Source organism: Gouania willdenowi, chromosome 22 (genome assembly GCF_900634775.1).
Source record: "Gouania willdenowi chromosome 22, fGouWil2.1, whole genome shotgun sequence".
Lineage (NCBI taxonomy): Eukaryota > Metazoa > Chordata > Actinopteri > Blenniiformes > Gobiesocidae > Gouania > Gouania willdenowi.
Genome location: NC_041065.1, coordinates 17,053,804 through 17,125,892, shown reverse-complemented (window position 1 = coordinate 17,125,892; position 72,089 = coordinate 17,053,804). Strand labels below are relative to the sequence as shown.

General features: G+C 38.2%; 3 protein-coding genes and 1 long non-coding RNA gene across 4 annotated transcripts; 1 reads left to right on the top strand and 3 right to left on the bottom strand.

Moving 5' to 3' along the window:
* Positions 1-7,478: 7,478 nt before the first annotated feature.
* Positions 7,479-12,041, bottom strand: foxi2 (forkhead box I2). Its single transcript, XM_028438137.1, has 2 exons — positions 11,441-12,041; positions 7,479-8,205 (listed from the first exon to the last, which is right to left on the bottom strand). The coding sequence occupies exons 1-2, from the start codon at positions 12,039-12,041 to the stop codon at positions 7,622-7,624; spliced, it is 1,185 nt and encodes a 394-aa protein (XP_028293938.1). The 3' UTR covers positions 7,479-7,621.
* Positions 12,042-19,024: 6,983 nt separating this feature from the next.
* LOC114456599 (uncharacterized) lies at positions 19,025-27,168 on the bottom strand. Its single transcript, XM_028438478.1, has 5 exons — positions 26,909-27,168; positions 23,426-23,632; positions 23,061-23,266; positions 20,075-20,349; positions 19,025-20,002 (listed from the first exon to the last, which is right to left on the bottom strand). Exons 1-5 carry the CDS (start codon positions 27,052-27,054, stop codon positions 19,817-19,819), a joined length of 1,020 nt encoding a protein of 339 aa, XP_028294279.1. The 5' UTR covers positions 27,055-27,168; the 3' UTR covers positions 19,025-19,816.
* Positions 27,169-33,223: 6,055 nt separating this feature from the next.
* Positions 33,224-36,743, top strand: LOC114456601 (uncharacterized). Its single transcript, XR_003672853.1, has 3 exons — positions 33,224-33,316; positions 34,779-34,831; positions 36,731-36,743. It is a non-coding gene; the product is annotated as an uncharacterized LOC114456601 (long non-coding RNA).
* Positions 35,807-41,382, bottom strand: LOC114456598 (uncharacterized). Its single transcript, XM_028438477.1, has 5 exons — positions 41,164-41,382; positions 39,926-40,135; positions 39,577-39,776; positions 36,636-36,910; positions 35,807-36,563 (listed from the first exon to the last, which is right to left on the bottom strand). The coding sequence occupies exons 1-5, from the start codon at positions 41,322-41,324 to the stop codon at positions 36,378-36,380; spliced, it is 1,032 nt and encodes a 343-aa protein (XP_028294278.1). The 5' UTR covers positions 41,325-41,382; the 3' UTR covers positions 35,807-36,377.
* Positions 41,383-72,089: the final 30,707 nt, after the last annotated feature.

Below are 72,089 nucleotides of genomic sequence, written 5' to 3'. Positions count from 1 at the left end.
GCATATCTTCAGCTTTACGTGTGTGATTCGTTCATGAGTGAAGATGTTGTAGTGTACCAGTTGTTTGTCTGTTTGATGGATGTTTGTTACCAGAGATGACCTGGTTCAGGGACTGCTCTGCTGTAAATAGGCTTATACTCACCCAACAGGTGGAAAACAGGTACTACAGGTTGCCCGGGGTGGCAATATTTATTAATGTACAGTATATATAACTATGAAGTCTAAAAAAAATTACATATGGCATGACAGCTAAGGACATATTTCTTAATGCTCACATTTTTATTTTAGGTATTTAAGACATATTTAAAAGTTGAAAATTCTACATATTGCACCTTTAAACATTTCAAATGTATCACTGACTCTTTATCTTACATTTGGATTCCTGTAAATGTGAATTTGTGATGCTTTAACCATATTTTTCTCTCCACAGGCCTTTTCTCTGTCGCTTTTCTTTTTGCTGTTGTTCTGTTGGTGTCCTTTCTTTAGAGCTGATGGGTCAGTGTGTGATGATACACAGAACGTGTATGTTTGGGTCAGTGGATTTTCCATTCTGAAAGAAATATGAAAAACAAACTAAGAAATTAGTGGTTACTTGATTTTCAGGTTAAAATTCAAAAATTAAGGTTGAAATTCAAGGAGTTTGAAGGGTCATGAAGGGATAAACAAAAATTTAAAAAAACTTTAGATTTAAATCTTTTGTTTCTAAAAGCTAAAAATGAATAGTTTTTTTCATATGGTGCGACCGAATGTTGCCTTTTGCAAAGTATTGAAATTTAAAAACGAAGATAAATAACCACCAATTTTTTAATTTTTTTTTAATCCTTTTCTGAACTGAAAATGTAATGACCGAAACATTGACCCTGATGGTTCCTGATCTGTGGTTTCTGGTGCAGCTACCTTGTGATACTCCTGTTCTTTCTCTCTATCCTGCTGAGGTCTCTTCATTCCAGCTGGTCATGGGGAACGTGTTCTACATCTCTCAGTCTGGTTCTACTGGAGGTTTAAGAGACAATTTTCCTTCTTCTACATCACTTATTACTACAAATGTTTTGTCTAATTTGAATACTATTGTATTTGTTGGATATAGAAATATTAGAGGTATTAAGTGCTGACTCAGGTGAAGTTCAAAGACACACAGCATCATATTTTTCCCCCTTATTTCATGTAAACATTTGAGCATTATAATATAAAACCTTAGATTTCATAACAAAATTTCTTTTCCAAGTATATCAAAAGGATTCTGTTCTTCTCTTGTGGATCATTCCAGGGAAGCAGCATTCTTGTGTTGGGGAAGGCGCCAGCCACCGGCACATCCTCTGCTGTCCTTACATAACATCACAGTGAGGGATCCTAGATGAAGCTGCTACATGTGAACTCTCTGACCAACAGTGGCTAAGATGTTCCTCATTAGCGAGGCATCACGTCTTCGGCGTCCATCATTAAATGGACAACTCCGAATAGAAGGGGTTCTCGCCAGGTCGTACTGGGGCAGAAGCGGAGGAAATATCACTGGTGGTCGGATGCAACCTGCTTCCCAGCCCGCCCCACAATGCTGCTTTTCAAAAGGCGAACTGCGCCGGTGCCAAATTAGGACGTGGCGGCCGACGTTCCAGGCGTGGGGGAATGGTGATCAAACAGGCCGGACTGGTGGAGTCCCTCCAACTGGGAGGTTCACACTGATGGAGAAGTTGTGCAATAAAACCCACTGAGTTTGACGTCTGCGGTGGATCTTTGGTCGTCTGATGTGTCCCGTTTTGGACCACAAGCTACTAATTCATATTCTGGATCACCATGTTAGGAATCTTTGGCTGCCACCCCGAGCTTATAAAGAACTAAATCCATTGGCCTTAATTAGTGGGTCAATGCATGATTAATTAAACAAGGGTCACATTAGTGCATGACATGAGGGGAGATACTTTTAAATAGGACGTTTTGTGTCCTTTTCCTCCGTTTAAAGGTTGGGGAAAGCATCATTCTGTGCGAGGAGGCTACATCTCAATAGGGAAAAGAAACACACCAACAAGAGCCAGTATTCAAGTTCAAATTAGATCTAATTGGGTATTTGTTAAAGCTGATATCCGGAGTTACTGAGAAATCTGTGTTTATGTATCATTCTTTTGAAATGTGAAAAGAGTCAGAAATTCGGAGAACTTTATTTGAGAGATTTGGAAGCTTGTGGTGAAGGCAGGAGGCAGAGTCACTCTTCTCATTAAACCCTTTTATTTTCTATGGACCACAAAGTGCTGGTGAAATAGTGCCAAAAACAGTGCTGGTAAATCAGTAAAAAAAAAAATCAGAGATATACAAAAAATACAAATATACGCCAAAAGTAATGTAGAATTGGACAAACTATCAAAAAATAACCCAAAGTTAGGTAATCTTGCATAGCAAAAATGAGGCATTTAACAGGGCTCTGCTAAGATGTTCTGGAGCATACTGCTCACTCCAGGCCCAACTGCAAGGCCAGAGGAGCTTCAGCCCCTCCTTATATACTGGAAGCTCCTCCTACAAGACAAACCAAATGTTAGTTAGTCACCAAAATAATTAACAGGGACATCGAGATGTTTCTCAGAAACTCCTTATATCAGCTTTAAACTTTATGTGCATTTTATTAGTATATATCTGATTTATATGAAAATATCCATAATTTATTTCCATGGGTACTACATATAAACTCTGTACTATTCTGCCATGTTGGCCGTGATGTGTCGGTTATTAGCCAGCATTTTACACTTTGGTGACAGTTTTGTGTGTGTAGATATACCTTTGTTATGATTTACTTAGAGGATATGCCACCTCAGGATGCAATGCGTGCGGCTCTGCTGACTTTTTAGCAGTGTTGACTCAATCGCAGCAGTGAGACTGAGAAGGCCCGTCCCCTCCACCATCCTCGTCACGCAGTGATGCAGGCACGGTTGCAGGATTCGGCCCCCCATGTCTACCTCCCAATCATTCCTCGAACCCTCCACTTTGCCTGATGACCTTACGGAGCCTCTGCACGATGCTTATTCATAAAAACATCGAAGCCTTTGAGCTTTCTTCAATGTTTTAGCAGCTTAATCTCCAGTTTTCTTTTTGACAAACCTGACTAACCAATTCACTCATGCAAAGATTAATCAACATGAGAACAAACCCATCATATCACAAGCACGGCTCGGTGATTCAGTGTCTGCACAGGGACACATGGCCTCCTTTAAATGTAGGGCAGACACACACACACACACACACACACACAGACAAAGAAGATGCTGGCGTCCTATTGGTGCAGGCAGAGATCTTCACTTCTAATGGATGCACATGGAGGAAGACAATGGATCCATTGTCTTAACGCTCCGTGCCATCAAGACGTCAGTCGACTGCGCATTAGCCTCGCTCCAAACTTCAACTTTGGTCATCTGTGTCTCACACAAGCCAGTGGAGCGTCTTGATGTAATTATGAGTGATATATATTAATTTATCTTACATTAAAAGTAATAAAGACAACTTAAAAAAAAAAAACTCTTCCTGCCGTTTGAATTACTGTGAGGAAGTTCTTAATCAGATCTGATAATATGACTTTAATGTGACTGAGCTTTAACAAAGGACGGACGGAGACCAGCACTTTTGTGTTGATGTTTGAATTCGTATTCATTTTAATCCACCGTTACTGATGCATGTGGGACATTTTACACTTTATTTTTGATAATGAATACTAGAGGTTGTTTATAGGAGGGGAAAAATGCGCATAAATTAATTAAATATATCTTAATATTAATGTTTTTTCAAGAAAGTGTTGCACCGGTGTAGCTTAGAAATTTACCCTTTAGACAACTGAGTAAAAAACAAACAAACAATAAAGCAATAAGCAATCACAAATACTTCCTATATCACAATTTTTTCCTTAATTGTTTTATTTACATTTATTTGGAATTTAGAGATTAAAACTACACTTTTTTTTTCATGAATATAATTCAATTCAACTTTATTTATATAGCGCAAATTACAACAAGTCATCACATTTAGGAAAGTTAGTGCTGACTGTTCTTGTACTGTGACTATTCCTTATTTTCAGTTGCCCTGCTATGATATTATATATTATCTCAGCTATTTGCTGATCCATATTTTCATTTATTGATATTCAAGCGACAAAAAAATCCCTCAGTTTGGTGTGTGTGTGTGTCTTGTTATTTGAAGGTATACATACAGTATATATATTTAATCCACTCAGCCAGCCAGCAGTTGCTGATATGCTGTTTGAACACCTACATTCCTGTAACATGTAGAAAACAGAATGTACGGCAGCCCAGACTTAACAAAGGAATGCACTGTATAGATGAGCTTTGATTTATCTGGAGTTAAACAATGACACACAACATCACAATGCAACAGGTCCCAAAAATATGGACTTTATATAGAAAAGCACTCAAAGGGCGCAAACCTGACACCATATATCTTCTTTTCCAGATATTGGCAGTTATGGATAAGTGATGCTGATCATTGTAACATGATCATTCCCACTTTAAATGCTTTAAAGAAATGTATATCCCCATTAATAACAATACAGCAGGTCCAAATGTATGGGCACCCCCATTTGTCTGAAAAATCATGACGAAATGCACAGTCAAGATCTGATCAGGATGAAACTTGGTGATGTAATCGAGTCCCCAGACCATTATTACTATGTCACATTTTATAAAGATCGGTCATCTATTAACCAATGGATGAATTTCTGAAGTTTCACCAATGAAGAGATTGGGATTTATCAATTTTTCTTTGACGTGTGCTGGTTTTTGGTCCCAAAGGAGTGAAATCCACCACACGGGTGTTTAAAGACACTCGGAGAGTTTCCAGACGCAGAGTGGGAGTTTATTCATAACCACAAATCAAACAGCTCGACAGCTGCCAAACTACAGCCAATCAATGATTGTCAAAGCCCATCCTGAGAAACAGCAGAAAATAGCCTTTAATAATTGCATATACCAATATATATATACATATCTACAAATATATACTGTATATATATAAATTCGTAGAAGACGGGGGTGCTTCATTTGGGTGCTGGAGAGCTCCTGTCCTGCACATCCCTCTGAATGTAATGATCATGTCATCATGCATCAGCTCTATGGAAAGCCTGATAACGAGCTTTACAATCAGGTGTGCTGGACCAGGGTAGCATCTAAAACTGACATAGGCAACTGGCGGCTCGGGGGCCACGTGCGGCCCTCGGTCTAATTTTGTGCGGCCTCCAACACAAAATTGTAATTCGTGAAGTTGGAAGTTATATGAAGCCCATTATAACACACAAAACTCTAGAAACACAGAAAACGACAGCAAAATGCACAAAATGTCAGCAAAAGTTCACAAAAATGTCAAGAAACACACACTAAACACACAATAACGACAATAACAACAACATGTACAAAAGAGAAGGACGTCAAAGACACACAAAATGCCAACAAAATTGCACGAAATGACAGAAAAATACACAAAATGACAACAACAACACAAAAACACAGTTGGTAAAATTTGCCTTATTGACAAGAAAATAGGCAGAATGAATTAAAAAACCCACAAAATGTCTAAAAACTAAAAAAAAAAAAACACCAAGAAAACCCACATAGAAGAACTACAAAGACAAAACTCTTTGTTCCTTCCTGTGTTAATGACCAGAGATTGGTCTTTATTCTAAAATGCTAACATGAATGTTGATAATGTGGCCCTCGGATCAGACAATCACATTTTTGTGGCCCCGCTCTGATAGAAGTTGCCTATCTCTGATCTAAAACATGCAGGACAAGGGCTCTCCAGGACCGGACTCGGGCACCCCTGATATAAAACATTTCCACTGATAACTATCAGACAACAGGAGAAAGATGCCATAAATAGCATAAATAGTGTACAAAACATCATTTACAAAAATACACATATATCAGGTCCAAGTGCTGCTGTTCACTGTGGAGGGGAAATTCAGAGAAAACGCTTTGGTGCATTCGTAACGAACCAGAAGACACGTCTGCCTCACAGCGAGAAAGGCCTGGGTTCAAGTCCCAATTTGTGCTGCCTTTCTGTGTGGAGTTTACATGTTCTCCTCATGTTGGTGTGTGCTCTTTCTGGAAGACAGTCGAAGAACACGTATGCTAAACTGGGACTCGGCTTCAAAAGATGGATGGAAGATGTTGTTTTCACAGCAAAGAATTATTAACACAGAAATGCGAAAAAATAATGGTTAAAAAGGGACAAAATGTTTGTGTTTCAGATGCGTTTGAATTTAGTGGAATATTTGAAAATGCGTACGACGAATCTTTGGATTATAAAGGAAATAATCATCATAATTAATCCTTCGGAAACTATCAGCCTCAAATTAGCCGGATGAGAGAAGCTGCAGATTGTATAATTGAGAAACATTATCGTTCCCACTTTAGAGCTAAAAACCTGCTGCAAAACTCACGAATTAGCATCTTATAACATTACTCTTAAATGAAATGTTAAAGCATGACCGTGAGTGGACAACATGCTCCACCGATGTTTTCCTCCTGATGCCGTTGCTTACGTTTCGGGCCACATGAGCGTCATGTGTGGCTTCTCTGGCACACTCTGGTGGCTGCCACCACATTCTTTCCAGGCCTGAGCTTTCTTGTCTCCTCTGGTCTGGCTCAGTTGGTAGATGATGGATTAGATAGCAGGCTATTTAAAGAGAAGCCTAATGACACGGAAATCCATTTGTGGGCTGCTTTTGGTGGTTGACTCTTCATTTGTTTGTGTAACCGATCCACCAGCTTTATGTAAATTTGCTCTTTTTAATAATTGTTTTGTTCAACTTCTTGCACCTTCTTTGCACTTTTGATCATGTTCTGATCTTATGTAAACAAGCCGATACCCAAGTGTCAAAGTAATTTTACTATGGGGCCCAAACAAGCTTTTTTGATCTGAAATTGAGGAGTAAAAAAATTAAAAATTAAGGGGGTAAAAAGAGGAATTTCAACATTTTTGTATACGAGCAGAATATCCTGTAGGTGTAAAACATTAAGTCAGATATATGTTACTCCATGATGTCGTACTTCAGAAATCCTAAACATTTTGACCACATTTTTATTTTCAAAGATTTTCATGTTATTTGAGGAAATGGTTTGGAGAAATTGTAGGATTTCAGAATAAAAAACACTAGTCCTGGCAACCAATCAATGACCCTTCCAACTTTTCCCATTTACCCAGATCTTCTAAGTCCTCTGAGAGGCTGCTGCTAAGTACACAATGGATGGAAAGTCAGCAAACTCAGCATAAACCAGGCGGGCTTAAAGGATTCAGATGAATGAAATCAGTGACAGAATCCCAGAAACCCCATCGCATACACTGAGGACTCATACCATTTGGTTCACAGACCTGAGTTAGTGCACTTGCAGGACTCAAATGAAGCGAATCAGATTGGTGAGTCACTCAGTTTGACCCAGATTCATAAAATGACTCAAATGTACCAGTTACCAGTTGCAGTAGAAACGTTGTAGAAACTGCCATGGAGCAAATATAGTTCTGGGGAAAAACTACCCTGAACTAAAAAGTTCCATTTGGGTGGAAAAGTGGCATATGAGGAGTCGTTGCTCTGGAGATGAGCGGATGAGGTGTTGATGAATCAGTTCTGCCACTCTTATAGCTCACTGCCTTCCCGAGGGTAAATCAGGCTGTTGACGCTGAAACTGTTGTAGAAGTGACCGTTCAACTGTCCGCCCTGCCCGGCGCCGCCGCCACCACCAAACGTGTTGTAGTAAACTCCACGGTTGAAATGCAAGCCCTCGCCGTGCTCCAGCGAGTCCTGGTGGTTTCCCTGGTAAGAGCCCAGTGCCGTTATGTTCCTGTTGGCTAGCTCGTTGACCAGGCCCAGGGGCCCCTGGCGGCCGGGGCCCCCCGAACTCAGTGAGGACATGTTGCTATAGAAGTTGTTGAAACACGGCGTGGCCGCCGACAGTCCGAGAGGGGACGAGGAGCTCTTGTGGTGTTCACTGATGGCCTCTATGTCTGGAGACGCGGGTCCCAGTAACTGAGGGCTGTCGGAGGGCTTCAGGGCAGGGGCCCCCGGGGGTCGGCCCTCCTCCACCTTTGTGGGCCCTGACACTGCCGCCGCTGCTCCTCCTGCACTGCTGTGGTCAGAGCGCCGCTTCCTCTTCCTCCGGAAATTCCCGTTATCAAACATCTTTTCACAGTTTGGGTCCAAAGTCCAGTAGTTCCCTTTGCCTGCAAATGGAAAACAAATCACAGAATCGGCATCATCAACCATTCTCCCACTCTTTTATTGCATCAAGGTTTCATTTACTTACAAACTCTCAACCTTTCCTTTCCACCATAGTAAAGACATTGGAAATACTTTTAAAATAAATTTGGCCATATTTCACATTTTCCCAGCACATAATATTAAAATTGGGGGATTTTCTGATTTTACTTGTCGCTAAACATCTTCATATTTTAACTGAACTTTAAAAAAGAACAGAAAAACACACTTTAATTAATTATTCACATGAGCAACGGTAAATAAATGTTCTTTTTTTTTTTTTTTTTTTTTAAATTAAGAGAGTGAATGGATATAATTTTTAATAAGATTAAACTTACATTAAAGCTAGAATTATTTTTTTTTTTGTGTATCTCAAATTATTTATTAAAAATTAACCACTAATTGTTATTGTAAAATATGATCTATAAATATTTTTTTTGTATCACCGAGTAACACAAAACCTTGTATGTTGGTCCAAAAAAAGCAAAAATAGTATTACTTAATGTATATAAAAACACAAACATAATTATTTTCATATCCAACATGTTGTGATTGCAAAACAAAGTCATTTTTTTAAAGCAATGTTGAAAATATTGCTCAGTAAAGCTTTTTTTTTTAAAGCAATGTCACAAAAAAAAAGCCAAACTGGATTGGTATAAACTAAGGATTGAAATCATATTTAAGTTCTTGCACAAAAAAGTGCTTAAAAAAAAAAAAAAAAGCATTTAACTTGGTTGATTTAAGTGGTGAATACAACTTTACAAACCAAGTGATTAAATAAATGTAGAATCTTTATTTTAAATAAACAAAATTGGTGATTTTCAATTTAACTACAAAGCAGTTTGTGAATGAGTAGTTTTGAATAATTCCTACAGTTAAAATAATGATTTTTTGAATTTAGCAAAGGAATTTAAAAATTACTAATTTTTCATAGAGAATTTACCATGACAGACTTTAAGCTTCATGAAAGCTCTACAATATTGAAAATATTTGTATTTAATAATAATCTTTTTTTTTTTTTTTTTGTAAATGATACATTTTAAATGAAATGTTTTTTTTTAAAAAAAAAAAAAAAATCAATTATTAATGTTGAATAATTACAATTATAACTCTTTAAACAAACAAAGCATCCTATAATGTATACTCAATACATGTGATTTTAAGTTTGCAACACCGTTTGTGTAAAGTTTATGATCATATTAGCTTTTTATTTTCTTTATTTGCACTTTAAAATGTTTAAGTTTAAATATCTTGATTATTGAGACACACACTGTCAGGTTGTGTTTGGCCTGCAGGCCCGAAGTGGGAAACAGATGATTATTAATTAATTTGAACCTGAGAAATTCAACAATACGTAAAGATTAATGCTAATTATTGGATGAGCGATAAAACAAATACAGAGCAAAAAAGAAAAGGAAAGAGTTAATTAAAGTTTATTAAACACTTGCTCAATTTCTAGTTTCAAGATATTTAAGTTAATATACAAACAATAAATTCACTTTAATGCACGTGGTGTCACTTTCACATCATTTCAGGCACTACATATAGTCCAGTATATGCTCTTATGTGGGCCTAAACAAACAAATCCTCACGTTTTAATAAAAAATGATTTCAAATTAAAAAAAAGTGCATTTTTAGAAGAAAGTTTGCATTTGTAACATGTTTTTGCCTTATTGCCACAAACAAGATTATTCACACATTAATCCCACAGTTTAAATGTAGTTTATTAAGTCTGACACATTTCACTGTGTCAGGTTTATCTTCCTTATTATTTGAAATGCATTTATTAGGAAATGAAAACCTTAAATATATTAAAATGAATTTCTGCAACAAAAGCAGCCGTAAATCTGCAGTTGATTAAAAAAAAAACAAAAAAAAAAAAACATTAATGTATTTGTGAAAAAAGTGTTTTATTTATTTATTTATTTATTTATAACTAGTAACAAAATTTGTAGTTGTCATTTAACAGCAACTATTTGACTTTGATGTTGTGATATAATAAGATCAAATGAATTCTTCCTTTTATTTCGTTTTTTCTCATGCTTTTGTTGTTTTCCCTTCTAATTACTAAACATTTAAAACGAGAGAAATGCGCATTTTCCAGAGAATGTACGTTTTCAGACCTAATCGGTTTCAATTTGGAGAAAAACTGTTGGGGAAAAGCATTAAAAATTAATATAACAACATCCCTAATATATAAAAAAGTTTTAAACTTTTAAAAAACACTAAAATGGGACATTAGGGTGGAAATAACGTTATACTTTTAACTAATTTCTTCTTATAAAAATAAGCTTTAAAAAAATGTTCATACTGTGATGGTGGTTTAAGGTCCTTTAAAATTTGCAATTAGGTTTATAATAACGCTTCTTTTTTTAAGTTAACAAACAATTTGAATTCGACACAAACAGCGCATATCACTTTAAATAAGTGCAATGCTATTTATTTAATTTTTTTAAACAAGGTTTAAAATCTCCAGCTGTGAACACGAACATCTGTCAGGTTTAGTTTAAACTATCTTGATGTATCGGGCCTTTTCAAATAATACATCTCTTGAACGTTTTGATGCCATCATATGGTCGGACCAAAAACTCATAAAAAACATGCCAATAATAAAAAATAAAAACTTAAGAAAAGCGTAAGAAGAAGTTAAATAAAACTTGAAAAAACTCAAGATATAGCATGAACAGGCTGATTTTTTTTATTTATTTTATTTTTTTATTTAATTAATATTTTTATTTATTTTTTAAATTGCGCAACTAAAAACAAAAACTGTCGGACAGATGAACACGCACTGGAAGACGGAATCATTATATTAGAACTAAAGACTATTTTTCCAGAAATATCAGGGTGTATTAGTATTTTCACATTTATAAACAATATAAACATGAACAATTATTATTTAAATTTTTAGGGTCATGTCAGAATTTGAAGACATTTTACGTCCCAGCCATTTAAAATGCATCAAATCCATCTACAAACGTTGAAAGTAATTATAGTTGTTGAGTCATAACTTGTATAGTTGTCCTGACGCCAAATCTAAATAAACATGGAGAAAATATAGATTGAAAATATTTCTTTATAAATATTATAATGAAATGTGTGTAAAAGTTTTATTTCCACTGTTTAGCTTCTTATAATCTAATGATGTGACACATTTATTAAATGAGGCTGGTCTGGAGGTAAGTCCTCAGGGGTCGGTACCTGGGTCGTCCTCGTCCCTGGGGACCTTCTTGAAGCAGTCGTTGAGGGACAGGTTGTGTCTGATGGAGTTCTGCCAGCCCGCTTTGCTCTTCTTATAAAAGGGGAAGTTATCAGCCACGTACTGGTAGATCTGACTCAGGGTCAGCTTCTTGTCCTGGGCGTTCTGGATGGCCATGGCGATCAGCGCCGAGTACGAGTACGGAGGTCGGACCAGCTTCAGCAGCTCCTCCTGGCTGGCGATGGACAGCCAGCCCAGGTCGGGACCCCCGAAGCCCGGCCGCGGGGACCCGTAGGCCGGCGGCACGAAGGAGGAGGCCGCGTTGTTCCCGTGCAGGTACGGGGCGGAGGAGCCCACCTGCCCGTTGATCCACAGGTACGGGTTCGGGGAGGACGGGTACTCCCCCAGCCCGTAGGATGGAGCTCTCTGCTGGTGGTACATGCTGCTCAGGTTGTCGCAGTAGACCATGTCCTCCTGGGCACCTTTGGGTGCAGGTGGAGGCAGGGGGCCGAGGCTGGAGGAGGAGGAGGCGGAGGAGGAGGAGGCGTGGTGGTGGTGGTGGTGATGGTGGTGGTGGAGAAGCTGGGGGTCGATGGAGTTCATCACTCCCCGCGGGAAATCCCTAAAAGGAGGAGCAGGAAGGCTGAGGAGGAGCAGCAACAAGTGTGAGGGAGGATGGAGGAGCTGCTTTAAAGCCTGGAGGCCTCACACACACACACATCCAGGAGTCCGGGTCCAGCCTATGGGAAGGCAGCAGGGGCCACAAGGGAGGGGCCACAGCACAGCCACCAGCTATAATACTGACAGACACATTTATTACTGCTTATTATTATTATTATTATTATTATTATTATTATTATTATTATTATTATTATGGGGTTTTGTGGGGTATCCCTTTGTCTTGAATTAAACTTAAAAGTTGTATCATATAAAGAAATTAGATTTTTTTTTTTTTAATAATCAAATGTTAGATCAGTACAAACATAGAATCTTATGGGTAGGTGGATATGTGAACGTTATAGGCAAATGAGTGATGTATGTCATTTATTGCTTGGATATTGTTAATATTTACATATCATTTATACGTGGAAGTGCAAACTATGGCACATCAAGGTTGAAATGACTCATTTTCCTGTCTAAATTAAATTCTGTGGCACACTTGATATGAAACTGCTCTGTGTTTGACACATTTTAAAATCCATCATAAGGAACCTCCAACTAATTATAGCTGATTTATCATATTTATGTTCAAACTTAGTTTTTAATTTTGTCCAAATAACAGCAGTTACTGTCTTTTCTAATGGTAGCTTTTCATCTGCATTCATGTTTCAACTGTTCACGTCTCATTTTGTCACATTTATTCTCGTCTTATCTCACCTTAAGTCACGTGTGTCAAACTCAAGGCCCGGGGGCCAAATCCAACCCTTCAGAGCATCCAATTTGGCCTGCAGTATACTTAGGATGTGAAAATGAACAAAACAACATAAATTGTTAAGCTAAGCTAATTCAAAGAATCTTCACAATATTTGCATAAAGTTAAAATCTCAAATTGTTGAAAGATCTCCTGCAATTTTCATCAAAGTTTTCCACAAAAGTTTCCACAAGAGACTGATGTCTGTAACGTATTGATTAGATCAGCGATTCTCAACTGGTGGGTCGGGACCCAAAAGTGTGTCGCGGACTTGTACTGGGTGGGTCGTGGACAGCGAGTCAAAAATGAAAAAAAAAAAAAAAGCTTAATATCTCTCATGTTGGACTATGTCTTTTATTTTGAAATAAACTTTTCTTTTAACAGGCATGCTGTGAAAAGCATGTTGCATAGGAAAATATATATATATTTATGGATCAAAATCTATTATATATGCGTGTTTTCAACAGCTTTTTTTGAAAAATTCAATTTGGTTGGTTGAATTCTAAAAAAAAGTGGGTCCCAGGGTGAGACCAGTTGAGAGCCCCTGGATTAGATAATGTCGTGCCTTACATATTACATCATTTATACTTGGAAGTGAAAAACTAGGGCACATTACTGTTAAAATTGCTCGTTGTCCCGCCTTAAATCTGTGGCCCACTCAAGATCAAATTGGTCTATTTGGCCCCTGAACTAAAATGAGTCTGACACTCCTGCCTTAAGTTATATTGTCTTGTCCCTCATAGATATATACAATATAAAAATACTCATAATACTATATGACAAACATGATGAAAGAGTCATTTTTAAAATAAAAGTCTCTGGTGTTGCCAGAAATTTCTGATATCAAAATGGGGTCAGGACCTAAAAAAAGGTTGGGAACCACTGATTTGACCAAAGTGCTGCACGTGAGTTGCATACAAACAAGAAAATAATTCACAATTAAAAATCTAAACAGGGCTAACAACAACAACAACAAAAAATCAGAAAAAAAATGTGAAATACTAATAATTATAATAACTATGGTGGATTAGTAAAAAGTTTAAAATTGAGATTTGTAAATCTTCAGTGGGGCCTGTTAGATGTCAGGACCTCCCACTGGAAAGTCAACGATCACCCCTAGTTTTTTTTTATAATTATGATTATTTCTACATTTATTGTAAATTAAAATATATTTCTATGATTCTGATTTTCATTTTTGTTATTTGAAGCTCATTTTAACCCAGTGGGCGTGAGCTTCAGAGCTGCATCACAAAGCAGTGACATCGCTCCTGTGAGAAGGTTTTAACAATGGCCACGGTTACATGATGTTTTTTAATTCGGAATTAGTTATTCCGAATTAAATCATTCGGAATTAAAGGGTTTAGTTAATTCGGCTTTAGGTCTGAGTTTGATATTGTTGTTGATTCATTTTCTGTTCATCTGTAATGATTGATTGATTGTGAAATGTTAAGCTTCCTTCTGTCCATTTTAAATGAGCAATGATTGCTTTATATTGTTTTGTTTTTTTTTTACTGTTTGATAAATAAATCTAAATCCAAATTCAAATTATTATTACTACAGTTTTTTTTTTTTGGACGTGTGTTGATGTGTTTTTATGCATTTTCTTGTTTTATTACTGCTTTCATTTTCTGTTGTTTAGCAGTTGTTTGAAAAGGTGTTTGATTATGTTTATGTGTAATTGTTGTTTTTTGTTGATCATAACTCATTGCAGTTTAACCCAAATTCTCCCATAATTCAGCTATAGAATTGATTATGGACACATGGATAATTGTATTCCTTCGAGGTTCCTCTGGGATAAAAATGTAAAAATACAGAAATATTATATGACAGAACATTCTTTGTGTGTTGTGTATTGAGATTTTAACGTTGTTGATACTCATTAACACTTTGAAATTAAGTTTATTACTCCACATTTTTATTTTTAGGAAATTCAAGTTGACACACACACTAAGGATATCTGCATTTTAATATTTTATTCTTTTTTTTTAACAATATTTGTCCATCTCCCTTTGATTTGGAGTCTCATCTCTGAAGGCTTTCTATCAGGTGTTTGAGTGTTTCTGTTCCCATTTATTTAGTAGAGCATTAGTGAGGTCAGGCACTGATGTTGGATAAGAAGGTTTCTTTGGGGGCATTCACGTTGGAATAACAAATGGCCTTCCCAAAAACCTTTCCCACAAAGCTGGAAGTATAAAATTATCCAGAATTTCTTGGTATGCTGGAGCACAGACATAAGCCAACTGACACATATACCCTTTTAGACTGATTTTGAGTGGCCCCCAAAACAAATACTCCAAATATTGTCATTTGACAATTTTTTTTGGCATCAGAAAATACAAAATGAGTGAAACACGAAGATGACAACCAAAGTATAGAAAACGACTGCAAAAACACACAATATGAAAACAATAACAGAATAAATGACCCCAAAAACACACACAAAATGACAGAAAAATACACAAAATGAAAACAATAGCACACAAAACAATGCGAGGTCATCTTGTTTAATATGTTTTAGTTTTTAATGGTTGCATTTACATATTTATAGTGTACCTCAGCAAATAGGAAAGAGACTGGACATCGTGGCAGAGAGGATGTTGTAGTGATTCCAGGGAGGAAAATTCCAACCGAGACATGCACGATGGGAATGGCAGATCCAAAATAATAAACGTGAGTCACAACCAACATAGAATAAATAAAAACATTTGTATTCAGTTAATCCATTAACAAATTTCATTTATTTCTTAAAATCTTCCTATGCAGAGATCACATATAGGACTTGTTTGATGGTTGTTGAGGCTAAGATTGTTAAACATTTTTTTTATTTTTTTTTTTATTAGAGCTTTTATCTGAACAGTTACAATTAAATTACCTTTATTCAGATTTTCAGGGCCAAAGATATCATTGACAAAATGTACTCATCTCTTTAGTTTAAATTTGTTATATAAAACATTTAGTCTCAAACAATTTGCTCTGATTAGACTTTCTTCTTCTTTTTTTTTAAACTCAGATATATCATGTCATTAGTTTATTCTTTGGGGTCAAAATGACCCAAATATATACTATATTTAGACACTTCTTCAGTCTGACCTTAGTGAAATCTGTTTCCTTCTACTTGTTAATTAGTTTCCGGGTTATTAGTGGATCGATGTATTTTGTCTTCCTCACCACCAGGAGGCAGCAGCTCACTGCTGAAGTACAACCGCAGCACGTTTCACCGTCGTTTACTGGAGAAAATGCAGGAAAGGAGCCAAAATGTGGACTAATTGTTGCTCAAAAAGCTAAAAGCTGTTCTAGCCTCGCTTTCGGACATCCAAGCAGGACGTGTGTTTTCACCCTGAAAGCTTTCACACTCAAGAAGAAGGTTTTGAAGAGGAAAAATAAGCATTAAAGTAAAGTAAGTGCTGAGTCATGGACAAATTAACAGCATTAAGAGGCTGAAACAGCTAAATGTTTCATTTACTTATAGGCCTATTGTGTATTAAATCATTATAAATTATTATGTAATAGATCTGTGTTTAATTCTCTGTGAGGAGTGATATGAAGTGTATTTAGAAAAACGACACAATATTACTAATCATGAAGAGTTGCATAATTGACATCCCGAACCATCTGTGGTATCTTTAGACGTTTTGAATGTTTTTAAATTTTCTCCCTCAGAATTAAGTAAATTAGAGCTCAAAAACTGTCATTTCTCAATATTACCCACATTTAGTTACCTGTTATGTCTCAATGAATATGTCTCACAGACTGAGGAAAAAAAAGTGCAGTTAAACTTGACTTTTGAAAGTCAGACACACCAGCAGGTGTTTTTGTTTAATGTAATTAAATAAATGTCCTGCACGGAAGTGGATTAGACAAAATAACAAAACAGAGACAGTAGTGAGAGAAGAAGAAGAAGAAGAAGAAGAAGAAGAAGAAGAAGAAGAAGAAGAAGAAGAAGAAGAAGAAGAAGAAGAAGAAGAAGAAGCAAAACAAAACTGAGTAGTGGAAGTAATCTTTTTTTTTTTTTGTCTTATTTTTTTTCTTCCCTTTTTTATAAAAAAACAAAAACAAAAGTCTAATAATATATATGTCAATTTATTTGTATTTATTTTTTTAGTCTTCAGTCCTGTTTTTTTTTTTTTTTTTTTCTTGGGATGCCTCCAAGCTCCACCCACTGTGGAGTGGCTGGAGGAAGAAAACGAGTCAAAATGACTAAATTTTCGGATTTTCTTGGTGAGCTCACAAAGAAAATCCAAAAATTCGGTCAAAAAAAAAAAAAAAAAAAACAAGACTAAAAAACTAATAATAATTAAAAAAACAAACAAAATTAAGACAGAAAAAATTGCTTCCACTACTGGCTCTGTTTTTTTTTTTTTTTTTTTTTTTTTTTTAGTGGCCCTTATTCTCTTCCATAGTTCTGTCCTCCCTAACCCTTAACCCTTTATTTTCCCACCTTACTGTATTATATTATTTTGCACAATCCTTTCTTTGCTCCGTTTTGAATCCGAAACCGAAATTCAACATCCCTTACCTGTGTCTTAGCTCTTAGCAATTTTTTTGTCATTATAGACTAGTGACAAGTGTATGGACTTTGTCTTGTGTTATTGGAGCTTTTTCTGGTGTTTTATTTATTTATTTATTTTTTCTGGTATTTTAGAGACTCTAACATGAATGCACATATCACTCTGTAGTTACTGTCCTGAACAGTGGCTGCTGCAGTTGGCTCTTACCCGCCACAAGCATACGCAGAGGGGGCTGTGATCTCAGCTACGGATGTCCTAATCAGGTTTTTTTGCCTCCAAGTCAGAGTCCTTTGATTCTGAGCATTGGGCGATACCTGATCCGATACTTCTATAATAGATTAAAAAGATAAAGAAGAGCAAAAAAAACAGACCCAGAATGTCCCTTTTTTATTTTATTCACCTTATTTTAACATTCAACCCTACACACATCAATTCTGTGACATAGCTTGACCAATCAAGCAATAGAATAAACACATTTTTCACTTTGGACTTTAGTGCAAGATTAAATAATAATAAATAAAAATGTCTACTATAAAAATGAATAGTGCCTCATCTTAGAATACCCAACAGGCATGTTAACAACTATGCTTTTATGAACTGCACTTTTAATGCTTACTCTCCTCATTAAGTTTTACAGATTGAAATGTATGTTTTTCTTGATGAAAAGTATGACAACTCAATTTTGTTGGCAGTGCAGGTGCAGAGCACGTAAAGTATTAGCTGCCTACTAAATAAAGTGTGTGAGGTCTGCAGATAGAGGTTGATTTAGAGCACACCTGCTCGTCCTGCTGTAGGTGCTTGATATCCATATTTAGGTCCTTTTAGATGTCTTAAAGACGAGAATAGGCCAGCGGAGAGTGTTTCCAGTTGTCTACAATCTTCCTCGCGTTGGCCAGGGTGTCAGTCAAGCTGCACTGGGAAAGAAGGGAAACCACGTGATCGGGCCCGATTTCCGATCAAGTGATTGGATTGGGACATCCTTAATCTCAGCTACCTGCCACTCTGAGCGGACTGATAACCATCACTCTGCATCCAGTACTAGTGTGTGTACGGTGTGGACCTCTGCCGTCACGGAGGTCCACGAGGATACAAGTCAAAGCGATCCGTTCCTCCTCAGTGTTTGTGGCTTTAAACTGTTGCTGCTCCACCTCGGTCTGCCTTTTTCCGCTTGATTTGCTGTGTAACTGTTGTGTCTAATGCTGTTATGGAGACTTCTGCTGGGACGTCCGTTATTTCACTTTTACTACCGAGGGTACCTGAACGCGTCTGACTTCAGATGAGCAGCCAATAGTAATGCCAACAACAGCTCATGGAGCACACGTGTTTGTAGAAAGATCTCTGATTGGCTGACATCCAGATTCTAGGAGCGTCACACTCCTGGATTTTTAAACGTTATTTTACAGGGCCAGGAGAAGGAGACTATATTCACTGTCCACTCAGAACACTTTGATTACAATATGTTCAAAGATGATTGTGGATTTTTGACTAAATGATGTAAAAAAAAAAAGTTTCATATTGCAGCTTTAAGTAGAGATTAAATGACATATTTATAATAAAGGTAAGATTCAGAGGAACAAGCACACACGCAAAAAAAAAAAAAAGCAGTTAGAAATCAATTTGAATAGCTGGGTTTCAGTCACATGATTTTGACACGCGAAAGGGGCGTGATTTCAGGTGGAGGGCAGGAAGTAAATGGAGTATACGCCTATGAATTAAAAGGTTGGAGAGAGTGAGAGAGTCCATATTGTACAGATTTAGATCCAGTTTCAAGACAAAGTTACCAAAAATTAATTTACAAATATGTTGGGCTTGACCCAAATCTCATGATATGGCCCGCCACAGATAGATTTTGTATGGGAAACAATGATTGTTATACTAAGCTAGCATGCCTTTTAAACTGCTGTCACAGTCAATGTGCAAAGGTCTCAATTGCTGTCAGAAAATGTAAACATCCAAATATTGTTGTAACAGAACATGTTCATATCTTAAATCTGGGCTTTGTATAATGTTCTAATTTGATTTAGTTCATGCACAGATAGGTATGTGTTTTGTTTTGTTTTAGAAGAATATCATTATGATGACATGATTTGGTTTGTATTTTAGACTGACATGAATTATCAGTCTCAGGTTTTGCATTCTATTTGCAGAGTGGAATTTTTTGCATTCATGTAATTGTTTATATTTTATTTTATCTTCACTTGAGTTGAGATGTTTATACCCAGAGTATATGTATCTAGTATCATATAAGCAACATTAAATATATACTGAGAGATCTCACTAAAATATGCTTAAATATGTCCTCAACAAAAAAGTCTACCATCGATAAGGAAAAGACTTATATCTTTGTAGAAAAAAAGTTGTCCTTCAAACATAAAACACAAACTAATGTGAAACAACACAGCAGGGACAGACTTTATGAACATCAGTGATTAGAGATTTGTTGATGAAAACCTGCAGAGTCACAGCTTGTAACAGAGGAAGTTCTTCTTCTCTCCACAATCGGCCATCTCCAAGTGAGCTGACGTCTTGGATATGACTCCACAGTTCTTCCCAGGCGGAGGACACTGTGGGAGGTCGGGATAGCTCATAGATATTCTGTTTATCCAAAACCAGGTTCTCCCTAGGAACCTCAGGCCCACCCACACCTACAAGAAGCAAAGCATCCTGATGAGAACATCTTGCATTGTTTAGGCTGTTCCCAGCAGAAGAGATCTTACCTGCTCGGTGTCGGCCTGTGAAGCCCTGGCCCTCAGGAAGGCGTCATCTATTCCGGCTTCAACACTGACCAGTTCATACCTGCTTTGGTCTTCAGGTGACAGGACCAGCTCTCTGCAGTGCGTCATGGCTTCCTCCCAAGTCTTTTTCTCCATGATAAGAATCACATTGTCCGTCATGCAGACGGAGGGAAAATGGTCACTGCAGGTACGGGCAGCCACGGTTTTGGCTTTTGTTGTCATGGTAGTACATTTATCACTTTGGTTTGGCTCAGAGCCTGTGAGAAGGGTAGAGTAAAAAAGAAAACATGAAACAAAGTCGCTATGTTATCGTCATATGTTATTACTAGGGATGCACTGAAATGAAAATTTGTGGTCGAAGCCGAATAAAATATAAACGCTTGCCCGAATATCAAATGCTGTTGTTTGGTTTTTCACTAATTGTTTTTTAAAGAAATTAAATGTTTATTGGAATATTCTAATTTTTTTTAAATATTCCAGTAGCCTTTGCTTTTCAAAAAAAAAATCACTTTTTAAAGGTTTTGATACAGTGATATACATCCCTTTAGCCTCATTCAGAGGGGCAAAGTTGAAAAGTTGTTTTTCCACATTTTGTAAAAAGTCAGGTCCGAACAGGCGAGTTGGATTTTGCCCACGTTGGCAGGTGACACCTAACATTCCTCCTAGAATGTGAGCTCCTCCCTCTCCAACAATCTAACAGCTAAAACAAACACTGCAATTGAATATAGAATATATATTATACTTTATTGCCATATATGTATATGCAAACTGCACTACTGGATACCCAAACTGCACTACTTTTTCTGCTGCCGATCATGTTGGGAGTCTTTAGCTGTTAGCACTCCGTGCTAATGCTACACCAGCCTATGCAGCGAGACCCGACATCATTTGTGAACTGAGGAGGAAACGATGGGGATGTTTACGGATTTGTGTCTCACTACGGTAATAAATAAATAAAGTGTAAGTTTTATTTATGAGCTTACATGGGATGGCTCCACCACCTCTTAATAATTACATTAAATACAGAAAGACTGCCTCAAGGACCACTAGGGCCATAAGCAGGTCTGACTGTCAGGTGCCTGTGAATAAAACTACCTTTGGTCAAAACGTCCTGTCCTACAAAGGCAGCGTTCAGTGGAACAGTTTACCAACCACAGTGAGGGAAGCCCCCAGCTTAACACTTTTAAAAGTCATTTAAAGGAGTGGCTCAGATCAACTCAGGCTACGTGCAATGCACTGTTGCAATTTAAATAAAAAAATCTTAGAGAAAGAAGCACCTTAGGGCTATGTGCAAAACACTATAGCACTTTAAATAAAAAAATAAAAAAATAGAGAAAGAAGCACCTTAGGGCTGTGTGCAATACACTGTAGCACTTTAAATAAACAAAAATTTAGAGACAAAGCACATTAGGGCTATGTGCAATGCACTATAGCACTTTTATTATTATTATTTTTATTTTTATTAAAAGGCAATTCAGGGCTATTTGCAATGCACAGTGGCACTTTAAATAAATTATTATGATAATGTAAATTTATTATTGCACTCCTGTGATTGACCAACCCTGAGTATGTGGAAGTGAACTGCTTTTTTTTCCCCTGTCCATTTCTTCGCCCTCCAGCATCCTGTCTATTCTCTTGTGTGTAGTTGTACTGGTCCCAGTGTTCCATTTACATGAAAAGTTACTGTATTTTATGATCCCTATGTCCTTTGTCCTGTATGTAATCCTTTTGTATATTGTTTTGTGTCTCGTCATGTCTCATTGTTAAGTGTAACATTTTATTACATCAGCCTGTCTAGGGACAACAGATGGAAATTAGTCGTTGGCTACAATCTGGCATATTTACATTTTTTTTAATGTTCATTCATATGTACTGTCCCTACTTAAATAAAGAAAGAAATAAATAAAACAACAGTCTCGGTTGTGGAATTGGACGGCTTCCAACCTTTACTCGGTAACGGACGACGGGGAGCGGTACGGGGAAAGGAAGAGCTGCTGCTGCTCCTACTGCTCACTTTACTGACTTGGGAGCAAGTGGCCTTATACATGTGACTCTACTGGAGAACTACTTTTCTAGCATGTTCATCTTTTATGCTGGGGTGCTATGTTAGGAGCAGACGTTGAACCCTAGTAGTGGCGGGCTGTATACAGTGTCTTAGAGACCCACAGTACACTTATACTGTATACTACGCTACAATTGGCTTGGCCTACAATATTAAATAACTCCTGGCAACAATGCCATTACAGAAGGCGACCTAGTCTGGCATGACAGTGGCATAACCGGCCACATATAGGTTCATAGGCGGTGCTTGAACAGAACATCATCATGCAAGTGGTCTTTTTATTCAAGTCCGTGTTGCAGGAGAAAATCCTAAGCAGGGAAGTCCTGACGGAGTCAAACAGTCCACGTGGAGAACGCATGAATGAGTAAATGAGCCGGTGGATGAGTCAAAGACTCAGTGTTTTTTTTTTTTCTTCTTTTCGTTGAGGCTGCTAAAGAATCCGGGGTCAGTATTTGTGGATCTTCTTGAGTGATCTGAAGTTGCAGTCAAAGTTGGAGTGAGGACAAGGAGGCAGCATTTCAAGTGAGAGGATAGGGACAAGGGTTGTCTTGATGAATGCTTAGCATCAAATGCTCGATGAGAAGAAAAATTAAACAAACAAAAAACCCTACTCGATGGCAGCACTTGCTGCCAAGCAAACTTTGAAGCACTTTGTTGCACTTACTTAAAGGGGTTTTCCTTGCTTGTGTTGTACTCACTTTGGACAAAAGCATCAGCTTAATTAAATTGTAGAATTGTAAAAGAGTATAAGTTTCCAGTAAGAACAAAAAAAAATTACGTCTAAAAAGTCGGTAAACAAGTCGCTAATATTTCAACATCATAAATAGAAATACAATCCACCTATGTATTCTCTAAATGCCAGCACAATATTTTTTTTCATTAAAATAGTTAAGTATCTGTATTTACCATTTACTGTCTGAATCCAGAATGAGAATTCATAATTGACAAATTTCTTGAGATCATCGGAGCTTAACAATGTTGCCAGAGTCATGTCGTGTTTTTGGCAGTATTCCTCAGCCCCTTTCAGAGTCTTTGACTCATCAACAAATACGAATTGTATGTATTTGCGACAGACGAAGAAGAAGTAAACTTCACAGGGAAAGCCGTATAACCTTTGAAGAGAGAAAGGAAGGAAATAATCACCCAGTGCTACATTGATATCATTCTGTAGTAGCTAACATGTTTGATACAGAACACAAATTGGCCTTTGGGGATTCTGATTAGAGTGTCTGCCGAATCTGTCAAAGTGATAAAAACACGTGTGAATTTACTCTTTGGTGCTGTAAAAGATGGAGGCACATGAGTCAGTTGGCTGTGGTTCGCCTTTTGCCCATGTGTAGATGGGTATTGAAGTTGAACGCCACATCCAGATTTCAGTATCACTGTCTTTGGTCAGACCGATCCATGCGTAGTAATTTTCAAGGTTTATCATTTTCTTGTCATCTGTTGTTTGGACGATCCCCAGGTCAGAGTTGAAACTGTTGGGACGGAAAGTTTAACATCTGTTAGTGTGTCTTTACAGCAGTGGTTGTCTGATGTACCTTTTTATAATATCACACGGCCCCCCATGTATTAGTTACATGCTGTTTAAGTGTGTCAGCAGGCTCTCCTGATCTCGCTCCTGTGTCGAGATAATTTCTTCTGAAAGGGTCTTTAAAATTTTAATCTTTGTGCCTAGTTGACTAAAATCCCAAATAAGAAGCATTAAATTTGGTGATTAATGGCATGTTTATTCATATTCACATGTCAAGGGGGACTTACTAGGGCATGCAAAAGTGGTGGAATTGCACTATTTAAATAAAGGCTTTGTGAGTTATGGTGTTCAACATGGAGGATGATGGAGTGCTGAGTGGCCACAATCACAAAAAAAATGTGTGAGGTGAAAAAGGAAAATAAACATTGTTGATTAATATAAGCACAGGAGAAACCCCATAAGGATGGCTCTGTGGTAAAGTCCATTAAAGCTGGACAAACAGAAGAAAAATAAATAGATCATAAGAAATGTTTATTATACTTTTTAAAAAATTTCTTTCAATTCAACTTTATTTATAACTATAACAATTGATTCCAAAAAATAAACACACATAATAACACACAAACACATTGATGTTTGCATTTCCTCCTGATATTTTGCATGTCCTGGCGTAGACGCCCAGATGACTATGGGCGACCGTGGCTCAGGTGGCAGTGGGTCGTCTTCTGATCGAGAGGTTGGGGGTTCGATCCCAGTACCTGACTATGTGTCGAAGTGTCCTTGGGCAAGACACTGAACCCTAAGTTGCTCCCAGTGGTCGACTAGCGCCTTGCATGGCAGTTCTGTCCCCCTGGTGTGTGAATGTGAGAGTGATTGGGTGAATGAGCTGAATGAGACTGCTTCAGTCTGCTTCAGTGTGGTGATAAAGCGCTATATAAAATCAAGTCCAAGTCCAAGTCCATGACACATTCAAAAATGTGCTAAGATTGAATAAAATGCATTAAGTAGATCAATGGTGTTAAGCTGCAAGTTTGACAGACACATCCTCAGTGCGCCCAATTAGAAAATAAGCTTAGGTTCTGATGCACACGCATACTGGGCCTCTTAAATATTTTTCACCTGTTGTCTTGTGTGCAGCAAATCTTAGTAAACCTCATGCAACAGGTGAACAAACCTTTCTCTGCATTTTCAATTTAGTGTTTAGAATGTTTTCACAAGACAAAATAAGACTTGAATTTACCTTTGTAACTTGTATTTTGTATTCAGGTAGAAAAGGAAGGTCAATTAGAAAACCAAATACTGTCTTTTTTTTAATTTATCTTAATTAACTCATGAAATACTGATTTACTTTTTATACCTCATGCACTTTTATACTGATTAACTTTTTATACCAATGCACTTTTATTCTGATGAACCTTTTATTCTGACAGACTTTTACCATAGCGTATGTTGTTTTTATAATTGTGTCTGTCCTGGCTTGAATCTTTTGTGTACTTGTTTGTTGTGTTAAAAGTTAGAGTCCTTGAACGCTTCATCCTGGAGACTTCTGTCCGTTTCAGGGCAGTGGTGGACACAGAAGTGCATGCGTGCGTGCGTGCGTGCGTGCGCGTGTGTGCGTGTGTGCGTGCGCCCTGCCTCCGATGTGCACCTGTGAATATGGACTGTAAACAACAGCAGGTTTTGCGATGCCACAGTCAGGAAATATGTAGTGTTATGGAAATTCTTCAACTCCTCCATATCCTCACAGTGACAAGGCTGCATTTAGGTCCTGAAATATGGTATCGTTTGATTTGAATCTGTATCAGGCAGAACCAAAGTAATTTGGTTGGCACCTAAAAAAACAACTGAATTCATATGATCAGATCGGTGCTTGGTGATCTTTTTTTTTTTTTAAACTCACTCATTGGTGATCGGCCCAAAAATCCTGATCAATATAGCAATATAGTGCTATTGACTAAATTGTGATGTTAAAAAGTGACTTTAATATATATATTTTTAATATATCTTATAATACTTGGTAATAACACATGTATATTGATATTGTGATTCACTGCCACAAAAACATAATCTGTGCTCCTTTTTTTATTTTTACATGCTGCTTCTTTGTGCACCCTCGCGTCTCCCCTTGCCACATACAGGGCCTCAGATTTTCGGCAATCACGAAAAACAGACAAAAACTAGATTCCTCTGAGTCAGATTAACCTCTTCGAGTCATAATAACCCCTGGATCTAAATATACAGAAGGATAATATTAAAGTACACAGGAAACAATAGCTCGAATGTTGTATGTTATTGCAACAACAAACCATCAGTAGGGTAAAACGGTCTCATGACGGTCAATATTAAGGATGGTATACACATTTCCTATTGTTTTAGAAGAATATTATACATTTCCACCATGTTTTTCTGATGATTAAAGGGTGATTAAATGTTTAGCAATTATTTAAATCTCATGCAACAAAATCTTGCAAAATTGCTCGGCATTGATTGATCTGGAATGATTAGACATGATTTGAGTGTACCATTTTGATTTTGGAAGCATGAAAAATACTATTTACAAGATTCAACATAACTAATACCATAATTAATATCAAGCATTTGCCAAGATTTTAAGGATGTTTAGTTTTTAGGAATAGCCAATTAAATAGAACTGGGAATATCTTGAAACGGCTTCTGGGAAAATCAGAGAAAAATTGAAGGCCCTACACACAGTGGTTGGGATCTCTGTGCTAAACCATCAAAGCAGACCTAGCTGGAAGTGGAAGATGTGGAGGACATCTATCTGCTAGGAGTCATGATCTTTGGCCTGCTAATGATGGGGGTATGTGTCTGTGCATTTGCCTTCCGGATGGATCGTAAGCAGAGGCGACTCTCAGAGGATATGAAGGTTCTCAGAGAGAAGAAGAACTTCACGTTTGGAGAGTTGGAGGAACGTAAACAATGACTGGAAAAGAAAGCTCGTGGAAATACGGGGGAAAAAGACTGTGAAGAGGAGTAACAGCAGGAACAATGACTGCAGACGAGAACACATCACAAAAAAAAAAAAAAAAAAGAAAAAAAAAAAGGGAAGAAACGAGGTTGGATGTAAAATTATCTGTGTTCAAATTAGGGGACGGATCTAGATAAGCATAATGCTTTTTTCCGTCGCCCTTTCCGGCATGAAAAAGGACAAAAAAAAAAAAAAAAAACAATGATGTGATTTTGCTCTGAATGTCAAATGAATTTCTGTGAATGCAACCATGTCGGAAATGAACTGAATAAATAAAATAAAATAAAATACCTTTTGCAGCTCTGCCTTGCTTCCTCCCAGGTGTAATGGAATGGCATGTGTGTGTAAGTCTTCCTCACCACAGATCCCAGTCCAAACATGGAACTGGTGCTGATGATGAGGATGAGGAGGGGGAGTCCAGGTGGGCTGTTCTTCATTGTCTTGATTTTGCTGCACAGAGAGCATCAAATCAAAGGTCTCGAAGGTCTCCCCACACGTTGGTGATGGTGATGCGTGCAGATGCGGACGGCTTTCTGTCTGCAGTGACGAGAGCTGCTGCTTTTCCCAACTTTGACTGTCGGAGCAAAGATTTGACTTGGAGAAACCTTAAACCAACTTTGTTCATCCTGGGAGTGGAAACTGATTCGGCTGTTGAACATTGTGTGTTGAGAAAGATTAGAAAGGCAAATGATGCTGCGTCAGTGAAGAGAGTCATGTACAATATATACAATGACATAAGCAGACCAATATGGTCCCTAAGAGAGTTAGAATCCAGGGGCCCCCAGCTTATCCCATCCCTCATCATTGATACAAAATTATTGTATAACATGCATTTAACTTAACAACCCTTATTACTGTTGAATAATGTGCTGTCTGTAAGTAAGACACAGCTGTGGGGGTGCCACAGTGAGGGCATATGTCATGCATGGCCTGTCGGTGTCTGTGTCCAGGACTTTGTTCAGCAGTCTGTCATTTTCATGATTTAACACAGTGGTTCCCAATCTTTTTTGTCCCGTGTACCCCCTTTGAATTTTTGTCAAATCATGTGTACCCCCTTCATATAATAAATCCCCTCTCCATAATTTCAAATGCTTTTTCATTTGTGGAACAGTGTGTTTTCCTAAACTCCAAACTGTGTCTCTAACATTGGTTCCCTAAGACTTAATCTACAAATTCAAAACAATGAGAATTAAAAGTGGATTTTTTTTTTTTTTTTTTTTTTTAAAACTACCCATGTAACTTTTGTGATTACTTCAGTAGTAAGTTAAAGGTTCAGTCTGCAACTCTTATAAAAGTGACTTTTTGTCATTTTTTTTAAGCTGTCACTATGTAAGGAAAGCATTACATAAAACTAGTAGTTTGTGTGAAAAAAACAGGCTCATTGAGCCCCCCTGCTGCTCCTGCATCCTTTGGCAGATTGCCAGAATGCGCCGCGAGAACTCTGTGGTGCATGTGTTGTTTGTGTGTGCGCTCAACAGCCTCCGTTTGGCTGCTGTAAGTGACACTGAGTTGTTGCTGCTGCTGAGGTGTGCACACAGAGAGAGAGAGAAGCGCTGCGGTAATATGCTTTTAACGGAGCATGTTGTATCACTGTGATGTTGCTGTCGGACTAACGTTAGCTTGTTAGCTCCTCTGAGGGAGGGACTTTGGAAAGTTTGGAGACTGGGCAAGAGAGCAGCGGGGAGGGAGGGGGAGAGAGGGATCTGAGAGTTGCAGACTGCACCTTTAATACAGTCGCCTATGTAAAATGGAGCTAATTATTGCCTCCTATTGTCAGAAGTGTGGTAAAATGGCCTCTACATCATAAAATAATTCTGTTTCAATAAATTACAAGAAAATAAATTATTTCATTGAACAATAGTTCAACCCTAACCCAAACATGATGGATGCAGGGTGAGGTCAATTGATTCCTTCAAATAAGTCGTCAAACAGTTTCAGTGTCGCTGAAAAGTCATATAATCTGTACAGGCCCTCAGTCAGTGAACATATATCATCACCTATTTTTGCTTTTATATTTTTCTGATGGTATTTAATTATAATTATCTATTTTATTCATATTCAATTATTATATAATATATTTATTTAGAATATTTCCAATATTTATATATTTTATATACTCCTTTACCTTTTTATCTGAGAGAACATACCAAAGTTAATATGTAGATTTGTTTTAATTCCAAATTTACTTTGTTGATATATTATGATGTTATTAGAGCATCCAAGGATAAATTAAAATTCAAGACCTATTAGGAGTGGTCATGTGATTTTACTTATTTGTGGTAGTGTCAAATTAATGCAAACATAATATCTGTAATCGTGACTTCCCTAGTCCTGAAAAGCTTTGATCTTTAAAAAAAAATAAGGCAAACTCTACACAAACAAGGACTAAGACTTTTAAATAAAATATACTTAAGATATTTCATTTTCTTACCCAGATAAGGTGGAGATTCTTCCAAGGTGTTTCTTGCACAAATGTAAAACACTGCTTCATTTGCATCTTGTTGACATGGCAACAACCAATATGTTCAGTAAATAAAATTAGCAGAAGTGTTATTGTATTGTCTGCATCAGCTAGAATCTGAAGAGGGGCCTTAGAAGGTATAGCCAAAGAGTGAATGGGAGGGCGGCGCAGTAGATTGTGGCACCAGGCGCCCCCATAAAGGAGCTGTCCATGACAGCTCCACAACACCAATACATACAATCTTTTGAAATCAAATCAAACTTTATTTTTAAAGCACTGTTTATACAGAGTGTAACTTAAAGTGGTTTACATGGTTAAAAACAGGCCCCACAAACCCCATGAACCACACACAGACACAGGTTCAAATAAAGACAATGACAGTGAGCCCCCAGTGCAGAGTGCTCCATCTGAAAAAAACACTGGGAGAAGACAATGGCAGTAACAAAGAAGGATAAATGCAATTGTAATTATTATATTACTATTATTATTATAGCAATACACTATAAACCAACATGAAATCAGAGTAAAATACACTACCTGATAAATTAACAGAATGGAATACAAAACAGTAAATACGATAAAAAGTTATAATAAAATGAAATAAACAAGAAATTTGTTCAATTCTAAATTGAACAGGTGGGTCTTGCCCCTGTTTTTAAAAACATAATTGTTCTCTTCAGCCCTGAGTAGGGCCCTATAAAATCTGTGTTAACGGAATTGCTAATGGAATCACGGAATCGACCAATGAAAATTGTTAAACGCTGAAATAGAGACTCAACATAAAACGTCCTAAGTTGTTCTCCACACAACGTCTTGTTTCTTTTGTTTTCATGATTGTTAAACCTAAAAATCCACTTTGACACAAGTACGTTGTGGCAAAGAGCATAAAGCATGTTTGGCTAGCACAAAGCAATGTTGCTCTTGCCATATTTGTGCTTTTTTGATGAGATTGTTTTTCTGTCACCACTAGAGGCCAATGTTTGATTTGTGGCCATGCTTGGAGGCTCCTGACTGCTGCTCTCGTTATATTCTGGTTTCCAATGTTGTCACACTGTTTTTCAATATTATTCAAGTAACACCTACCCTTGATCCAAGTGACTTGTCCAATTATAGGCCAATATCCAATCTCCCTTTTGTTTCTAATCACAAAGACTGCCTTCTTCCACCTCCGTAATATCTCTAAAATCAGGGATGTATTGGGCCAGAGTGATGCTGAAAAACTAATACATGCATTTGTTACATCTAGACAAGATTATTGTAACTATTTACTGTCAGGATGTCCCAGTAACTCACTAAAAAGTATCCAGTTAATTCAGAATGCTGCAGCCAGAATACTAACAGGTACAGACAGGAGAGAGAATATTTCTCCAGTATTGGTTTCCCTTCATTGGCTTCCTGTAAAATCTAGAATAGAGTTTAAAATCCATCTTCCTCTTTGCATACAAAGCTCTACATGATCAAGCTCCTGTATTAAGACCTGTTAGTGCCGTATCGTCCAGGCAGAACTCTCCGCTCTCAGTTCTACTGGAACTTCAAAAAGTGTCAAAGTAGGAAAGGAGGCACAGCGTTCAGCTACTGTTCAGCTACCAGGCTCCTCGTCTTTGTAACCAGCTCCCAGTCTGAGTACGGGAGGCTGCTACGCTCTCCACCTTTAAGGCTAAACTCAAAACCTACTTATTTGCTAAAGTGTATATTGTATAATAGCGTTAACTTAACCACTAAGAAACAAAGCCCTAAACCAAAAAAAAGTTAGGAACTAAAAACTAAGAATATATAGTAGAATACCAACACTATATTCAAACACAGTCCACCATCTACTCATAGCTCTAATTTGTTGCAATGCGTGAAGTACAGTCAAACAAGGTTGTGCCGGGTTGTAGCCAGCCCCCCCACTTCTGAACCTCGTTGTATACCCATCACATTGCTCACACTGCTTACATACCATTTACACTGATGTCCACCCCATATTCATTCTCATTCCACTGTATTCTTGTATCCTGTTTTTCTGCAGTCTGTGCCTTCTCCTCGCCCTTCTTTCTCTTTTCTGTTTCAGGTGCCTTGAAGCTGGAGTTGACAGTTCCTGATCTCTGGTTCACGGTTCAACTAGTCTGGGACACTCGGATGGTCTATCTCTCTATCCTGTTTCGTTCTACTTTCTGTTCACTAAGCCCAACCAGTCGAGGCAGATGGCTGCCACTTCTGAACCTGGTTCTGCTGGAGATTTCTTCCTGTTAAAAGAAAAACTGTTCAAAGGAAGTTTTTTCTTCCCACTGTTGCTTATGCTTGTTCATTTGGATTTGTTAGGTTTTTTGCTTTTTATTACAAATTTTATATTTTGAAAGCACTTTGAAATGACTTTTGTTGGAATTGGCGCTTTATAAATAAAGTTGAATTGAATTGAAGTAACGTACACTCTCTGATATCGAAGCCACTGACACTCACACACATACACATAAACACACGCATGCGCATCCATAATTCAGTCCAAAAGCTCAGCTCAACTCAACTTTATTTATATAGTGCAAATTAAACAGTCATCTCACTGCACTTCACAAAAGATAAAGTCCATAGTAAGAAAAATATCTGTAATATTACGTGAATATCTGTAAAAGTCACGTTTTTCTATTAGCTCTGTCTGCTAGCATAGCATCTGTTCTTCACTGCAAGATATCTGCATGGCAACCGACCACTGGGTTACCAGCGCCCTCTGCTGGTCTAAACAAATATCTGACCTAAATACAGTAAAATGACTGTTTTTTTTTTTAAGTCCAATTGTTAAGGCACAAAATACATTTTCAGTTGCACTTTTAAAAAGAAAAAATAACTATTATGCAGTTTTGTATTGTTTACTGTAGAACCAGAATTTAAATAATAAGCTTCTTCTACATTTGTATTATTCCTTTATTTATTTCATTCAAGATTTATTTTTTTGTTAAATTGCACTGTTTTGAATAGTTTATCAAGGGATTCTTTTGACAATGAAAAACAGTATTTTCCCAAAAAAATAAGGAATATTTTTCAGTCATTTATATACAGTCCCATTTGTAAAATAAATCGTGAACCCAGTATCGTGAATCGAATCGTATTGGGAGTTGAGTGAATCGTTACATCCCTATTATTAATTCATTGGACAATTACTGGACCTAAATATGTTTTGATGTATTTTGTCTTTCTCACCACCAGGGGGCGGCTGCTCACTGCTAAACTGAATTATCAGCACTTGAAACATCAACCACTTGAGAAAAACCAGGATGGGGCCAAACTATGGAGTAATTGTTGCTCAAAGAGCCAAAAGCTGTTTTAGTCTCGCTTTCAGACATTTACATTCAAGCAGGGGAGTGTGGTTTCACTCTGAAAGCTTCCACACAGGAAGATGGCTTTGAAGAGGAAAGCTAAGCTTTAAAGTATATAAGTGCTGAGTTGTGGTCCAAATGATCAGCATTAAGAAGCTAAAACAGTAGTTAAGCTAAATACATGTAAAAGTGAATAAATGTGGAATAATGTATCACACATTAAAGAAGAACAATTATTGTCATATCAATATTTTGTTTTGTTTTTGTCCCATATTTAAACATTTAATTGTCAATTTTTACATTATTGACTTTTTTTTGTTGCTTAAAATTCAGCACAACCTTTGCTCTAAAACTGACATTTTCTGAGCAGTTGTGTCCTATTATGACCTCGTGTCATTGTTAACTCCACCAAGGAGGTTATGTTTTTGCTGGTATTTTTTTTAAATTTTTTTTTATTTTTATTGTTTTATTTTCTCCTCAAAATTAAGCATTACCTGTTGTGTCCTGTTAAGACCTCATGGGTTTAAGCTAATCTTTCAGTAACTATAACCTCCTGGGGTCATGGGTATTATGGGATGCTTATAAAAACTTTTAATTTCACCCTTAAAAAATTGTATATCCTGAAGTTGAATTAAAGCCTAAAAAATGCTGTTTTTCTCCAATATTTTAATTGTGTGACCTACTGTGTCTCATCAAGACCCAATGTTTATGTCCCGTTTTGTAACTAATCTTTTCATATTTCTTCATGGATTCTCAACCAATTCTCGAATTATCTGTATTTGACCCTAAACATTTTCTTACCTTTCCATTAGGGCCGGAACAATGTGCGCGCCGATGCGTCGCCTGACCAAAACAAAGATGGCGGCGCCGGAGAATAACTAACGCAAGTGACTCCTCCGAGTTTCAAAAGCACAAGGCAGTGAAGGCACGCACACGTTCGTCAAGGTAGCTATTCAGTGTAACCTTTGTCCTATATCCCAGGTGTGACCGGACAGCAGCAGCAGACGCACACACACTGAGCCAAGCGTAAAAAAACACATTCTCTTTACAAACAGTGCATAACATAATAATATGAACAAAAAAAGCTTTGCTCTTTTCCTGAGTCAGGGTGAGAAGTTGCTCTACACCAGTGGTTCCCAGACTTTAATATAGAGCTTAATGATGGAATGAGTCAGTGATAACACACAATTTAAAGAATCTAATTTTGTAAATAAGTGGAATAAAACAGTATTTAGTGGCTCCTGAATAGATTTATTTCTATAGTTTTTATAATTTCGTGTCATCTCCTCCCTGGTGTGGGACCAAGACTGACCATTGTATTTTCAGTTCATGTTCTAATTAAGATCATTTACATCATCAAAATTATGATTATATATTTAAAAAATGAACAGTATAAAACCCCATATTTATTTGTTACTTTTCCAATTTCTCTCTTATTTTTTTGTTGGAAAAGCACTTTCTGTATTAGTGTTTGGAATTTGGAGTTCAAGAACCATGTGAGTGGCAGAGATTATTACTTTAAGTTGATGTTAATTTGATGTGAATGAAGAATTAAAAGATGCACTTTTTTCAGTAAGCTAGGCCTATGTGTTTTCAACATAAATCTTAAATTCTGTTAATTCAGGAAGGACACAATGACAGGCTGCAAGCTCTCACTGCCTTTTTATTTTTTAATTAATGCTACCTCTGACTCTGAATGCATTATTATGTACTTTTATATTCTTACTGAACTTTATTTTGGAATCTTGAGTTGAAGAGCAATACACATATATTGCAATGTTAAGAAATTCATGTTTTTTTTCATTTTAGATACGTAAATCATTATGTATAAATTACTTTTAGTCAATTATTGGGGAGATAATCGAATTGAATTGAACTAGAAAAATGAATTGTTAGATTAATCGATGCATTGAAAAAAATCATCGCTAGATTAATCGTTTAAAAAATAATCATTTATTCCAGCCCTACTTTCCATGTTTGGTGTCTTTCTTTTCACCATAACTTTGTGTGTGACTTTACTATGATATATATTTCATTGTACACACAATAGATCAATAATCTCAAAAAACAACAACATGAAAAGGCTGGAAAACCATCAATTTTTTTTTTTTAGCAACTATTAGAAAACCATTCAAATAACTAAAAAATAAAAAAACCAAGTTCTCAATTTTATTTATTTGTAAATGTTTTTTTTTAGATATGGCGGAAAGAGTTGTTTTTTCCTGGTAGATCTTTTTCAGAATAAGCCTTGTGTTATCACTGATTGTCTGTTGTCTAATAACACTATTTTAAAAAAGTTAGAAAGCTTGAGTTTTCTGGTTTTAAAACAAGTTTAAACATAAACTATGTATGTCTGTGTGCTGGTGCTATATTGTCCTAAATTAGATTTGTATCTGCTGTTTTCCAGCAAATGATGGCCTGAGGTTTCCAATGCAGCGTTTTCTCTGCGGCCAGGCCACGGTAGGAGTCGCTCTGTCTGTCTATAATTCTATAATATCAGGGTTGTCTATGAAAATAATCCTCGGGCTCATCAGGCATTGCCAAAAAGTGCCTCAGAAAGTCAAATGATTGAGTGTCAATGTGAGGTGGCAAATAAGCAGAAAGCCTGTCAGCAGACGTGAGAGAAAAAGTTTGTATGTAGCGTATAGCTTCATGAAACCTGACTTTTCCTTTAATGCTCACAATTTACAAAAAGATGGAAGAAGTCATCGCCAAGAATGTGTGTTCCCATCAATGTCTATCATTGAATTTATTCATTTCTGATCACATGCTAACAAAAGAGGCAAAGACATATCTAAATAATTGTTGATCAAACTTTATTCATTGGCTGACACCTAGGGCACACTCTCATTGGCATCGCTGGTGGTGCTGTGTCAAAGCTCCACTAGCAAAAAACCTTTCCCCCACTGGCCTGGTCTGAGGGCGCACTCCCATCGCTCTTTGTGCCACACAGTTTCCTTTCACAAATACGTCAAAACATTTACCTTACGCATGAGGTAATGTCATAGGTGACTTTATGTGGCGGCATCCGAGCAGTGGAGAACAAAATAAAAAAGCCTATCACTGCAATTTATCTGTTGGTTTTTTAATCCATATCCAGAATATTCCACACTTACAAATGTGACGCATTGTGAGAAAAGCATAAAAACATGTCGGCCGGGGGGCATTTTGAGTTATTTACAGATTCTTTAAGTGTGGATTTCAATCTTTCCAATGGATTTTCACACATAGAAATCAAACAATATTTAAGGAAAATTTAGCAATTTGAATGTTGCCAGTCTCCAAACTAGTTAACCAAGAAAATTGGCCTGAAAGATTTTGAAGTATTTGTCAACTCTGTGGTGAGTAAAAGGCTGTGCATTGTCACGCTAAATATTTATTGAGTGTAATGACCTACGTAGAGATTAAATGACAGACTTACAACAAAGATTCAAATGAAGAATCACAAAGACTAAAGGGGAGTAGAAACTTTTTAAACATCTGACTTTAAATGGTGACATGATTTATGTCCTAAAAAGCTTTTATTTTGAAAAAAAGCAAACCCCACTGCACAACCGAAGATTAAATAAGGCTGTAAATTTAAAAAACAAAACAAAAAATAATTCCATAGATCTCATTGTATGTAAGGTGGAGAGTCTTTCCTACACAAAAGTAGAACGCCACTTCATCTGCATCCTGTTACCATGGCAAGAACTGCCACCTTTGGTAAATAGTATTTGCGGTAACATTGCCAAAGTGTTATTTTATTTTTTGCATTAACAGCCATGACTAGAAACTGTAGAGGAGGCTCAGAAGGTAGCCAAAAGAGGCTAGTTTTCATCTGGTATCCCTCATATAAAAGTTGATAATGATATCTTCATCAAGAAAATTCTACCATTTTTAAAGAAAAGGCTATACATACATACATTAAATAAAGGTTGAATGAATAACTAATGTGAAACAACACAGCAGGGACAGACTTTATGAACATCAGTGATTAGAGATTTGTTGATGAAAACCTGCAGAGTCACAGCTTGTAACAGAGGAAGTTCTTCTTCTCTCCACAATCGGCCATCTCCAAGTGAGCTGACGTCTTGGATATGACTCCACAGTTCTTCCCAGGCGGAGGACACTGTGGGAGGTCGGGATAGCTCATAGATATTCTGTTTATCCAAAACCAGGTTCCCCCTAGGAACCTCAGGCCCACCCACACCTACAAGAAGCAAAGCATCCTGATGAGAACATCTTGCATTGTTTAGGCTGTTCCCAGCAGAAGAGATCTTACCTGCTCGGTGTCGGCCTGTGAAGCCCTGGCACTCAGGAAGGCGTCATCAATTCCGGCTTCAACACTGACCAGTTCATACCTGCTTTTGTCTTCAGGTGACAGGACCAGCTCTCTGCAGTGCGTCATGGCTTCCTCCCAAGTCTTTTTCTCCATGATAAGAATCACATTGTCCGTCATGCAGACGGAGGGAAAACGTTCACTGCAGTTACGGGCAGCCACGGTTTTGGCTTTTGTTGTCATGGTACTACATTTATCACTTTGATTTGGCTCAGAGCCTGTGAGAAGGGTAGAGTAAAAAAGAAAACATGAAACAAAGTCGCTATGTTATCGTCATATGTTATAACTAGGGATGCACTGAAATGAAAATTTGTGGCCGAAGCCGAATAAAATATTAACGCCATTACTGCAACATTCATAGCAGTGAGCAAAGAGGTATCTTTCATAATAAAGTCTTGGATCTGAAAATACTGGAAAAGATGTATTGTTGATGTGTCATATTTTTTCACAACCCAATTAAAAGACATGAGGACACCACCGTCAAAGAGATCACTCAGGGTAGAAATTCCCTTAGCTGTCCAGTGTTTGAAAGCTGTGTCCAAAATCCCTGGTAAAAAATCTGGATTGCCAATGATTGGGGTAAAGTCCGAGGTAAGCTCCAACCTCCTTTTCACATGTTGCGTGATCCTTGTAACTGTTCTTTGATAGACTTCAGTTTAGTAATAAAGAATAAATTTTCAAGAGGAGAGTTAGAAAGGGATTTCTCAACTTCAAGCCAAATCGAAGAAACATCGTTTTTAATCCAATTCGATATATACAGTATATATATATATATATATATATATATATATATATATATATCGACAAGTTTTTGACAAGTCCTGGTAAAACATGACCCTCGTTTCTTGATTGTAAGAAGTTGTTGGTCCTCTACCACCGCAGGGTAGCTAGGTGAGCCAGCAGCGGTCTCTGGCTTGTTTGCCTTAACCAATTTTTCCCCCCCTCCTTCTGTGGCATCTTGTCAGAGCATTTCAGCATGTAAGCATCAATGCTCATATTAGACTACCGAACCCGTAAAATGTCGTCACTACAAGTTGTGGTGGAGTATTTAGCAAATATCAGTGTTGTGATGAGGAGCTCAGAAAAGTCAACCTCTTTCTACGTCACCATCTTCCTTCCTCAATAACTACCTTTACACCCTTATTCATCCCAGCATAAAAGATGAACATGTTAGAGAACTACTTTTCTAACATCTTTTATGCTGGGATGCTAAGGGCGAGCTCCCACCAAAGATTTCTTGAATGGTTAAAACGCTCAAAGTTTTGCTTGCTAGTGATATTCCATCTTGCCTGGGTGGTGTTAACATGCAAACAAAGTCTTGAGCGGATCAGATGCACTGTGAAAACAAAAGTTCTCGACTGGGAAAAAATGCAGGAAGTGTCTTGCCATATTTGCGCTTTTTTGATGAGATTGTTTCTCTGTCACCACTAGAGTGACCATTAGAGCGTAGCCAACCCCCCACTTCTGAACCTCGTTGTAGACCCATCACACTGCTCACACCATTTACGCTTATGTCCACCCCATATTCATTCTCATTCCACTGTATTCCTGTATCATGGTTTTCTGCAGTATGTGCCTTCTCCTCGCCCTTCTTTCTCTTTTCTGTTTCAGGTGTCTTGAAGCTGGAGTTGACAGTTCCTAATCTGTGGTTCACAGCTCAACTAGTCTGGGACACTTTCATGTTCTATCTCTATCCTGTTCTGTTCCTCCTTCTATCACTAACCCCAACCAGTCGAGGCAGATGGCTGCCACCACTGAACCTGGTTCTACTGGAGGTTTCTTCCTGTTAAAAGGGAGTTGTTTCTTCCCATTGTCGCTAAAAGCTTGTTCGTGTGGATCTTGTTGGGTTTTTCCCTTCCTATTATAAATTTTGTATTTTGAGAGCGCTTTGAGATGACCTTGTTGTAATTTGCGCTAGGGGTGTCACCATCCAATATTGATATCGGATATCGATCCGATATCAGCCAGAAAACAAATATTGGATTTTATCTGACTGCATCTAAAGTCTCCGATATACAGTATATTATATTATATTTATTCAATTGTAGAATACTGTAGATATTATGTTGAAGGTTAACATTTACGTAACCAATTGGTTAATAATAAATGGGTCAGTTTTTGTCATACCTACTGTTGCTGACTATTGTTCTCTGTTTGAGTAACATCACTTGATCAAGCCTTTTCTAATATTCCACACTACAAAATAAGTAATAAAAGTATGTATAATTGGTGCTGATATCGCACCGGATCGATATCGGTATCGGCCAGTACAGTAAGAGCTGTGTGGGCGAAAGCTCAAAATCACATTTGAAGAAGTTGAATTGGAGATGATTGTCCAATTGAGTAGCAGCTCCCTGTCTGCTCCACAAACATTCAGTGATGTAGCCAATGGAATACTGTAAATATAAATGGAAATGCTGTAACTTGAATGGACTTAAAAAGCTCCAGGTTTGATAGATGTGACAGTGCAAGTTTATGTATTTACATATTTTCCTCGCAATTTTTTGCACCCCACAGCTGATCTACCCACAAAGCATATTCCTCAAAGACAAACACGCTAAATGGACTGTGTGCACTAAGTGTTCCGTGCTTGGCAGACGCAATCCCGATTGTCTGGGGTTTCTACTCTTTCAGTGAGTGTAGTGACATTTGCACACAATTTTACAGCTGCAATTTTTTTACAAATCTGCCCCCTAGACTTTTTGCTTTTTGAAAAAAAAAGTGACCTCTGCAAAAACCTTACACATAGCAATAAAAGTTGCTAAGATTTCAACATTGTTGACGACACTGGATACATGTATGGCTATTCTTTAAATGCTGGTGGAAAGCACACAAGATTTTTCATTAAAGTGCAAAATAGTAAAGTTAAAGATTGTGTATTTACCAGTTACTGTGTCAATCCACAATGAGAAGTCAAAATCATAACTTTTGCTGCCGCTGGAGCTCCATATGAATATTTCTAAAAAGTGATCTTGGCAGTATTCCTGAGCCTCTTTCATAGTCTTTGACTCATCAAAAAATAGAATACCAGTGTAGTGTTCACAGGTGACAAAGAAGTAATCTTCACAAGGAAAGCCGTATAACCTTTGACGAGAGAAAGGAAGAAAAGAATAACCAGTGTTACATTGATATTGTTCTGTAGTAGCTAACATATTTGATACAGAACACAAATTGGCCCTTGGAGATTCTGATTAGACTGTCAGCTGAATATGTCAGTGATAAAAACACTTTACTGTAGGGTGCTGCCAAAGATGGCAGCACATGACTCAGTGGGCTGAGGTTCGCCTTCTGCCCATGGGTATATGTTTAGTGTTAAATCTGTGTTCCACATCCAGGTTCCAGAATCAATGTCTTTGGTCAGATCCAACCATGCATAGTATTCCTGATAGTTTATCATTTTCTTGTCTTCTTCTGTTTGGACTATGGCCAGGTGAGAGTTGGAACTGTTGGGACAGAAAGTTCAACATCTGTTAGTGTGTCTTTACAGCAGTGGTTGTCCAGTGTACCCTTTTATAATATCCCACGGCCCCCCATATATTAGTTACATGCTGTTTAAGTGTGTCAGCAGGCTGTGATCTCTTTCCTGTGTTGAGATATTTTTTTCTTAAAGAGTTTTGCTTAAAATATGTCATTTTTGTGCCTAGCTGATTAAAATCCCAAATAAGAAGCACTAAATTTGGTTATAGACGGCATGTTTATTCATTTGTAACAGGGGACTTACTACCGCATGCAAAAGTGGTGGAATCATCCTATTTAAACAAAGACTTTGTGTGTTATGTTGTTCAACATGGAGGATGATGGAGCGCAGAGTGGCTGCAAGCACAAGAGGAGAATAAACATTGTTGATGAATATAAGCAGGAGTAACACTAAGGATGACTCTGTGATAACGTCCACAAGTCTAGAGATAGACAGATTGTATACATCATATTTTAATATGTGGTAATAATACATATACAATGACATTGTGATTTAACGCCACACAAACAAAATCTCTGATCCCCCATCTCCTGATTTTTTGGCGCTGCTTCGTCGTGGACTCTAGCCCCTCCCCCTCCCACACATTGTGCCTCATAATTTCTGTAATCACGGAAAACAAACAACAATTACAGAATTATCAGAATATTCCCTTGCCTGTATATTTAGGAGATTATTACACATTTCCACCATGTTTTTATGATAACAAATGGTGGTTAAATGTGCAACAATTGTTTGAACGAGATAAACAGCTGGCCATGTAAAATTTTGCTCCAAAATCTTGTGCTACAAAATCTCAAAAAAAAAAAAACGTGGAGCCTTGATTGATTTGAAGCGATTAGACATGATTTTCAGGATGTTTAGTTTTCAGGAATAGCCAATTAAACAGAACTTGGAATATCATGAAACGGCTTCTGAGAAAATCAGAGAACAATGGAAAGCCCTACACACAGTGGTTGGGATATCTGTGCTGCTAAACCATAAAAGCAGACCTACCTTTTGCAGTTCTGCCTTGCTTCCTCCCAGGTGTAATGGAGAGGCTCATGTGTGTAAGTCTTTTTCACCACTGATCCCAGTCCAAACATGGAACTGGTGCTGATGATGAGGATGAGGAGGGAGAGTCCAGGTGGGCTGCTCTTCGTCACCAACATTGTCATGATTTTGCGGCACGGAGAGCATTAAATCAAAGCAAAGGATGAAGACCACTGTGTTGCATTTAGGTGCACACAGGTTTTTGTCTGCTGGGAGGAGAGCTGGTGCTTCTCCCAAAACTTTCATTAATTTGAATGAGAGCAAAGATTTGTTTGTTTAGCTTCCTGTTGATGGAAACTGATTTGGCTGTAGTACACTCTGTGTTCTGAGAGATTAAGCAAATGATGCTGCATCAGTGAAAAGAGTGGGTAAGGGTAACTATGAGTCAAGTCAAATCACATCGCCAAACACAAGATGATATCTTAAAGCTTCTCGTTAGTAGGCAGAACACTGACATGCTCTGACCAGTTGATGGACATGACCCACTACAAATCAGAGGTGAAGCCCCCCCCCCCCCCCCCCCCCCCCTTTGGCCAAGCCACTGACACGAACACGCACACACTCATCATATCAAAGCCTCTCTCCTTCATTCTGCACACATCTAATCATAGCCCACCCTCACCACACAGGCTCAGTTTCCTCTCTTAAGCCAAATATTTGTAACTTCCATTGTTGTGACTCTGACCGCTGCAGTCATTTTATTTACTCAACTTTTTCTAAGTGTAATCTTAGAACGATGGAGGTTGTAGTAAATATGTAAATAAAGTTGTGGTTCTAAGCCTCAAAATGTTCCCTGGCTTATTGTTATGCACTCAAAGATATGACCATTCTGTCTAAAAAGAACAGAAAATACAGAACTATTTATTAGGTCTGAAAATCATAGATTTCAACCAAAAGCACACAAAAGGACAACAAAAATCCACAGAAAGACAAAATAATACACAAATTAACTTTAAAAAAAAACACACAAGAAAAATGTAATATTACTCAAAAATCACAAAAAAGAAACACAAAACAAAAAGAAAACACAACACACAATTTGTGAAACAAATACACAACAGAAAAAATGCATCAAATTACTCAAAAAACTTTTGACATCAATTAACAAAATGACAGAAAAACACACAAAATTACTCCAAAAACACACAACTCCTTTATTATTTTGGGTATTAATAATGCTCAGTTTGGCCATTCTTATAATGCTGACATGAAGGTTGTTCACTTCAAATCAGGAAATCACATTTCTGTTTCTCCCACTATGATATTAAGTGCCCATCTCTGTTTCAAGTAGTCGAGGACAGAAATGATTGACCTGAGGTGCACCTGAGTGGAAACAGGATACAGAGACGGGGAAAATGAACCAGACTTGATTTACTCATGAACAAAAATCTGACCTAATTAAAAAAAAAAAAAAAACTTAAATCTGAGTCCTCAGATTACACAACTGAAACCAACTCTACCACTAATGTGAGTGACGCATAAAAATCAAAAACTTAACACATCCATATACGTTCTGGTTGAAGTTGGAGCTTGGGGAAGAGATTTTTGAGCCTGTGATGTAAATGTAGGTCTTCTTCCGGCTCCCTTTTTGCAACCCTTAAAAGCAAACCTGTTCTTGTCTGTGATGTGCTATCCAACTTTAAAACACAGCGATAGCAGCATCAAAGATTTTCTTTCTTCCCTTCCTCTCATATTCCTCCTCCTCCAGCTCGCCTGTTTCTGACATGAAAAGAGGAGCAGAGTGAAGAAGTCAGGTCAAAAACCAAACTGCTGTGACAGCAGCAGAGGAGTGTGCAGGCAGAGGCTATGAAATGTTGCTTTGATGAAAGATCAACTGCGTGGATGCTGAGAGTCTGAACGGATTTGTTATACTAACGCTTCAAAGATGAGCTGCAGAGGATCACACTCCTTCGGGGGAAAAAAAGAAAACCCAAACATCCGAAAACTACGGATCGATGATATTTACTCTTTTGTCTTGATCAGGGGTGCCAGGGTGAAATTGGTCAGGGGCACAATTTTTTTTCAAGTGAGACCTCAGGGGGCCGAATTAGACTTTCGCCTGAAAGACCAAACAGTGACTCAACACATGGATATGCTGCTTGAAATTATTCACGAAGGCCTACACATGAAAAAGAAATTGCATTGGCACCATAATAGCCTCACAATGAGCCCTACAATTACAGACAATAAAGCAAGTTACCCTCTGAAAACATAACAATAAATGGCCACGTTTACGTGCAGCTTTAATTCCTCTATAAAGCGGAAAAAAAGTTAATTCCTCTTTAACCTGACCTTGTAAAGACTTAATTCCTAATGCTAATTTAATTTCGAATTAAACTTCATTCTGAATTAGGTGGCTGTTTTTTTACGTTTTTAATTCTGAATTAAATAATTCCTCTTTCTTGTAAACAGTTAACAACACTTAATTCCACTTTAAGTTAATTCAAGTTGTTTAACGCATGTGCGGCTTGCGGCGATGACGCACGGGATGACAACATAATCCAACATGGCAGCCCGAAATAGAGCCAACATTTTTTAATAATATATAATGAAAAAAGGGGATGGACGGAGGCATTAACACATTCCTGGTTATTGTTTTCCGGAGTTCTATTTCAGAAAATTGTTATTGATACTGATACCTATACGCCTACAATATTGGTTTGCCCAAAAATTTCAATGTGCTGGTTAAAATTGACCCGTGATTTTGTTTGGCCAATAATGCTAGGAAGATAATATCAAACATTCCTAGTGCAAACACTACCAGGAATGAAAATAATCTAAAAACACTGTGAAACATTTAACATATGGTTAACTTCTTGGAATAAGAAAAATAGAAACCCTAAAATAACTGAACGACATTGAGATTTCCACTGCTTGACTCAGCAGGAACCATATGACATATGATGGATGAGCTCAAGAGGCAAAGCTGGCCTGAGGTGAAGCTAAAGCATGGTTTCACCTGCAGGCGGCAGCACAAACCACAAAAATAGCACAAAATTTAACACAAGACAACTGGAGGCCAGTGAGACACTTACCATACCAATAACCATGTGCTTATAGTGGTTTAGTAGAGTTGAAAAACATTGATTGTTATGTACAGTAACTTACTAACAGATAATAGTGGTCTAATGTTCTACAGCAGAGTCTCTGATCTATAAGTAATAATTTACTGCTGCTGATGATAATGTTGTAAAAATACACCCATTTCTTTTACAGTGAACAAAGATTGATTTGGTTCGCCTATATTTAATATGGCCTAAACGTGGCCCTTGCAGATAATTCGAAAAAACACTATTAGGGTGAAATTTTCATTGATATAAAAAGCAAAGGCATCCAAATAAAGTAGTAGTAGTAGTAGTAGTAGTAGTAGTAGTAGTAGTAGTAGTAGTAGTAGTAGTAGTAGTAGTAGTATTAGAACATTTAATTTAATTAACAAATAAAAAATTATACAAGAATTAAAAAATAAAATAAAAAATAGAACTAAATAAAACATCTGAATCTAGACTAATATATATAATATTTTACCTAATAAATGCTATTTTTGTAATTTTGTACAGCCGTGTTCGACACTTAAACTGACTAATTTTGGACCCCGAGCCTCAAGAAATGTAAGAACTGACACCTTAAAACCTTTGGAATCAGCGTCTACTATAAGTGTTCCGTGTGTTGATCAGGGCTCTGTTTAAAATTTCCTGCAGACGAAAAACACTGCTTTCACTGCTTTTCATTCTCTCCAACCTGTATAACCAATGATCCTTCTCTTGTTGTCATGACGAGCATCATCCACCCTGACCATTGTTATTCTAATCTCCCACACTCATTGCCTTGGAGGCCATCCCTCCTGCTAACAGTGTATCCTTTGTTATCCCATTCCCCACTGCTGCTGCTGTTGCTACCTGAGCGTGGACCGCAGCCATGAAAGCTCACATTTAGGTGGTCTGACCTCCAAACCACATCCGCCTCCTGACTCCATGCACCTCAAAAAGCCCCTCACACACGTGGAAAAAAAAAAGCTCCTCTTGGCTATTTGTTGACTTTTCTGGCACAGCAGAGGTTTGCCTTAGAGAGAAAGAAACCCTGTTGACGCTGTTGTTGCTCCTTCTGATGGAAATGCCTGAAGTGTCTCTATCTGCATGCAGGCTCTGAAACTCAAAGACAGCTTTCTAGCAAAGAGACAATAGCTATGTTTCCATGGTCATGAAAACACCTTCATTTCGAAAAAGCACTCAAATGTCGCAATTTTCCTCAAATACACGCCACAGAATGTGACGTACTTGGTCACATGACCACTTTTCTTTGAGAAAACATGGCGCGGTACGTGTAAACAAAAGGGGAGACCGAGACATTTCAAAGCATTATACTTTAAAATTATTACTGCCACATTAGACGTGAAACAACAAAGGAATGTGCAGTGTTATAAAGAAGTTTGGAGCGTCCATCTTCCTACAGCAAAGTCTCGCAGGATTAGATTTCACGGGAATTACGAGGCTCCTGCCCAAAACAGCCTTCAATGGAAACACGTTCAAAGCGCAATTATACTTTGTTGACGTTTAGGAATATCGCTTTTATTTTACGGAAACCTGTAATGGAAACACAGCTAATGTTTGAAAAAGGTTAGCGGCACCTAAAGGCCCACACTCAGTCCAATCAAGCCCCAGTCGTTCATATCATATAATTTAAGCTTTTTGTGGTTATTGTTATCGCTATTTTAAGTAATCTAATGTAAACAGGCTTTAGTTCAGTTCCGAGCTGAGTGAGAAGTTAACATGCTTTCACTTTTACACAAAGTGATTTGCAATACCAAGTTTCACCGATTGGATGGTGCTGCCAACTTGCTTAAAAATCTTCACGTAGGCTGCTTCGCTGTCTATGTCGCTTTCTCATTTTTAAACAATAAAATTAGCAACTAATACTAAAATGCTAGACAATAGATACAAATGATTTCAAAATTACATACATTGAAAATAATACACAGAACACAAAAAACTCACAAAATAACATGAGAATACAATCTATGATGAGAAAAAAAGACAAAATAACAATAATAATAAATAAATGAAAACTGAAATACACAAAATAACAACAAAAATACAGAATACAAGTGTTAAACTATCTAAAATGAGTCGAAAATTGATTAACCTCATGCACTAATTTAGTTTTAATGAAGATTGACAGCGGTCTACAAGTAAGTGTGTTCTTCCTGATTTTTATTTTTTTAAATAAATCGTGAGTAATCAGAATAAATCTGTCCCTAAATCTGCTGTTTGAGCTGTGTGTTGTCACAGTGAGTGATGTGGGCGCGCGATTAACTTGTCTCTTGTGCAGATGGAGGCAAACACCGGGCGGTGCATTGCGACGATAAGAGGATTTCAAAATTTTAAAAAGTTACATTATCAAACTTTCCTCGTCATAATGTCTCTAATTTATCCTTCTGATCATTTCAATATAAACTATTATAACAAACCTAATTTAAAGAGGGCTTTTATTTCTACATAGTACACCAATTGCTATTTGACATGCACACCATGGTGGAAACAGGAGGAAGTACAAACTTACTACTCAAACACAGTGAGAGGACCAGCAGTGTATAGACACATATATAGGAGTCTTAACCCACAAACAATTAGAAGAAGAAGAAAATCAGTTTTACATTGATAGAAGATTTAGCCAGCAACACAATGTACTAAGCAAACCCAAACAAGGGAAACTAGTCACTGGTATGGCAGTCTTTCCCAGTCTCAGAGAATGGTGGCACATTTACCATCTGCAACATGTGGAACGCAGAGATTAATCTACAATTGACCTTATCCCTCACCAGGAAATGGTAAATGGACTTCATTTCAATATCAGCTCATTCACATTCACATCCACACACCAATGGGACTGAGCTGCCATGCAAGGCACTAGTCGACCACTGGGAGCAACTTAGGGTTCAGTGTCTTGCCCAAGGACACTTCGACACATAGACAGGGATCGAACCCCCAACCTCTCGATAAGAAGACGATCCCTCTTCAAAATAATTTTGTCACGTCACCCACATCGTCCATATCATCGCTCTGAAATAAGGCACTTTGTATTCAGTTGACATATGGATGAATTGATAGGTAGTGAGAGACAAGAAGCAATACATACAGTATATAGGGTTGGTATGTGCTGAGCTAAGCCCAACATGTGGGACTGGTCATTGGGATAGAGTTCCAGTCTTAGAAGAAGAAGCACGTTTACTGTTTGCAATACGTGGAACGTTAGGATTCATCTTTTGTCCTCACCTGGTAAGATGCCATAACAATCACTACATGTGGAAGGAATATGACACAGAAAAAGCTTTGAAAAAGACTGTTTTTGGTGAATGAAGACTGTAGAAACAGAAAGCTGAGGTGAACTTTGAGAGTAGAGTTTCTTCTCTAATGTATTAAAAGGAGTAGAAGCTGAACTGAGAATCAGGATATCTTAGTGTCTTTGGACTCAAATCTCTCTGTCTCTGGGACGATGACATATTGTATGAACATATTTAGCCAAATCTGTGAATCTCGATGAAGTTCCCGAAGGAGAAAAAGAAGAAGATTGTTGATGATTCACAGAGGGGAGACGCCGCCTTCTGCTCGCTCTCTCTACTCTCCTGTGAGTGCTCACCTTAGTGACCACGGAGAGAAACAGCTTACATTTTACCCAGAAGGCACCAGCTGAGACGCTGGTGACTCACTGGAGGCGTGCTGCTTATATTCTCTGTGGTGTCTTTTATGACACATTTCTTTAAATAAAGTTTTGTTCTGCTGATGGTGAATCACGGTGCAGACAGATTTGTGGTTTTAATGTTCAGTCTGCTCTGCTCTGATACTTTAGAATAAATCACTCAATCACATCAGTTAACTGTGTGGGGTGAGACGTAACCATGGAAACCTCCTTTCTAAAAAATACGTTTTTATGCATTTATCAATCTTTTTGTATTGATTCCTTACTTTTAGCATCATTATCTATTAGTTCATTTTCATACTATACTGTAACTGTATTACTCAGCATTTATGGGTGCTGTTTAGCAGCCTAATGGCTATTCAAGCTCATCAGGAATCACTGTTTCATTAAAAATTAAGATATAACACACTCCTTCTTTCATACACTTATATCGTACATCATACAACTTACCTCCTTCATATTGATGCAAGTTAAATTAATAAATGTTTTTTTGAAAGGAGGGAAATTGTTGGCACTGTGTGTGACTTGAAGACCAGGTCAAACTCCAGAAGTTACAAGTCACAACAACATACTTTGTTACTGTACTTAAGTAGTTTTTCCGGTGTCTGTGTTTTACTTGAGTATTTATATTTTTTGGTGACTTTTTACTTTTACTCCTTACTTTTTTAAACAAATATCTGCACTTTCTACTCCTTATATTTTAAAAACGAGCTTGTTTCTTTTAAGACCTTCAAAGATGACGTCATGACGTAAAAAGACGCAAACCAACAACCTGGAGGTGAAGCTATTTTTAAAACTATACTATGTTGGTGTTAAGAATGACTTTTTTCTTGACAAATTTTATGAATTATGAGTGCTAAATTGAAAGATAACAGATTTAACATGTTTCCATGTACCAGTGTTCTACAGGTTCTTGAAAAAAATAGAAGATGTGAAATTTGCTGCTTTAAAAACCATGTCTTATTATTAAAGGGCCATTTGTTTTACTTTTTTACTAAAGTAAATTTAGTAGCATGTATTTTTCTTTAACTTTTACTAAAGTAAGGGAGCAACTTCAATATTTTTACTTTTACCAGTTATTTTTTATTCAAGTATCTATACTTCAACTTGAGTACTTTTGCCACCACTGACAAATACTGACTGACATCTGAGCACAACCAGCAAACACAGGCCCAGTCACATATTAACATGAGGCACCATTAGCTTCACTTGTGTTTTACTTGTGTTTCACCACAATGTCAACAACTTTTTGGAGGTTTGAGCAAACTAGTCAATACTTTAAAGGCAGGAGTCACGCTGCAGTTTGGATCCAAAACTGTTGCCAACGATACTATTGTCACGTAAGATGAAGCGTTGGTCGGCGCTCTCCATGAATGCTGCATTCTGGTCCAAATTGGACTTTTGTGATGTTGGCTGTGGGCTGTTGAGCAGCTTCCAGCAGAGGCTGCCAGCAGACAGCTGCAGTGAAGCTGAGCCAACCAACTGACAACCTGTCTGTGATTCACACCTCTGATAATTAATAGTAATGGATTGTTACTGATATTACTGGTTATCTTTTAACACGTGTCAAACTCAAGGCCTGCAGGTCACATTCGGCCCGTCAAAGCCCTTAATACAGCGTAATCCTGCACATGGTGAAAACGCACTAACAGAACAGGCCCATCATTGTGGGCTGTGTTGGTGTTACTCTGTGCATGTGGGAGGTTGGATGTCCCAGACGAAAGCAGCCAACAAGAGCTTTAATTGCCTCTTTTCTCCGAGTTTTGCAAATAATAAACAATCACGGTGTGTTTAGGGACTATCTGTGAGAATTCAGATGTGAACTTTAAAAGCTCACTCCTGAGCTCCTGAAGGTCACACTCGGGGCTCAGCAGTAATTAGACTTCACTGTCCACACGCCTCTTTCCTTTTGCTGAGCTTATCAGGAGGCCGACAAGCACACACACTTCCTGCAGAGCAGCAGCTGCAGGTCGAGAAATACAAACATGCAGATGCAGAGAAATAATTGGGTGCTTTGGTTCTGGTTCTGCTTTAGAGGTCCACACACACTTTAACTGACTGCTTTGTTCAGATCTGCTAAAAACATGATCTACTTCTTGAAACTTTTGAAAAACTTTCCGTGGCACACTGGGTAGTTTGTGTCTGTGCATTGATTTAGAAAGTTGATTTCTGTCCGTTTGTAGATAGTTAATCTGTTTGATTTATTTCTGCCTCTGTGTGTGGGTCAGGGTTGAGGTCAATTACATTTTTCAGTTACAATTATGTTTTCAATTATCCATGTTCAATTAAAATTAATCAGAATTACTGATCCTGAAATAAATAACATAATAAAAGTTAACCTTCCTCTTGTGTTAGCATCTCTTTTGATAACGGGTCCTAAATCAGCTGTAAAGTACATTAAAAACAAATATCTTTAATCTAATTTATTTCCTATCTATTGGTTGCCTTGTTAGGCTTCCTAATCAGTGAAGTATTAATATTTTCGGTGTGGACATCTGAGCCTTTTTTTGTGTCAGTATCCCCCTAGATTATATATTTTTTTAAATGGTAAAAGGAGGGAAAGCTTGATATGAGACATATTTTAATAATTGATCAATTATTCTACATATGTGTAGAACTGTAACATGGTTCCCCATTTTTGCATTCAATTATAATTGACAATTTTTATAGAATTTTTGTGGCAATTACAATTACAAAGTCAATTATCTAAACTCAACTACAATTTAATTACACTTAAGACAGCAACAGAGTTGTAAAATTGCCATTACAATTATAATTACGCCATAATTGTAATTAATTATCAATGACGCGATCACAATTATAACTGACCCCAACCCTGATGTGGGTTATAGTTCCTTCCTGTTGATTGCACCCCCTTGTCCTGTCTGTGTGTAATTGCAGAGAGTGAATTCATTTCCCTCCTTTCTCTGCTCTCTGACAGGTGAAACCCATCTTCCTGATTCCCTCACTACTTAAGGTGTCTTTGAACACAGAGTGTTGGTTGGGCTTTTAGCACATGTGTGGGGGAGGGTAAATGAAAGGGTGGATGCCTTATCTTAGAGGGAATTAAGGAAAGATAACATAGATAAGCTAATTGATATCAGTAAGGATAACCTAAGTATAAACCCAGGGAAAGTCAGTCAAACATGGCAAGAAAGTTAAGACACAGATGGAGAAGGAAGACATTTATATTCAATCCGAAAGATTGTAAAGAGTGGACGAAAACAGCAGGAAGTGGTGTTAATGAGGTTAAGATTGAGACACTGTATATTAAAGCTAATATCCGGAGTTTCTGAGAAATCTATGTTTATGTATCATTCTTTTGAAATGCGAAAAAATACCTAACTAGTCTTTTACTATGGTCTACTGCCAGTGGTCATTCATATACATTAATGTATAAAAGTCCATCCTTCGTACGATAGACCCCTATAGAAATGGAAACTATCGCCGACTGTGTGCCCAGCCAATAGGCTTCAACTTCCTGTTTTTGAGACTGTCAATCAAAGTGAATGCGGAACTGTGCGTGGAAACAAGGCCGCGCGTCACAACAGCAAACGGGTAAATATGATTTTGGTTCTTACCTGACCCATAGACCTATATCAATGTGACCCGATGCAACCTTGTCATGTTCCGCGATGCGCGTGCAGAAAAGTAGAGAAAGTGAAGCTGTTTAGGGAGGGACATCGAGATGTTTCTCAGAAACTCCGGATATCAGCTTTAAAGTCCCTGTGTTAGTATTTTGGATGCTAATTATGTATACTACACAGAGTACATAGTGATCCCACAAAGTAGTTTTCAATACTATCATCGTATTTCTTACCATAAAATCAAAAATAGCACAAATGAGGCATTATGGTGTCAAGGTTTCATCAGCACCATTGAAATCTAGAGGCTTTTTCTTATCTTTTACTTATCTGATTGAGCAGCTGACAGGAATTGGGCGCCTGGTATCCAATCCCCGTTCCCATACGTTACTCACTTTGGATGCCCCCACCTTGTCCACATTCCCTCATTCAATCTTGACCTGACATCAGACGAGATCATCCACTGGATTAAAGTAGATTACGAGGATTTTATCAGTAGCGGCGAGTGAAGAGGGACAAGCTGAGCACTGAATCCCCGCCCTTATTTCATCCAGTATTTCAATAAAAACTAAAATTGTATAGAAAATATTTGCCTGTGTCGGTATTATCATCGTTATATTGTATGCCACACACTCAAAGTGCTTTAATATGAAATTGTATCTACCAGAGCTTAATTTAATTCTCTGTAAAATACTAAATTGAGTAAAACATGAAAGCTTAGCTGAAATACTGAGTAATGTTGGTCAGCCCTTACTTTTTTCAACATTTAACAGCTAGTCAGCCATAAAAACCTTGTTGGAGCAGCCCTGGTAACCCTTTCATTCATCCTCCTTTAGTTGTAGAAAGAAGGACGAGCACCCTGTCCCCCTACATTCGCTGACCTGAGATGAAACGCAGACTGCTTCCTGCAGCGCTGACCCTGCGTGAACCGACTTCCTCTCAACACTCTTCTCCTCCCCGACACTTCCACATAGAAAAAACCCTCTATTGGCAAACGTTGGGGACACAGTCTCGTTCGTACAGCTGTGATATTTAATGAGGTGACTTGTGTTAACGCCGCGGTTAAGTGTTGAGTGTATTTCAGCAGCGGGGAGCTCTTCTGTAACGTGAACCTCTGACCCTCTGCTGTATTTCTCTGCTAATGGAGACTTTGTGATTTACAGAGGTGGCAGGATTCCACACAGACGTGTTAAACCCAGAAAACTAAACCAAATAGATTGACAATCCTGACATAATTGAAACATCTCATGCACAAAGCCGTCAAAAATAGACAGTTAATTATTACCAAAGGTGTAACGAGTACTGATATATTCTACTCAAGTAGAAGCACTGTTACTTGATTGAAATTGTACTCAAGTACAAGTAAGTCATATATAAAATACTCAAGTACAATATAAAAGTAGCATATTAAATACGTGTTACATTCACCCCCCAACGTATATTTTTGGTAATATTTTGGTTCCTTGCATACGCTAAAGATCTCATGTATAAACTTATGAAGGAAGAGACCAAATCTTGCAGAATTGGAACTTGATTTATTTTAAGGTTAAGGTTTGTCAAAATGCACATTTAAAAAATAAAAATAAAATAACACCAATTAATCCAATTCAAAATGAAAAAAAAATTATCAGGCCCTATAGATAGCCACATTTATCAACTCTAAAACTGAGAAAATCACATTTAATCTGGTTGGTCGGTTATGATTTGATGTGATGCATTTGGTTTTATGGTCATTTAATTTTTTGTAGTTTCACAATGTCTGTTGATTATTTTCAAACAAAAAAGTATATATTACTCAGTAAAGGTTTGGTGTAGAAATGTAACAAATCACTTCTTTTAAAACATACTTAAGTACATGTAAAATTACTGATTTTGAAATATACTCAAAAAAGTACAAGTACCCATAAAAGCAACTCAATTACAGTAACGTGAGTACTTATAATCCATTACTTTCACCTATGATTATTAAGCAAAGAGAGGGTCAAGCATCCACCAAAATTTGCATAAATTGCCTCATTTAGACACAATAAACTCCACCTGACAACACAGCTTCTACAGTGGTTGGCTTTCCTCTCTATAATCTAAGAAGTAGTCAAAAAAAATCAAAATCAAGTATTAACATCTCTGGTGATTTTTAGTCTTTCCCACTCAGGACCTAAAAGCTGTGCCAAGGTGCACAGATCTTCCTCTTTGTTAAGTCTTAACGTGGCTGTGACACAAAGCAGACAGGTGTTATCTTGAGTGGAGAAAACAACCGTCAGATGCTTTCCCTCCACTGTGTAATGCTCCATCTTCTGCGTACTTTAAGAAAACTTTATTCCCTCACAAGGTGCCAGCAAAAGCTCTGAGATTTTTCTCTCACCACAAAAGTGTGTAGGAAGTGTTGACGCTGTTTGGGCTGTTTTTATACCTCACATCATCTGACGCACGTAGACATCAAAGTGATTCGCCCACGAAAAAGAAAATGATGCCTCTTTTTTGTCTCCCAGAACAATGTTATTGTTGTGCTTCAATTGGTGATGATGCTTTTCTCAATAGCATTGCTGAGTTACAAGGTTTATTAGAGCTTATACGTTGCCCAAGAAAAGGTTTATTACTAGGGGTTGGACGATATACAAAGTTACGATATTGGGCTCACAATATCAATACGAGAAAATATTATTGGAAAAGAAACAGCAGAGTAAAAGCAACTATGCTTTTATTTGACAAATCAAAGCATTAAAAATATAAGGATTTATATTTTTTTGTTTGAGTTAAAAATGATAATCATACTAAATATTAACGACAACAAAAACACAAAATGAGAGAAAAATACACATAATTAATCCGTGTACCCTTCATTCTTTGGTTAAAACCAAATCAAAATAACATATAAACGGTGTGGTTATTTTGTTTTACAGACTTCTGACCAAAACAGAAATATCAAAAACCAGATAAGCAGCGTTTTTCTGTTTTTTTTTAAAAAAAAATGTTTTTATATATTTTTATGTTTGTGAGATATTTGGATATTTACAGGGAAATTCAAGCGAGAACTGAAGTTTTCTGCTCCTGCTCCCGCTGTGGTTGTTTCAGCTCGTGAAAAGTTGCTCTCGTTTATGTTTTGTTTTGTGTTTTTTTTTATGGTCCAAATAGTTTCCAAATAAACAGGTGACAGACTATCGACTGTGAGGCTGGTGTGAGAAAAAACAGATGTTGGAAGTTCTACGATTTGACACTTTCGCAAAAACGATCACACAGCTTTTTTGAGAGCAGTAAAAATATTGAATTTTGCACGTTATGATACCGCTAGCCACTAACGGCAGCCGTCAACACACACGGAAGTTGATCACAAAAAACGAGGAGCACCAGTAGATTCAATACACCACCTCTAGTTCCTTTAATCACATATTGTGGGTGCTTTTTGTAATATCAATTTTTGGTTTTGATTTATTCATGCATTAATAATGTTTCAGTTCACCAGTTCATCAGTAGTGTGACTTATGTGTCGCTCTTTTTTTGTCCGAGAGTAAAAGTCTCCCCCCCACCCCATCTGTGGTCTGTGTGGTGAGGTTAAAACATGAAGCTCTCGTCCATAGTTTCCCATAAATATCCAAATATCACATAAACAGAATGATATTTAATTTTAAAACAAAAAAAAAAAACACTGCTTATCTGGTTTTTGATATTTTAGATTTAAGTCAGTAAAATAACCACACTGTTTGTTATTTTGATTTGGTTTTAAAACAGAATAACTAAAGAAGGAAGGGTACACAGATTAAGATCAATACAAAATACACAAAATAACAGACATAAGAAACAACCAAATGACACCAAAACACATTATCTGAGATATTTTAAATAATACCAAAAACACAAAAAATGATGGAAATGATCTTGATTAGAACATGAACTGAAAATACAGTCTTGGTCCCATGGAGGGAGATGACGTAAATTATAAAAACTATAGAAATAAATCTATTCAGGAGGCACTGAACACTGTTTCATTCCACTTGTTTACAAAATGAGATTCTTAAAACAAAAGGGGGTACTTGGATTCATAAGTAAGAGAAAGGGGGTACTTGAGGCAAAATAGTTTGAGAACCACTGCTCTACAGCACTGGTTTCCAATCAGGTGTACGTGTACATTTATGATTACTTCACAACATCCCATAGGTACACGGAAACATTTGGCAATTTCATTCCTAACATTACAGGACACATTTTTACATGTACACATACATTGTACTTATCTATGCCTTTCTGTCACAGAGCCATACAATCACCATTCTCACAGAATCACTGCGGGAGGGAGAAGCAGTACCCACAGACAACATGGAGAGGAACTGGATTTAAGAACGCCATTTGACATATATGTTGTAATGGTGGGAATCAAACTCATACAAGTTTGGTTAAAGCCCACAACCTCCAATCAGCATCGATCAGCGTGTCTGGCTCACTGTCGTTACACAGCGTCACTAATCACAGCTTATAAATGATCTGCAGCTGTTTTAAAGTCCACCGCTCTGATGTGGGATGCTCCTCGACCTCCTTCTGTGTTAAGACCTCTCCTGCTTTTTAGTGTTTAAACGTGCATCACAGTCTGTGAGACCTTACCAAACCTGACCAGGATGACAACAGCAGTAAAACATCTCAGCTGGGTCCGTGTGTTTGAATTTACAACATGGCAACCAATTGTAAATCGTTCACACAAAGCACACACACACACAGCACACACACAGCAGCAGCTCCATGTTTCCCACTGCTGCACCTGTCGCCAGCCCCTCGTCCGCGGGTGGTTAAATCACCGTGACTACCTACAGAACAGCATGTTAGTGTAAATACTGCGATTGGAGCACTGCCATCCGACAGCTGAGGCTGAACAGAAGCTGCCATCTGAGTCCCGACGCTCCTTCAGTCCCTAAAATTCCCTTTTCTCTCCAGCAAAGATTCTCATGCATGTACCTGCAATCTTCCTTTGTTAGTGATGCACAGACATGGATTTTCTAACCGTCCTGATAGTTTTGAGCTTCCCTGGAATGATAACTGATAAGAAAATGACACATACATGTTTTGGGAAAATATCATGCATTTCCATAATTTTTTCTCTGTAAAACTAGAGGCTATCTTGTCTAGCAAGAGTTTCAAAACGGACAAGTCAGATCTTGCGTAATTTCAGCGAGACGCTCCCTTCATAGAAATTTCAAACTAATAACAATAATTAACCTAATTAAGCAGGTTTGGCATGTTTTTGAGAAGTTTATTAGCAAGTCATGACATCTGATTAGAGAAAGCCGATGATACGTAAAGAAAATGGAAATGATGTATGAAAGTATGAAAAGGAAAACTGGAGATTCCATTCGAAACAAAAAAAAACAAAACAAACATATAACAACATTAAAATGATAATCACGTCAATAATGATGAAAAACCTCATGGATAGATGTAAACTAAGAATGACTCCTACTGCTGCGTTTGCAGACAGTGAGTGGTGAGGGTTTATTAGGTGACACGGAGAACACTGCAGGTTTCTGAGTGGCACCATTGGCCTCCCAGTCCAAACAAAGCTCTGCTGGCACGCTGGTCACAGGCTCGTCTCCACATACAAACCCTGTCTGGCGTGGCCTTATAAAGCCTGGTACGCAGTCTGGATACCAGCGAAGGATGTGAAACAGTGCAGAGTCTCTCTTTCTGCCTTTTAACAGCCTGACAGGATCTCTGTAAGGCATGATCATTGGACCGGAGATCATTTTCCTGCAAAGGAGACAGCATTACTGTACGTTGTGTAATATCATCTGCACTATGTGTCACTAGGTTCTTACTAAAGTGATTAAATTAATTGTATATGTGTTCATTGAATATACCAAGAGGGGTTGAAACTGCCAGACAAGAGGCCTATGAGGAAGACCAAAGTGGAGATTTATTGATGTAGTGAGAGAAGACATGAAGTCTGTTGGTTTGAGAGAAGAAGATGCAGAGGATAGGACTAGTTGCAGGCAGAAGATTCACTGCGGCGACCCCTGAAGGCAACAGCCATAAGGAAAAGAAGACGAGGAGGACATTTAGCAATTTCTTAAAATCAAAATGGATTTGGAGAAGTTGTATAAATCCCAGCCCTGGATTGTTTTTCTGTGTCTCGAGCAGAGAGATTTGACGTTTTGATGTCTAGTATCTTTGTGAGAGCGTGCCTCCTCCTCAACACTTCCGAACACGGCAGCTTCACTCACCTCCTGCCGGAACAGGAGGCTGATAGAGAACAAGGTCAGGGTGAACTTCAGAGGAGACTATCAGCTCTTCTCCCACTCAGAATAGCACCCCTCATGCCTTTAATCTGCTTCTACTACCTTTTCTGTCCTCTGTCACACAGATCCAGTCTGAACTTACAACAGCACATCCCCACAACACTGTTTTAACTACACCACAGCTCATGTGGCCACTTTGCTGGTCGTGGCAGCTCCTGCGTGTCGGCGTACAATCACACACACCTATTGATGAGTTAGATATACTTTTTATTCATCACAAATACTCACAGTTTTCCTCCTAATAATAGATGTAGAGAGTGAATCAAAGATGGGAGTCCTCTCTAGCCTCCTCACATCCACTTCAGTCTGGGGTGCCAGATTAAACCCATTCATCTGAGTCTAGCAAACTGTAATCACAGCTGACAGAAATGTGTGAATGGATGCTGTTTAAATGGCCTTTTAATAGCACTGAGGGGCACTTAGTGATTTCTAATCATTGGTGGCAGTGGCGGGTGTAATTCCGGTCCTTAATCTCATCTCATTAGCCGTTCCTCGTCCACGGCAGTGATTTGTATTGATCGTTGGACTCTAACGTTAGGAGTTAATTAAGCTATAAACAAGGGAACGGATTAGTGAGTGGGGAATGAACACAAACACACAGACGAGGAGTGGATGCACAGACCGAACTATAACCTCAAGGACAGGGCAACACTTAGACTACACTGTGTACGTTATTGGGCACAACTTATTTCACCTGCTGCTACTATGGAGGTTGTCGGGGTTCAATGAACTCATTGTCTTCTTAAAGAAACCAGTTTGAGATTGTATGAGCTTTATGACATAGAGCATTATCCTGCTAGAAGTAAATTGGAAGATCGTCCACTGTGGAAAATAACCATGACTCAGCTACGATTTTTGTATCTATGTAGCTTGAAACATGACGAGCTCCTACAGAGTATAAAGTCAAGTACATCTTAATTTAATAAATATGACATTAATAATTGTCTTTTTTTCTTTTAAAAATATGATGTAGTATCTGGTCTCATGAAGCCAATATTGTGTATCGTATTGTATTGTCCCACCCCTAATCCACATTACTCAAACAATGGCTCAGCAAAACTAATCATGGGCTTAATCAATTTTCAAACATTGACCCAGCAAAAACAGTCAAACCATGACTCAGTAACAATACCCCGATAACGACTTAATGCCAATACTTTTTTACCTGCCAAATCAAGAGTTGGTCCAAAATCCAGACAAATGGGAGGGTTTGGCAAAAAGAAAAATGCAAAAGACGCAGTGTTTTTGGTTCTATGTGGTTCAGTTGTTGCAATTTTTCTACCACCACCACTTTTCTCCACCTGACCATCTCACCTTTTGTTTCAAAGTTCAAAGTATTGGCAACGGACTCAAGATGCCATTTCTCTCATTGACCAACAGTGTTTGAAACTGTTTATCAAAACAGTTGATCAATATGAAAGCTTGTTTCCCATACGATTCTATGGAGGGGTGGATTTTTATTTGGTTTTATGTTTGGAAGGTTGTTTTACCCATTTTTTCTCCTTTATTGTGATGCTGTGTCCTTTTAATATAACAATAATATAGCTTGTGTTTGACCCACTATAATTGTTGGACATTTGAATTGTTGGAGGAAAAAAATACATCATGGACCTTTAAGATTTGTATTTGAGGACTCCTGGTCTCAGTCAAAGGCTCTGCATTAGCACCTGGCAGTGATGAGCTGTTGATACTGCATTCATTTAACACCTTGAAATAATGCAAGCACCTAGGAGGAAATAATTGAATTTTTATCTCTTTCTACTTGAATGAAGACATTAACAGAGTCTGAGGATGAGAATAATTACTTGGATGAAGTTGAATCCAGTCAGAAAGAAGGAGAGGAAGTTTATTACACTGCATGGGAAACTTATCCCGGTGACACCCATACAGGCTTTGATATTTCACTTTTTTCTAAAAAAAAAAAACCATGTGGCGTGTTTGGTAGGGCGGAGTTAAAATGCTTTATTTGACGTTGGAGGTTATGACCCCTAGCCTGGGTAAAGTGTGTTTTATAGCCATTGCTGCTCATTCTTGCATCACTTATGAAAACATCACTTAAATTCACCGCTGCTGTCAAAGACTTCGTCAGCCTCCATCTCTACGCTCAGATCCTCACCCGCCCTCCTCCTGGACTCCAAAGAGGATTAAGACCAAGGTCCCCAAAGCGAGAAAGCATCATGAAGAGTCTATTTCACACATGAGTGTTTCTCCATCTCATGCTGTTGGCCAGTCTTTGAATAAGCAAGGGGGGAAAAATGGCGGCGGGGTAGCCAATTGATCTCTTTAAGCCGCTGGGGCTCACTTAACTCATCCAGGAGCCAGCGTTCTGCTGAAGGTGTTGCAAAGGGCGCACTTTGCATGAGAAAACCAGGATTAATCCAAATATTTATCCATGCTGGGGTGAGGCTTTTTCTCAGTCTTTGCATCCCTGAAGGAATTCTGCACAATTCCGTGCTTTGGAAAGTTCGAAAAAAGATCTCTTCAGACTTAGTTGGCTTTGTAGTTTCACCAAATTCGAAGCATGATGTTGCATGTGGGGTAAACACTCGGGCGAGTTTCTGAACACTTCAGACAACGTCGCGGTGTTTTCATGGTAGTGTCTCGTGTCGGAGCTGTCACTATGTCATTTGACAATTCTCACAGAGAACATTAAAAACGCCCTGAGACACCATTCAGCCTGCTGCGAGGTAACCATGGCAACCACAAGCAAGCCCGATCACTCAGTAACTCAGCTGGTGTTTCCCATTCAGCTCGGCCCATCCCTGCCTGCGTCTGCATGTCTTCCTCAGTCTACTGCTTTCAGGAAAACGCTCCTAGTACCTGTCATCTGCTTCCAGGGCCGTTTCTGGCTTTGTGCTGGCACCTACTGTATAGAAGACCCTGTTAGAAGCAGCCCCCAGTTTGCAAACTATTGAAAGACTCTTCATCCATTTCATTGTCCAAAACGGGTACCTATCCATCATTCCCATCATACCTGTTTGCTGAAGTAACACACTGCGCTAATTTGGAGTCTAAAAATATAGACCTTTTAGGCGTCAGGAACACTAACTAAAGCTTTTAATAGGGGTTTGTTTATCATTCTGCTATACATTTTTTATTAAGCATATTTGGGATGAAGACAGATTAATTTAGATAAGGCAGGGGACTCAATCATCAAGCTCCTTAGTGAGGGCCATATGCAATTGCATTGTCTCCCTATAGCCAGATACGCCATGTCTTTTGAATTTTCACCAATCTACACAAACGATCCACCTTTTACTTTTTACACACAACAGATGCGGAACATTCCTTCGATTGTCAGGAACGATACCCCTAACTTGAAATCAGGTAGGTCAAAACTGGGTTTAGTTTGGAGACCAATGAGTCGGACCAAAAAAAAAAAAATCAAGTTTTATTTAAAGGAAAACAACAATTTCATCATTATTGCACCATAAGTGAATAACTGAACTTGAGCCCACCATTTATATCAACTTTTAGCCTTTATACACAAGTAATATCCCAATATATGTGGGCATCGCCATTTTTAGCGTTTAAGCCAATCAGCGCTAACCAATCATATTCTCGCCAGGACTACTTTTCATGTTTCTGCCCCCATAAAGTCTATGGAGGAACAGCATTTAAATCTGACCTTCTAGCGCTTAGTTACATGTCATCCAGTTCCTTCAACATTATAAAGAAAACCAGAAACATTCCGGTGGATGGATTTTGATCCTCACTTACCAGGAAAGGAGAAACGTGACGTTCAAAATTCTGTTGGGCATTTGGATGCCACTATAATCCGTCTTACTACAAACACGGGTAAGTCTATGTTACAATTGCCTCCTAAAACCAGTTGGACTACTGGAGTAGTTTTAAAGTACTTCTTTGATTAATACATCACAGTTTGTCAAAGATGTTGACCTCCACAAGCGTGTGTTTGATTTGCTTTTTATTACGGGTGCAGCTTCAAAATCACCCAATCGTTAATATTAGTTCTGACCACAAACGGGATTGTCTGCCTCTCGTTTGTGGTCAGAACATTTCCTCTATGTCTCAATTTAAGAACAGGCGTTCCTGCTTTTGTTACAATGCAGCATTCCTCCTGTTGGTAATGCTGTTGGTTCCACTTCACCCCACATCTGCCGTCTGTCATTTGTTACTTTTATCTGCTGCCTTCCTGTCTCTCCTCCCTTCTTTCTTCCAACCTTGTGACGCTCCTTCTTGGGAACTTCTTGCTCTGTGTAAACTCCTCACTGGTTCTCAAGCTCAGCCATTAATTGTGCTGTCAGGCAGACGGAGGGTCAACCTGGTGCCTCGGTTTTCTTTCTCTTCTGTTTTTTTTCTCTTTAGCTTTTGTCTCGAAGCTCTTTGGCAGGAAGAGTGGACTCGAACCGTCCTCTAAGCCGGGGCACGCTGAAGCTCCTCCTAAGGCTCCCAGTTCCAATGGAGGAGTCAAGCAGAGCTTTAGAGGAAGCAGAATGCAGGAGGAGGCCGAGTTTGGCCCGCGCAGCGTGAGATGCGGCATCATGGGAAAGACAAGCAAAGGGGAGCTCTGAGCATGCACACCTCCCTCTGCTCTTCTCATTCAGCTGACAGTGTTCTGTTGTCCTATTCAGGACATGAAGATGTTTACACGAAGAACCACCTCACCCAAGTTAAAACTCACTCCCTTCAACTTCACAGTTTGACCCAGAGTGTGTGCAGAATGATGTTTTCTCATTTTCATCTTCTTTAAACTTTATTTTGGTTGGTTAAATCCAGTGATGGGCAGTAACGCGATTACTTTTTCCAATTAAATTTGCAAAGAAGGGATAATAATTTCAGAAACAATAATTAGATCACAGTTATTTCCCCCCTGATGCATGCTGGTTCAGTGAAACCGTCTCGCTACTGTTTGTTGGTCGTTTTATAGTGCATTATAGCCAGTCGGCCACCGTAGACTCTCTAAGCCAGTGACGTAAGCGGCGCAACATCATTGGTAAACAACACACACAAAAATGGAGAGAGCATATCCAAACAGCTTGGAAGTACCGACAATTAATCTTTCCTGTTCGTCTTCAGACCGAGTCTAAGACAACACCTCCAATGTTCACTCAAACTGCTCCAGCTTCTCTAATCGATCTGCTGCGGTCACACACACTGGTAGAGCTGTTTAACACTGTTTAACATTTTGTACATCACATTATTGAAAAGTAACTTTATTATATAAAGTAAGTAATTAAAGTACTTAGTTACTTTTGAAAATAAGTAATCAGTAAGTAAGTGGACTATTTCCTTGGGGGAGTAATCACTGATCACTAACTAATTCAAGTTACTTGACCAACACTGGTTAAATCCCCCTAACCACTGAAACCACAAAAGTGTCCAAAAATCTATTCAAATGTCATTTTGATGCTTTGGAAAACACGCAAATGCAACGTCATAACTGTAAAAATAATACTGAATTTATTTACTGTGTAACCAAACATTTAGTAATTTTTTAAGCTGTCATTTATACAATAGTGTAATGTATAACCTGATAATCCATATGTTTAAATACATGTCCCCCATTGAGACACAAAAGGCTCATTTTAAAATGTAGTTGTACAAAGGTTTAAATCCAATACACATAAATTTATAAACATGAGAAAGGGTCTTATACTGTATATTCTAGTAAGATTTTTCACATTCAAAATCACTAGTAATAGCCATTAGCTATTGTGCATATAAGCTAGCGTACCAAGCTAATAGCCTGGAATTGATCCACCTACGTTTTGATCTGAAGACTATTTGCATATGTAGTAAAGTAACATTTTTACCCATTACTTGCATTTCTATTCTACATTAAATAGAAGTTATAGCTAATGGCATTTTTAAATCTATGTTCATAAATCTCATAATCCTGGAGTTCAACTGAAAATATTACTTTTAGTACTAAATATATTGATAAATATTACACAGAATAATCAAAAACTGGTTGTTACTCTCAAAATCATATGTGATATTTTAACAAGAGCCTTTAGTGTGCCATAAAGTTTTATAAGAGTGTAAAGTAGATAAATGAACTTCACTCTTAAGAAAAAAAGAGCATGTCGTGAAGCCTTTGATGTTATTTCAGGAGAAAACGCCTTTAATGTGCCAGCGGCAAGATATTAAATACTGTTATATGTGTGGATCTAAATTAAGTTGTGGTGGTGGTTCAAGGTGATAAAACATAAATGCAAAGTGAGAAAAGAGCACAAAACAAAACTGTGAAAACGTTCCCTCTATATATATATATATACTGTATATATATAATGTTTGTAAACCATCGACTTAAAGCCTCAGGCAGTCCTGTTCCAGTAGAGGGCGCTGTAGTCCCACTGGTTTATGTAAAAACACACACACACACACACACACACACACACACACACACACACACTATAAAAGCAGCATCTATCATCTCAAACATCTGCGACCACGTCAAACCCTTAAATTCATGCACTGGATGTTTAACACGAGCCATGACTGAAATGCATTACATTTAACTGATAATTAATCATTATAATGATGGAGGATTCTCACCCTTTCTCTTCACAGTCTGCATTTAAACTCAGAAAATGTACATGCAGAGGTTTTGAGATGTATATGGCCTGGGGAGAAAGAAGCTGTACAAGAAGACAATTAGTATAAAACATTCAAAGGATGTGAAAAATGTCCTTAAAAGCAAAATAGGACAAAATTAAATATTAGCATCAATTTTAAGTTAGAGCCTGAAGGACGACGAAGAGATGTATCAGTTATACTTTTATTTTAAACGCAACTTAATTTTACAATTTTTCAAAGCACAATTTCCTCTCTATTGTTTACTTTTTATTTTGATAACCTCATCAGATAAAATGACATATTCCACAGATAAAATGTAGTTTAGGTCAACACAGCTCCATGATTTCTGTAACAATGACCAATGAATAAGCGGTGGGTATTATAATGGAACCATGCACACCCTGACCATCACCACCATGGCTTCTGATCAAGACCTTTTACCAGAGCAGTTTCTCACTTTGTGTGGGCTCAATGCAAGTTGACAATTGGGGGCTCCAAGTTTGCTCAAGGTTCTTTTTTTCCACCCCCACCTTTCTTGAAGAAAAACACTAATGCTTGCTATATGAGCAGGGATATCTCATGTGTCCCCCAAAACAAATACACCAAATGACTCCAAAAACACGGAAAAAATAAAATGAAAATCCAAGATGTACACAAAATGACAACAAAAATACACCAAATGATTTCAAAATGCACAAAGTACGACAAATGTAACCAAAATGACTGAAATTAGAAAAATAGCAAAAAAAAAAAAAAAAAATTTTTATATATATATATAAACCTTTGTTCTGTTCTGTATTCATGTTCAAATTTGTAATTTTTCTAAATTCTGACATAAATGTTGATATTGTGGTCCTCGGATCAGGCAAAAATGCCCATCTCTATTTAAGACTATCATACCGATGCCCAAATTGTTAATTTTTTCCACTTAATCTTTCTTAAAGTTGCACATTTGATGTAATTTTATTTGAGATCATGGAAAAAGCTGCTACATGTGTTGCTTATAAGTTAGATGTGTTACCTTAACCATCAGACTCAGTTTTTGTGTCGCCCCTCTGCTCTACTCTCTGTTATCTCAGGTTTAAACTCCTGTTCTCTTCATACATTTGAGAATGTGAGTGGTTTATTTTGGTCATGGTGATCCCTGAACCGCTGCCTTGGGTGGATTAAAAAGCAGAAAGCAAGATATATAAAATGAGATTATGTGCATAGCAGAGAATCCGGATGCATCTCAGGTTAAAGAAAGCTCAGCCTCAGATGATCCCTCAGACTTTGGCAGACTTTAAAGGCGTTCCTCGGTGTAATGAAGATGGTTGTTGATCCTCGAGCACCTCCTTATCTGCACTTTGTTGGCCCAGCGTACATTGATCACGCCTATTGTTGGGCCTGTCCCATTGAGACGCAGTGAATGAACCTGCTGTGCAGCAGCTTTCCTTCCCCCAAAAGAAGATGTCCTCACCAAAAGAGAGCTGACACAGTGGGAATGAGACGTCAGGCTGTCGACAGATATCTTACTTTCCACTGCCGTCAGGAATTCAACATCTTACTCTGATTGTAAAACACTTGAAAATCCTATGGTTAAATATGTTTAATCCATCTTTTTAATACCAGGTTTGCAATTTAAAACCTTTAACCCTCCACTGGAAACATGATGAAATACATTAAAATAATAGCTTTAGTGTTTGTTCTATGTTATTCCATTTTAGATGCAACACTAAGAAAGTCCTTAATTTAAAAACTAAACCCTAACCCTAAACCTTAAACCCAAGCTCTAAACCCTAGCTCCAACCCTAATTGCAAACCATGAAGCTTAAAGAGTAACGAAACTCGAAAATTACTTTTTTCTGCTGAATACAAGTGTATTTGGGAATGAAGTAGTGCTGTTGATTGATCCTGGTCCAACTTTTTGTGAAAGTATTTCAATTAGGCATATTTTGTTGTAAAATGTCAGAGTGACTGCCCTCTACGGGTTGAAACCAGGCTATTAAAATATTTTTTTTGCTTTTGGCTGAGAACAATATCATGTGAGGTTTTGGGACCATCTTGCATCACAAACAAGCCCTGTTAGCCCCGCCCCTTTTAGAAAAACTAGCACCTGTGGACTGTACAATCTGTGGTTTGTAGGTTGGATTGAGAGAAGAGGGAAAAGAGAGGTATATTGAGTTATGATTAGTAATGAGTAGCTAGTTAACATAGCATAGATTGTTCATTGGAGATTTTATAGTATAGACTGGGCGTGTCTTAGCTGCTCCAGGAGCCCTTCTAATAATCAAGGCATTTTTTTAATTTTCCTTCCTAGTGGCAGGTCAGGAAAAAGCAGGGGTTTAGTTACTCTTCAATTGTAAACCCCACTAACCCATAGCTTGCCGTCAACCATCAATCAGCAGCCTATTCAACCTGTTAGCGAATTGTATCATCAGTGTACTTGCACACTTTTAAGCTCCTCACAACTTAAACGTCCTCACTGCAAAGTGTGCTTAGGATAGTCTTTAAAGTCTGCAACATTGGTTTGATGTGGTCCAAGTGAGAATCTCGTCTCTCGGATAAAAAATGCCAAACTTTCCAACCTTCAGTACAGTTCCAGTGTTGTCTTTGACAACAAAGTGATGTTGTTGTACGAGCCGACCTCGACCAACAAGCCTCATTATCCAATAATCAAGTCCAGCTTGTCAGATGACTCTAGGGTAAGCACAAGTAAAGCCTTGACCTGCAGCCTGAGACTTGGGCTCCAACTGGAAAAGTCTGTTTTTTTATCAGGCAGCAGGCTGTGGAGACTGATCATCATATTATGTTTTTTTCTATGTAAAAAGTACCTAGTTTTTTTGTTGTTTTTTTTACAGTATATTGTCTCTTGTGAACAGTGTTGGGAACGTTACTTTAAAAAAGTAAGTAATTATAATTACTCACTACTTGTTCCAAAAAGTAACTGAGTTAGTAACTGAATAATAAAAGTAACTCATTACCATGGAAAGTAACTATTTGCGTTACTGTTTAAAAAAAAAAAAAAAACCTCTATGACTCTATGTAACAAGTTATTTGTTTAAAACTCAAGCAGCACATGAATGCGGACACAGCAGAGGTGTGAGCGACTCACGCTGTCTGTGTGATCGACGTAAAGGGCACCTCTGGGTAGGAGCTTAATCAGTTTAATCAGAATCTTTCCATCTTCTGCAGGTTTTGAAGATCCATGATGGATATACTTTCTCCTCCTTAATCTTACGTGTTTTTCAAATAAACATCATGAGCTCTTAGTGCGTGAAATAAGGTGGAATAAGCGGATTTCTGTCGAATCCCACAAAAGGCATTCACCCATCAAAGCTATTGATCCCCTTTGTGTTTGCTCATTGATGAGCAGCGTAGCTCTGGGGCCTCTGGGCTGTTTGTGGAGTGAAAGGGACAGTTGTCCCATTGTAACTGTTGGATTGCTGAATCCCTGCAGACAGAGAGCTTGCAGATGCAGCACGATGAGGAACGTCATCCCCGGATTAACCCCTGCATACAAATCAGAGGTTATCTGCAGGGAGTAAAGAGCTGAGGTGATAGCAGGCGTACACATACACCACCCCCGAAGGGTGGGGCCGATCCTCCAACCGACCTCACTCCCACTTTCTCAGCCTACAGTGAGTGAACTGCACGCCACATCCATCACCGCCTGCTCCGGGCGCTGTGATGTCACTGATGTCTCCAACTGATCTGAAGATCAAACACCGAGCGAAGGAGAGGAGAGCGTTGGACCTCCCTTCACACTGACTTTATACACAGAGAGCTAATATTCTAAGAGCAGTAGTACACGGTTTACTTGCTCACAGTGTGGCCACACCTCTGCGTTGATACCAAAAATATGATTATTATCATGTATTATAACCAGCAATGTAAGAAAGTCATTAATCTGGTACAACACAATGAAACAATAACATAGTCCCGCCCATTTACTCATTGACCTTGGCCAGTCAGCACCGCTACGTGCTAAGCTAACCCATTCTGGAAGTCGGGCTTACATCACAGATGACGTTAGATGGAAGTAAATAAATGGGCGCCATCTTGAAATGGAGGAAAACAACACGTCCGCCTCCTGTTTCTCAATGACAAAAACTTTTTTATTTCAATACAAGAGTGAATTACGTCCCGGTATGGCACACAACTATTACCAGAAGAGGCCAGGGGACGACATATGGTTAAGTTATCAGTGCTAGGAATATCTTAGTGTCCATACAAAGTCCCAGCCAACGCTTGGATGAACAATCCAAAACATTGGCCCAAGTTCACCTACCCAGATCTTTACAATTACCTAATAAATGAACCCTGTCAGTAACCCTGCGGTAAAATACTCACACATCAGTAATCACAGTGTACATTATAATGGAGCTACAATGAATATGCAACATATGAAAACATATGAATGAAAACTGAAACCACAGAGATGCCCCTAAAATCCTCAATCCTCATTTCAGATCTTAACTAACTTACCGGTTATGAAATGTAGAGAACACACGTCTGTGAATGGGATGTTTTTGGAGACCAGTTTTTACCCATTTCCACCCCACCAGATTCCAGCATTTTAAACCGTCCGATGAAGGAAAGCCAGCGTTTTTTTTTCTTCTTTGGGTTGATATAAAAAATTATTTTTTACATTGGACGAACAGCCAAACACACAACAACTCTTCAGCATGGTGAATCCTTTTCTGTTACAACTGGAGTTCCATGTTAATGTTGTTTTACCCCCAATCAAATATGGCGACTAGCGTTGCTAGGCCAAAACGTCACAACCCAGATGCCCAACTTCCCGAATACACGGGACTGGTAGCTGGTATGGAGTTTATTCACAGGAAGACAGCACATTTTGCATCTGTAATACGTAATACATTTTCATCTGAAAGTTTCCTCATCCCTCACCTGGAATGATAAAATCTGAATAGTGTGGGTGCTTGTAAGGCCCACTGTAAAGCAAGATCCCTCCATGCAGCCTAATATTGAAGCGGTTTAGCTGTAAAATATGTGTAGGTTGAATTGAATTGAATGATGCCACGTATGAATGGCTCTTTAGTAGAATTGAAACTCTGTTATAGCATAAGGTGTAAATCTCTGTGACTCATTGTTCCCCTGACAGCTGACCAATTATGTGCTTTTTCAAACCCTTTTCAGTAAAAGCCATCTCTGCACTCCGCTAAAATCTCCTCTGAAGTGCATTAAGCTGCGCCATGGTGGCGGAGGTGTGAGGTTAATCAAAATAAGCCTCTGCATGCCGACGCTGACCCAGCGCTCCATTAATAGAAGCACCTTCGGTCTGAGTGGTGCCGCTCGTTCCCCAGAATCCCCCGAAGTCCTAATGTTTCCTCCCAGAGAGAGAAAAATAAATTAGAGGCTGTTTTCATCCTGGCTTGCCTTCTTTAATTCAGAAAGCAATTATTTCATACTTTCCACTTCAGGAGAGAGACTCGTGCGCCAACAGCACAAAGATGATACTTTATGGAATGAGTTTCATTGAGAAACATCCGTGTAGCATCATTCCCTCATTCTGTGTCATACATATATCACTCAACTGTATGATAAATCATTTGCTTTCCCTCTGTGCTGCAGCTTTACTCCAAATAAGTGAGGTGCTGATTGGCCGTGGCATTCTGATTGTGTCTCTGTTTGAGATTGAGCTGTGTACGCGTACGACCAGGTGCAGCCGACACACACTTCACAGCAGAGACTGTGTTTCTGTCATCCCGTATCTGCAGAATAGGCAAAAAGAGAGGCTGTTACATTATGCATGACGCCAGGAGTAGATCGACATCTAACATTACTCCGAGATGAAAATATCCTCTCAGGCTCGCGACTCTTCCCCTAAGAATCTGTCTCCTACCACTTTTAAGCTCATATCCAAACCTTTTGTCTCTTTACAACAGAGCTTCAGCTGCCAGGTACTTCCTGCAGATGGTGTTAAGGCTGCTGGTGTCGCTCAGATTTACTAAAGAAAGGAAATACGCAGAGTACAAGGAAACTTCTCTCCTTAGGCTCCTTTTACCTTTGATTTAGAGCGCTCTGTCAATTCTGTCATGGAGTCATGTGCTGTAGTTTGAAGGTTAGGCTACATTTCTGAATATCCCCCTAGAACTATCTGCGTTTCCATGGCATGAGCCAGACATGGGCAACTAATCGCCGTGGCCCTCTGTCAGATTTCACTGGAAACCCAAAACAAATTACTTTAAATTTGTAATGGAAGACGTTTATTTGACACATGATGGAAAAATGAGAAATTACATTCAAACGGCTGGGGAAAAAAAAAAAGGTTTAAAAACACAAAACAACAAACACAAGTACTGCAAAAATACACAAAACAGCATAAATTACACTAAATGACAACAAAACCACACAAAATGTTTTTAAAAACACACAAAATGACTCAAAAACACGCAAAACAATAAAAGATGTACAGTAATTGAATGTACTCACTATGCTAAATTCTGATATGAATGTTGATGTGGTCTTCAAATTGGACAATCACAATTTTGTGGCCCCCACTGTGATAAAAGCTGCCCCTCTCTGGTGTGAACCATGTGTGTACATTTTCTCCCAGGTGATGTATCAAGGCTGAGGGTACATGGTTCACAGTGGGTTCAACCAACCCACGTTTGAAGCCTACTGCTGAGTAGGATTGTATTTACACAAATACAGTTAAGAAATAATATTTACAAATCAAAAGAATCAACCAAGTGGAGTAACAATGAGGTCCATGCGCTCCTCAATAATTCTGGCAAGGACAAATAACATGTTTTGTAAACTTTAGTTTCTCTTTGCAGCGTGGTACCAAATGGTCCACAGGCCAGTGCCTGTCCAAGGCCCGATGGATAATGACCACTGGCTTACATCATGGGTTGTGTGTGTAGTGGCGGGAATTGAAATGACTGTGGAGTAGCTCTGAGAAACAACCACAGCGACTTACACAGTTACAGCTCATTTATAAATGCTGCGTACATAAAAAATAAAGCGTACGCCACATATAAGCAAATATTTAAAAAAAAATCCTGACGAGATAATGTGCGCATCTCCATGGCAGCTGTGACCCTGCCGTACGCACAAAATCATGAGAAAACTCTGACGCCAACAGGAAAAAGATGAACTTAAAGACAGCTCTGTGAACACATATCCTTTGAAGGATGCATTTGGAAAATCACATGATCATTGCGCAAAACTGCTGCTCAATTGGCTGTAACACCTGTAGCTGTGATAAAAAAGGAGCACACTCTAATGCGTAAAGACGCACAATGGCTTATTTGGTACTCCTGGAGGACAAGGTGCGTGAGATACCAGCGAGATCTGTAGGCAGGACCCCCCCAGTGAGGACGCGGTGCTGCGGAAGAGAGGAAGAGGCTGCTGTGGGAGGAGCTGCTGCAAAGTTTAATTCCATGTTTTTTGCTCATATATAGTGCATCTGTGTGTTCTTCCCTTCCGTTACACAGAGGGGATCCCCAATCCCTACTGATCCTCCAGTTTTTTGTGAGGCTGAGCTCCGGTGCTCTTTCCTCCACCTGTTGAACAAACATTCTTCCTTTGGAGAGTGATTCACATTTTCTCCTCTGCTTTTATGTGTGATCGTTTATTTTTCACCTGTCACAGTCTGATGAGGCAACGCAATCATTCGTAACGCACACTGTGTCACCAAATTACGCTCTCCTGTGTGTGTCCACCTCAACAATTAATACCGCCACCTCACACTGGGTGAAATTTGTGTTATTTGCTCCTTTTGCCCCTCGGAAATTCGTATTAATGAATATTCATTTAGGGCGTTCACCGGACCTTTTATGGG

What these genes read in the sequence shown, in the direction of transcription:
- foxi2 (XM_028438137.1), bottom strand. Translation starts at nt 12,041, where the DNA reads ATGAACTCCATCGACCCCCAGCTTCTCCACCACCACCATCACCACCAC. An exon ending in CAGGGACGAGGACGACCCAG is followed by an intron (nt 8,206 to 11,440) that starts GTACCGACCCCT and finishes TTCCATTTGCAG; the next exon opens with GCAAAGGGAACTACTGGACT.
- LOC114456599 (XM_028438478.1), bottom strand. Translation starts at nt 27,054, where the DNA reads ATGAAGAACAGCCCACCTGGACTCCCCCTCCTCATCCTCATCATCAGC. An exon ending in ATCTTTTACAGCACCAAAGA is followed by an intron (nt 23,267 to 23,425) that starts GTAAATTCACAC and finishes CTCTCTTCAAAG; the next exon opens with GTTATACGGCTTTCCCTGTG. An exon ending in CACAGGCCGACACCGAGCAG is followed by an intron (nt 20,003 to 20,074) that starts GTAAGATCTCTT and finishes TGCTTCTTGTAG; the next exon opens with GTGTGGGTGGGCCTGAGGTT.
- LOC114456598 (XM_028438477.1), bottom strand. Translation starts at nt 41,324, where the DNA reads ATGACAATGTTGGTGACGAAGAGCAGCCCACCTGGACTCTCCCTCCTC. An exon ending in ATCTTTGGCAGCACCCTACA is followed by an intron (nt 39,777 to 39,925) that starts GTAAAGTGTTTT and finishes CTCTCGTCAAAG; the next exon opens with GTTATACGGCTTTCCTTGTG. An exon ending in GTGGATTGACACAGTAACTG is followed by an intron (nt 36,911 to 39,576) that starts GTAAATACACAA and finishes CCCTTCTCACAG; the next exon opens with GCTCTGAGCCAAATCAAAGT.